Source organism: Vigna unguiculata, chromosome 3, assembly GCF_037176805.1.
Source record: "Vigna unguiculata cultivar grain cowpea cultivar isolate G323 ecotype 2 chromosome 3, ASM3717680v1, whole genome shotgun sequence".
Taxonomy (NCBI): Eukaryota; Viridiplantae; Streptophyta; class Magnoliopsida; order Fabales; family Fabaceae; genus Vigna; species Vigna unguiculata.
The window spans coordinates 62505565-62577434 of NC_140794.1; the positions used below are offsets into that span (position 1 = coordinate 62505565).

General features: G+C 31.3%; 6 protein-coding genes and 3 long non-coding RNA genes across 19 annotated transcripts; 3 read left to right on the top strand and 6 right to left on the bottom strand.

The window, feature by feature from the left end:
- Positions 1–416: 416 nt before the first annotated feature.
- LOC114177367 (Cytochrome c oxidase, subunit Vib family protein) lies at positions 417–2949 on the bottom strand. Of its 2 annotated transcripts, XM_028062676.2 has the most exons (5): positions 2812–2949; positions 2661–2727; positions 1028–1086; positions 783–920; positions 417–698 (listed from the first exon to the last, which is right to left on the bottom strand). In XM_028062676.2, exons 2-5 carry the CDS (start codon positions 2665–2667, stop codon positions 594–596), a joined length of 309 nt encoding a protein of 102 aa, XP_027918477.2. In that variant the 5' UTR covers positions 2668–2727; positions 2812–2949; the 3' UTR covers positions 417–593. The 2 variants fall into 2 exon arrangements, with proteins under 2 accessions (XP_027918477.2, XP_085526352.1); XM_085670226.1 differs by lacking the exons at positions 2661–2727; positions 2812–2949 and having other exon boundaries at positions 1028–1136.
- A 9001-nt stretch (positions 2950–11950) lies between these two features.
- Positions 11951–13402, top strand: LOC146887998 (uncharacterized). The gene is made up of 2 exons (XR_014993765.1): positions 11951–12300; positions 12863–13402. It is a non-coding gene; the product is annotated as an uncharacterized LOC146887998 (long non-coding RNA).
- A 2384-nt stretch (positions 13403–15786) lies between these two features.
- Positions 15787–17561, bottom strand: SIP3 (SOS3-interacting protein 3). The gene has a single exon (XM_028064032.2). It carries the CDS (start codon positions 17212–17214, stop codon positions 15916–15918), a length of 1299 nt encoding a protein of 432 aa, XP_027919833.1. The 5' UTR covers positions 17215–17561; the 3' UTR covers positions 15787–15915.
- Positions 17562–18472: 911 nt separating this feature from the next.
- On the bottom strand, positions 18473–20137 carry LOC146887999 (uncharacterized). Its single transcript, XR_014993764.1, has 3 exons — positions 19998–20137; positions 19757–19835; positions 18473–18683 (listed from the first exon to the last, which is right to left on the bottom strand). It is a non-coding gene; the product is annotated as an uncharacterized LOC146887999 (long non-coding RNA).
- An 8740-nt stretch (positions 20138–28877) lies between these two features.
- CPL4 (C-terminal domain phosphatase-like 4) lies at positions 28878–36394 on the bottom strand. 5 transcript variants are annotated; one of them, XM_085670779.1, is made up of 9 exons: positions 36080–36394; positions 35513–35655; positions 33494–33657; positions 32963–33078; positions 32100–32280; positions 30853–31130; positions 29704–29889; positions 29578–29616; positions 28878–29466 (listed from the first exon to the last, which is right to left on the bottom strand). In XM_085670779.1, the coding sequence occupies exons 2-9, from the start codon at positions 35653–35655 to the stop codon at positions 29173–29175; spliced, it is 1401 nt and encodes a 466-aa protein (XP_085526905.1). In that variant the 5' UTR covers positions 36080–36394; the 3' UTR covers positions 28878–29172. The 5 variants fall into 5 exon arrangements, with proteins under 5 accessions (XP_085526905.1, XP_027921904.2, XP_085526904.1 ...); XM_028066103.2 differs by having other exon boundaries at positions 30853–31142; positions 33494–33654; positions 36080–36392; XM_085670778.1 differs by having other exon boundaries at positions 30853–31142; positions 36080–36392.
- A 4977-nt stretch (positions 36395–41371) lies between these two features.
- LOC114179578 (formin-like protein 13) lies at positions 41372–53684 on the bottom strand. 6 transcript variants are annotated; one of them, XR_003603484.2, is made up of 19 exons: positions 53335–53681; positions 52392–53095; positions 51232–51453; positions 49575–51142; positions 49353–49476; positions 48737–48808; positions 47851–47949; positions 47708–47749; positions 47449–47529; positions 47310–47360; positions 47141–47222; positions 44382–44476; positions 44153–44224; positions 43957–44073; positions 42906–42974; positions 42762–42828; positions 42045–42379; positions 41850–41943; positions 41372–41676 (listed from the first exon to the last, which is right to left on the bottom strand). XR_003603484.2 is itself a non-coding variant. In XM_028065967.2 (17 exons), the coding sequence occupies exons 1-17, from the start codon at positions 53399–53401 to the stop codon at positions 42219–42221; spliced, it is 3693 nt and encodes a 1230-aa protein (XP_027921768.1). In that variant the 5' UTR covers positions 53402–53681; the 3' UTR covers positions 41724–42218. The 6 variants fall into 6 exon arrangements, 2 of the variants coding, with proteins under 2 accessions (XP_027921768.1, XP_027921769.1); XR_014993540.1 differs by having other exon boundaries at positions 41372–41720; XR_003603485.2 differs by lacking the exon at positions 41372–41676 and having other exon boundaries at positions 41724–41943.
- A 7593-nt stretch (positions 53685–61277) lies between these two features.
- On the top strand, positions 61278–66895 carry FAD6 (fatty acid desaturase 6). Its single transcript, XM_028063186.2, has 10 exons — positions 61278–61446; positions 61539–61593; positions 61915–62156; positions 62404–62547; positions 62666–62817; positions 63714–63836; positions 64009–64186; positions 65423–65541; positions 65818–65932; positions 66259–66895. Exons 1-10 carry the CDS (start codon positions 61408–61410, stop codon positions 66418–66420), a joined length of 1329 nt encoding a protein of 442 aa, XP_027918987.1. The 5' UTR covers positions 61278–61407; the 3' UTR covers positions 66421–66895.
- Positions 66896–67196: 301 nt separating this feature from the next.
- Positions 67197–71858, top strand: LOC146888000 (uncharacterized). Its single transcript, XR_014993809.1, has 2 exons — positions 67197–67332; positions 71633–71858. It is a non-coding gene; the product is annotated as an uncharacterized LOC146888000 (long non-coding RNA).
- On the bottom strand, positions 67503–69319 carry LOC114177710 (BTB/POZ domain with WD40/YVTN repeat-like protein). Its single transcript, XM_028063185.2, has one exon. The coding sequence runs from the start codon at positions 69030–69032 to the stop codon at positions 67698–67700; it is 1335 nt and encodes a 444-aa protein (XP_027918986.1). The 5' UTR covers positions 69033–69319; the 3' UTR covers positions 67503–67697.
- Positions 71859–71870: the final 12 nt, after the last annotated feature.

The following is a 71870-nucleotide window of genomic DNA, read 5'->3' on the forward strand; positions in this document are numbered from 1 at the left end:
TACTGAAAAGGACACATATCCAATGCATTCATAGTGTAAAAGCCCCAAAAGGATCCTTGTTGGGTTATCCATTTGCCATGTTAAATATGCACAAATATGACTATGAACAATGTTGCAGAAAAGAATAAACCAAATGTGTGTCACTTCATTTATTCTTTTTGAGTTTTGACCAATGCTGCATAGATTAGATACCCAATTAGCCACAACTTCTACTATAACTGTACAATACAAACCATGCCTAGGTGAGGGAACTATAAATTTCTCAAATAACGACTCTCAAGAACTGAAAACACTTCTTTTAGACAAGGACAAAGGTGATCCGTATAGTTTTACACCCATGCTAACATGAATAAACAATGACAGTATTCTCCACTCACTTGTAAATCCTAGATACAGATACTTGTTCCAACCACCAATTGATATTGAAAAAGAGAAGGAAATTCATTCAAACCAACACCCAAAGAATCATTCATAAGCTATATAAATCCTTTATCATGCAACGAATATACACCCAAAGAATCATGGATAAGCTATCAGGGAAATCAACATGACCCATTATATCTACTACACTATACGTAAATAATTGATAAGAATCAAGTATTGGGTTTAATATTGGAAGGACCTCTGGTGGAACCTTTGTCATCCAAAAGTGTCTGAACCCTCTTGTTCTGGCAGTATTGCCTATCGAAATGTTTCACCTGGCACACCATTAACATACCCAATTTAGAAAAGCATCGATTTTTACCAATACAGAATCAGAATTGACAAAGAAGGTATGTTACCCAGGAAGATCGACACTGTTTGACGTATTCATTCCTGCATTGTTTGCATTCTAGGGGATATAGCAACCCAACAGATGCAATCTCTGTGGGGTTCTTGTCAGATTCCTTTTTTAAGCAGGCATAGAAAGCATCACGAGCCTTGTTCAAAAACACAAACAATTCAACAAGCATGCGAGAGAAAACAAAATTGCAGAAACCCATTTGCATGAAAAGAAAAAAAAAAAAAAAAAAAAAAAAAAAGAGACCTTGTAACAAGCTTCCCTCGCTTCGGTGAGAACATCAGTGTGGATTTTGTCAGATTTTGCTGCAGCATAAGTCATGTTATCAGAATGAATCAAGATATCTAAACTTGCCCTGCAGTCACAAACAAAACATTTATGGACTTGCCCAAACTGGGCTGGGCTTTATCTGAAATAATATAGCCCAAAATCTAATGGATCGTGGATTAGGATCTGGTACAAAAGAGAATTACTTTTTTCACCCCATTGTTTCCTCCCACACTTTCCTCAGTTGTATAAAAGATAAAAGCATAGGGACAAAAAAAGAAATTGTTCGTTTTAATTGAAGTGCATGGGATACAGACTCTGTAGTCTAAACCTTACGGTGGTGACATGGCGTTTCTAATAAAAAAATCTCTCTTTCCAAAAGATGGTTTTGGACAATTTGAACAAAAATATTTTACATTAAAAAACATTAAATTGAACAATAGAAGATTTTAAAGTTTTTCATCGGTTTAGAATTAGATTAGAAAAATGGCAATTTGAACCATGATGTATACATTATTAAAATATTTTTACTTTTATTGATTAATTAAATGAGTGGGTTGAAAAAGCTTTAATTCGTATAGTTTCATACAAAATTAGGGTCAATAAGATGGGTTTAAGAATCCAATTAATTTTTAAAATTGTATAAGTTCTTTAAATATTTTAAATTGCAAATTGATCTCCGAATATGTTACGTTAATTATAAATTGATTTTTTATTATTTATATATTAATTATAAAATTAGGATCTAACCTAATTTGTCTCATAGAGTCAACGAACTTAATGTTGTTCATTCGATTATTGGTCAACTTTGTTTGAATTTGATCTTCACACCTTATTCAACATGAAGTTAATTTAACTCAATTCAAAGTAAGTATGAAACAACTGGACGTAGATCCAATTCAGCTTAGTCTCACATAAGTCCAATTCAACTCACCAAAATTAAAGTTAAAATTTAATTTATATTTTATTAAATTAAATTAAATTTATATGTTATTAAATTAATTTTAATAAAAATAAAATTTAAATTTAAATTTTATTTTATATTTTTTTTAAATATCTGAGTAATAGATGGATTCTTTTGTTGTGGATCGAATGAGAGTAGACCCTATCCATATTCGACTCGATCTGTTGTCATTCCTATTCTAACCAAAATGTAATTTGTATCAGTCTACCTTGTCCACTCAAAACTATACTGCTAAATTGAATCGGACTTGAACCTCATCTCATTAAGACTTGTCTCATTTTATGACTTAATCTTAATTTAATGTATGTTAATCAAGACCAACTTGAAATGATGTTTGTGAGATCTAACTTTACCTAAGTTTCACTCGATTTTAATTATATTGTATTTGAGTTTGTATTTAGTAAATATCTTTACGTTCATAAAGATTTTTTTAGGTATTTTTTCTATTTTCAATTTTAAATATTTTATTTAACGTGAAGAAAATTCATTCAAGCGGGTATCGGTATCAGTAGTAAGAACACAAAAGTAGAAACCACAGACATGTATCACAAGGAATATACATCCAAACAATCATGCATAAGCCATCAGGGAAATCAACATGACCCATTATCACTGATAATCAAGTATAGGGTTTAAAAATGTAAGGACCTGTCATGTGATCGAAAAGTGTCTGAACCCTCGTGTTCCTGCAGTATTGCCTATCGAAATGTTTGACCTGGCACACCATTAACATACCCAATTTAGAAAAGCATCCATTTTTACCAATACAAAATCAGAATTGAAGGAGGTACTATGTTACCCAGGAAAATCGACACCGATTCACGTATTCATTCCTGCATTGTTTGCATTCTAGGGGATATAGCAGCCCAACATATGCAATCTCTGTGAGGTTCTTGTTAGATTCCTTTTTCAAGCACGCATAGAAAGCACCACGAGCCTTGTTCAAAAACACAAAGGATTCAACAAGCGTGCCAGAGAGAAAAAGAAAATTGCAGAAACAACCCATTTGCATGAAAAGGAAAAAAAAAAAAAAAACGAGACCTTGTAACAAGTTTCTCTCGCTTTGGTGAGAACATCAGTGTGAATTTTGTTAGAATCTGCTGCAGCATAAGCCATGCTATGAAAACGAGTCACGATATCTAAACCTGCGTTACATTCACAAACACCAACATTTATAACATTTTTGGACTCGCCAAAACTGGGCTGGGCTTTATTAGAAATATGTAGCCCAAAACCTAATGGATCGTGGATCATGAACCGGTACATTGACTAAGAGAATTACTTTTTCCACTCCCATTGTTTCCTCCCACACCTTCCTCGACTGTTTAAAAGATAAAAGTGCCTCGGTCCCTTGGTGTGCCTTCGTCCATGTGTTAATCGTTTTTATAATTGTTTTCCATCTATATTTCAATGGTGTACTTTGGACTGTGTAATTTAAAAGATACTTTCATACTCTGCATATTTAAAAAGTTCTTTTTATGAAAAATATAACTTGTGAATTATGTACCTAGAAATTTTTTTGTATAAAAATAATTTTTTCATTGTACAATTTGAAGAAAAACAAAATACAAAAGATAACTTTTTAAAATGTGCAATTCGGAAGTTACTTTAATAGGAAGTCTATTTTATATATATAAAAAATTCAAATTGTGTAATTCGTAAATATTGACTATTTTTATGAATCGCTTTTTCTAATTTCTTTGCACGATGAGAAATTTCTGAGTAATAAAATTCATAAAAACTTTAAATCAGAGGGCAAATTAGAAAGTTTAACATTTATGTGGGTGCAAAAGGAAATTACTCTTCTTGAGTGCATGGGATAAGACTCTGTAGTCTAAACTTGAGGGTGGTGACATGGCGTTTCTAATAAGAAAATCTCATTTTCTTCTATATGGGTTGCCACCATACTTCAAAAAAAAAAAAAAAAAAAAAACAAAAACAAAAAAACTCTCATTTATCCTGTTCCAATAAATTATCTATAGTAGCGATTCCTTATCAAAGTAGTTTTGAAACTTTCTTTTTTTTTTTTTTTGGAAAAAATCGAGACCCTGAATCCTCTTCACTAATCAAGAATTTCAAAAACCTCTTCTTTAACTCCAACAATAAAGAACTTTTAGATTTTTTAGAAACTCATACTTTTACATTTTTTAAATTTTTAATTAATATGTTTTAAGAAAATTTAAGGTACGAATTTATTTGTGAATTTGTGTCTCTAAATTAAGAAAATAGGAATATGACATAAAATCTCATCAAAACTTAGACTTTTTTTTTTCATGTATCTTTACGTTGTTATGTGATTTGTTTCATATTAGATTTAATAATTACGTTCAAATTCTAAATAACATGATTTCAAACATGTATTTCATATAAATTTTACATAAATTTTAAAGTTAATTTAAAAATATTTTTATAAATATTTAATAAAAATGTTAATTTTAATAAAAATGTCAATATAAGATTTACAAAAAAATAAATTGAGTATTAATTTAAGGAAGAACAATATTATTTTATTTTTACAAATATTTGAACTAAAAGGAAACTAAAAAAAATATAAGACTAAATTGAGACCATGTTCATGTATCATTGTCACATTACACTAGTCCCATCATACTGATTGTGTTAGTGACACAATTATAAAGTAACATGTGAAAAAAAATTCAAAAAAGTTTTAAATTGGCACATACTACGAACTTTATCATCATTTGTACAAAATTAACTGCAAGAATAAAATTGAATTACTTTTAAAAAAATTAAAACTAAATTAAATCAAACTAAAAAAATGAGGATCAAATCGGAAAAAAAAAAATGTGAGATCAACTCAACACTTCTTAACTTCACAATAGTCTAAACTTAAATATGAAGTTATTATAGTCACAATTTTTCTAGACACACAACTTCACTCCACCACATTTACTCTATAATGTATAAATATATATATATATATATATATATATATATATATATATATATATATATATATATATATATATATATATATATATTACTATTTTGTTGTATATTTTAATTATTTATATGGATTGTAGCAGGAGATATATATGGGCACACAGAATGAATAAATTCATATACTTATCTCTTAAAATATGACAGTTTAATTGAAAATGGAATGTGGGAGTTGACTTGGTAGCAGACATATATGTTGGTAACTTTTTGTGTCTTCCATTTCTAAGTGGCATTGAGCCCTCTGGATATCCACTGTCACATGCAAACAATTAAGAATTATCCAAAATAAAACAACAAAGACCTCATTATTTTAGACTTAATGTACTTTGATAATCTCTGTCATCTCGACAGTGTGTGAACATAATCCCCTTATGGAAAATTAGCAGGTTTATTGCAGATATCAATTTGTGATTATAAATTAGCAATATGTATCAGTATCATTATCAAATGCTTTTGTTTTGATTTCAAATTTAATCTATACATATGGTCTTTTTAATTCAATTTAGATATATGTGGGGATTAAATAAAATCAAGACAATTATTGGCATGTGGTAGTATCCTGTCACTTAATATTAATAGTGTTAAGTGTATATCATAACAGAGACTGAGACCTGATACGTGGTAAAAAAAAATTTTTAAAAAATTTTAAAAATATTAAAATGAAGAAAAATTAGAGATTGACACATGACACGTCATTAACAATGTTAATTTTTTTTTAAATGAACATAATTAATGTACTTTTTCAAAAGTTTGGACGTAATTCACATCTTTTTAAAAACGGGTACTAAATTGATACATTCCGAGTACCATCTGACTAATTAAACCTATAAATAACTTTGAATTGAACTAATATCGAATTGGCAATTAATTAAAATTAACTGATTTTATTATAAAAGTAGGGCCTATCAAGAGATTTTAGAGAAATATTATACTATCAATACATGAGTTCAATTTATATAAAAATTTAATATCATTTTCAAAATCTTACAAAAATGAGTTTATGGATATTTTAATTTATGAGATATATTTTTTTTTAATTTATACTTATTATAGAATTTAGACTTACACATAAATTCACAACCATAATTTATTTTCATGATTTATTTTTAGAGACACTCAAATATATGTTCGTATATATTGGTTGTGGAATTTTTTAGACAAAGAGAGATGGAAGCAATAAGACCAATAATTTTTTCTGTTAAATTATTTTTTTAGTTATTATTTTTGTCAAGTTGTGTAAAGTTGGTTTTCTAGTTTTTGTTTATTTCAATTTGGTATTCGTTTTTTTAAAAGTGATTTAATTTGGTTTTTTTAAAAGTGATTCAACATTGTTAGTTTGATCAAACAGTGTTGAAGTCAACATTCATTTTGTGGTTTTTTTGATTTTATTTTTATTTTTTTGTATTTTACACATGTCACTTCATAGTTGTGTCGTGTATCAAAATGATTCAATTTAGTTCCTATATTTTTTTTTTTAATTTAGTCCCCATTTTTTTACAAATGAAGCAATATTGTCCCTCTCTAAATTGAGACTCAATTTACTTTTTTATAAATCTTATGCTGATATTTTTACTAAAACTAACATTTTTTTTTAAATATTTGTAGAAATATTTTTAAACAAACTTTTTATTTTTAGTTTTATAATTAAACAAAGTTAAACATCAAACCTAATTTTAATAATTAACCATTTTGTCATCATATATAGAGGTATCAAGTGTACCATGTACTACAAATTTAGTGAAGATTAAAAATCAAATAACTTGTTACACATAAGTTTAAGAACTAAATTTCAACTTCAAAACAAAACCAAATTTAATGATTCGTATAGAATTTAAAGTGAATTTAAAAATATTTCTAAAAATAGTTAATAAAAATATTAATTTTAATAAGAATATCATCATAAAAATTATACAAAAAGTAATTTGAGTCTCAATTTAAGGAGGACAATATTGCTTCATTTTTAAAAAAAAATTAGGACTAAATTTAAACTAAAAACAAATATAGAAATCAAATTGAATCATTTTAACATGTGGCATGATTGTGAAGTGACATGTGTAAAAAAAATCTAAAAAATCACAAATTGACACGTGTCATTGACTTTAACACCATTTCATCAAAATTGACGACAATAACCAAATTAAATCATTTTTAAAAAATTGAAGACCAAATTGAAAAAAAAAAACTATAGCATCAATTTGACACTACATGATAAAAACAAGGACCAATAATTTAACTTTTTTTAGAAAGAATAATAATAACTTTTTTGTTTTGTAATACAATGTACCTAGATATCTCTCTAGTTCTTGTCCACCACATGCATTCTGAAATAGGGTTTGTTTGGTTTTCCTTTGATTTAGAGGATGTCTGCCACATTGGAGCCTCAATCAAATAGGTCAAAGACTCTATGCTTGGATTCCAATTGAAGACCAAAGTGAAGTGGTGCACTACATAAATCAACAAATTTGTCAATGGACTAAGTTAATATTATAAAGTAAATAATGTAAGTTGCATTTGTTGTTGGATTTCATTGCTCACCCAAAACATTGTCCAATGTCTATTCATACTCCATATTCCAATCACAAGTTGCTATAGTGGGTTGACTTTTTCCTTTCCACTACCTTAAAATAAGGTTGGAATAGGTTGACTCTTTCAAAACATCCACTATTTTTTTATGAGGGATTCACATGCATCATCAATAATCAAAATAAGAAGAAGAAAGTTTAAATTAGATTTTTCTGTATCTATTTTAATTTATTATTTACTAACTTATTTTATTTTCAATTTTATCTACATTTTGTTCCTTTTCTTTCTTATTTTTTACTTAATTAAACATGATGATACAATAAATATGTTAGGCACAAGGATTTCATTAAGATGTGTTATGGAAACTAGATGAGGCTTATAAATTTTTGGAAACTAGACTAACTAAATGTGTTTATTTTACGGTGATTATAGCAAAATTAAGGATAAAAAGATGAACAAGGTATATTTAAGTCTTATTTTAATGAGTACAAACTCTTTTTATTGCTTTTAATTATTATTATTATTATTACTACTATTATATAAAAAGAAACTTTTGGTCAAAGCCTTCATATTTTTATAATAATTCTAAAATGTAACCCAGACTTTTATAAGAAAAATATTGAGTTAATATATATATATATATATATATATATATATATATATATGTAAATATTTAGAATAATTTGATTCCTCATTAACATTACGACAAATTAACTTGTTCTCAAATAAAATTTTCTAAACTTTATTTATACAAATAATCTTATTCACTGTTCACGTATATAATTCAACCTTTGAGACAAATTTTAACTGATAAATATTGAACTTTTTACTGGAAAAAAATATATAAAATCATTGTTCACAGAAGGATAATATTATAACCCCAACTAATTAACCTTTTTAAAATTAAATATTTTTGTAGTGCTAGAGTTTGGTTCTCACAAGTCTCTCAAGGCTTATATATATTAAAAAAAAACAACAAAGAACTTTCCTTATAATTTTCTACTCTCCTAAAATTAACTCACGTTAAAAAGAGTTTAAACGTCAAATTATTTCTTTATTAATTTGTTCCTTATCTCGTAAAAAAGTATTTATTTTGTTGTAATAAGAAGTAATATTCATGTAAGCAAGAAGTGATCTAATGATGAAAAAAAAAAACACTCATATTCTCAAATTTAGAAGATGATAAAAATATATTTAAAATTGAAAACAATAACACTTGTAAAATCTCTTTGACTATAATAAAACCTTTTAAAAAAAGTTAAAAGATAATTGAACATAGTTCAATTTAAGTAAAATAGTATAATGAAGATTGTTAGTTCTGTTATATGTTTATATTTGCATTTTCATAAGGGTTACAATGTGGGTCAGACCAACTCGTTTAGATCCGGCCTGCACTTAGTATGTAGATGCAGGCTCAAAAGTATGTCCTGTTTCATATAGGTTTTAGCTCGCGGGCCCATGTCTCGACCCTTTTTTTTTATAGATTTTTTATGGTAAAGTTTTCAATGTTTAACAAATTAAAAATTATTCATAAAATTAAGCAAAGATCTTGGAAAGTTGAATGATAAATTGACAAACCAACATTTTTATCATATCCATATTTGTATTTTGACATGCACAATGAATTATTTAAATTTTAGCACATTCAGAAATACATAACATTTATCTTTTCCACTCATACAAGAATTTGGAACGTCCATGCAGAAGTCCAAAATGAAAGTAATTAACATAGACAAGTGCACGTTTTTTGTTTATACGAGTTGCGAGCCAGCCCACTCCACCCCACATCTTGCTTGTATAGGCTACGACTTATGCGGGTCAAGCTTTTGCTGGCCAGCTAACTCAATATCTCGGCTTGTCTCACGTTTTTTCGACGGACTTGCGGGTTGGTCTGTCAAGCCAAACCCACGTTTTACATAAGTTTCACAAACTTTTGCTAACTTGTTGATACTAGCATCAAACCATTTACTCATTCATATTCACTTCTAGAACTTATGTTATCATTACAAGAAAAATCATTAAATAATAATTAATTCTAAAGAAAAAAGTAATTAATGACTAATTTATATATTAATTTATAAAAAAATTATTGGTATCCAAATATTATGAATAGAAAATATGGCTGGTTGACTATTAGTATCTAAATTGATTTATAATGTTAGCTACTTTAGGAGTTTGGATTCTCTATTGATTTTTCTTTGTTGTTCCCCTGTTGTGCTTTCAAATTACACTTATGATCATTAATTTTAAAATATATTAAAATTATCTCTAAAATATTAAAACAGTGTGTTTTAAATGTTAGACAAAGAATAACACAAAAAAATTCAGCAGAAAAACTAGACTCCTACTTTAGTTACTAAGGATGAATTAATGTATAAATTATAATTATGTTTTTCTTCACATATGCTTTTGTGTATAAATATTTTATTGATATTGATATTAATTTTAAAATGAATATAATCAATGTTGTGTATATTTTATTGAATTTTATCTTAATATTAAAGTCATAGCCAATTATAATTTCCATCTAATCATTTATGTGAACGATATTTTAATATTACGTTAATTTTAAATTCATAAAAGTAATTACGAACTTTTTCAATATTGTTATTATAATAACGATGAAAAATAATTAAAAAGAATAAATAAAATTAGTTTTCTTATTTTTCATTACACTATCGAAATAGAGCATTAAAGCGAGTAGCACTTTGTGATTTGGACATTGGTGAAGAATGTAGACTATGAGGTTTTTGAAGTTGGTAGCTCATTATTGCACTATGCAAGTTGAAGTTCGCTTCTTTATTGTTTCTCTGTGCGCTGTTAATTAATTTGTCGCTGACTTTGACCCCATCACATTTCATCAACCAAAACCTAAATTCATGCACTTCAACCATCATTAATCAAAACAATCATAATTAACACACCAAATTACTCTACTTTACAATTCAATCATTTATTTTATCTTTCTTAATCAAATTGCTCTTACCATATATTGAATATATGCTTTTCAGATAAAAGGACTGAGATTCTCATAAGCAAATTTCATAATTTCAATAATTTGTTGTTGAGTTCTAAGACTATCAACGAGAGATTTAGCTTGGAAGATTTTATGACGTTCAAATCTTTAAATTTTAAAGAATTATAGAATATATTAATAAAATAATTGAATTCATGAGCATGTTGTATTTATAATTATAAATAAATATGTACAACAGATTATATTAATTGAGATATTTTCAAAAATAATTAATTATCATATAATTACTATCAATTTATTCATGTTGGTTGATAATAAAGTATCTCAAAAAATATAATTAATTCTAAATGTATTGAGATCCTCTCGGAATTTTAATATTTGGGATTGAGTATCCGAATATTTCGAACTGGCTATAAATATTTCAGACCGAGTAAATACATAAATAAATAAATAATAATTTTAACCGTTTGTTTAGAAATACAAAACAAGAATAAAATGCAAGAAATTCTTTTTATACTTATTCATAAATAAAGATGTGAAAAAATTCATGTGTTTTTATATTTTCTTTTTCTAACCAAGCAATTTTACTTTTTATTCTACTTTATCTATTTTTTTTCCTTCTTTTTTTCTTCATATTTAAAGTAGCAAAGACAATTGTGATTAAGTGGACAATAATCATTGAATGATATATAAGGGTCAACCCAATTGTAGTCATATCAAGGATAATAATATTTTGACAAATTTTCTTTTATAATCTGAGGTGATATCTTTTAAGTGGTTTTGAAATATAGAAAAAAATAAGATTCAAAGTTCATTGAGTGACATTGTAAAGATCAACTACCATGCATATGAGATCTTGTCCGCTGGAGTATGTATTCTGTCACGATCTTGGTCTCGCCTTTAAAAGATGCCTCACAATATAAAAGGAAAAAAGATATTTATATCATCATAGACCTCAACTTCTAAACGATGTAATACCATGTGAACTATTGAGAAATACTTCATATATCATTTTCCATTCATAAAACACATGAAAAAAAAAATAGAAAATGAAAACACAAGATAATTTGAGGATAAAAAATATATTTAATTTTTTTTTCTGCATTTTCTTTTCATACAACTCTTTTCCTTATTGCTTGAAATTTTGTGTAAAATTTTTAATAAATCTCTTAATTGACTAATTGATAAAGGTTGACATAGTTATTTGAATCATCGAATTTTACATATACCCAAATAATAAGTTTTTTTTTTTTTTTTTTATCAGCACATGAGTGTGACTTTAACCCTCCAGTAATGTACATTTCAATTGGTGACGCAGTCCCATCATGACCACCCTCCCTACATAATCACCATCACTGCACCCTTCAACACCAAGTCAAAAAGTTTCTTTCAAAAACAAAACAAAAATCTCAAACTCTTTTTTTTTTTGGTTTTTTTTTCAAATAAAATAAAACTGGTTGTTGGTGGTTATAGGAAAGGGAATGAGGGATAGAGACATAAAGAAAAGCAAAGAGAAATTAAAGAACCCTAATCTTGTTGGGGAGTGATTCTGCTGCACGTATATATAGAGATCAAGATAGAGGACAATACCATGCCAAAAATGGGAGCTTATGAGGTTTCAGACTTCACACTTTTCACTCACTCATCAGAGAGAGAACATGCCAACTTGAGTGTTCTTTATGATGTCCGCATTTCACGACCAAAACAAAAGCTCACAAGAATTAATGCAATAATGTTGAGAATCTATCAGAGGCAACACACCATAGAGACTGACAGAAGAGAGTGAGCACATGCTGATAGTGATTGTATGAGAGCATACAATTGCAGGTGTGTGCTCACTTCTCTTTCTGTCAGTTTCTTCTATTTTTTTTTGTGTGTTTTCTTTCATATCTTTTCATAACTTCTTTTTTTCTGACTCTTGGAGCAACTCATTATCTGGTTTTAAATTTCCACTCACTATATATGGTTTCTCTTTATGGTATAAACTTGACAAATAATAGGTTTTGGTGGTAAGTGTGCAGAAACTTGTGAGTTTATGTATTTTGCAACTTTTTTGTGTTTGAAGTGCCATAATCTCGTTCATCTTAATAACTACTTGTCTTTTATTCCGGTTTTTTGATATATTGAAAAGCGTGACTTTTTATGGTACTTTTTCCTTGGTGGTGTAAAACGCAAAATCCAAATGCAGGTGTTCGAAAAATTCAAACTGAAAACTCTTTTTGATGAAATTTCACAAACCCTTGCTTTCTTTCTCCCTCTGCTACTTGCCGACAGTGTAGATATTTTCTCGCCCTCAATTTTGGTACACACAAAGGAAATAGGTTTTAAATTATGAGTTTGAAAGGCTCAGAATTAATCACTTGGAAAAACATGTCACTTTGTTTTGTAGCCTTAATTTTAGGCAAAGGACAAAGTCCTGGGAAACTGCACTACTTGGGCAGCCACCTGAACATGGTAATATGTGTTCTTTCCATTAACTTTATTTCCTGAGAGTATTTTTGTTTTCAGTACTTTGAACTTGGATTCCATTAGCACAGAATTTGGTTTATGCTGTCAATATCTGCAGATTAGAGAATTTGGAGCACTAATCACTCGGGTAATGAACCATTTTTTGTTGTTTCTATATATAAGCATTTGTACCATGATGTTTTATACAATTAAATCTGAAAACTGCAAAGCTGAGAGGGAAACTAAGATGATCCTTTGAATATCATGTGATAATTGTATTCTGGTTTCATGTTTCTGCCTGAGTTACACAACAAACTTGTAGTTCTTTGAACAGTTCTGCAACAGAAGATATCAGTTTAAAGTGAATGTGATGATTCTAAGTACCATGTTTCTTTTTAAGAATCTTCTTTATATTTGTGATGTTCTTTCATATTGTATCAGTAACCAAAATTATAATGAAAGTGTACATGTTGATGCTTTATGATATATTTCTAAGGTTTTGTGACAGGTCTGTTGATGAGTTTCACTCAATTTAACAAACACATTACAAGCATCATAAAAATTTTAATATCCACTAACATCTAAATTGAGCACATTAATTGATTGTATAATTATTTAGTATGTATAAAATTGAATGATAAAAGAATATTACTTTGAATCAATCTTTATGAAAAAATATAATTATTGTTTATTAATTTTTTTTATATAATTTGATGCCTATAATTTATTTGCATGTATGAAATTGAATCACAAGATAATTCTATGCACTAAGTTTATTTATTTTTAGAATTTTTTGTGTGTATGATAATTCTTTTAAGAATATTTTCATCATATAAGATATTTTAAGGTACGAGATGTTATCTCTTGGATTTTTTATTTTATTTTTTTGTTAATGGTTTAAATTAGAAAACTTAGTTGAAATTTGAGTTTGGAATGTATATGAAATATAAGGATTTAGGAATAATTATTGGACAAGTATTAGATGAAGCAAAAGTATTGTATACACCTAATTAGCTAAAGATATTTAAATATAAAAAATATTTAACTATAAACATGTTCAATGAAACAATATTCAGAACTTCGGTGCACATATAAACTATAGTCCGACACTGCTACAATCAAAAGTTCAAATTAACGAATAAATCAAAATAAACTCAAACCAATTTCATAAAGCAAATGAAATTGTTGAAATATATGATTAAGTTATGATAAATTAATCGAATTCACGCATCATAAAAAATTTAAAAAGTCACACATAAAATTAGAATGATAATCATCGCATGGCCTCGTTAGACAAGAAAGAAACTGGAAATTAAAAGATAACATCAAAAGCAATTACAAGAAAGTGTCTTAATATAATGGTATAAATAACTTTGTTTGAATAAGATAAATAAAAACCATTAAAAAAATATTAGTTATTTTGAAGTAGAAAAGTTAAGAAATTAATAATTGATTTGGAAGTTTGTTATACTTAAAAACTCCTCCAAAGGGTCCTAACATGAATATTTCAAGATATAAATATGTGTTCCATAGTGATTCACTTAAATATAAAGTATGTTATGTGTAAAGAAGAATTCAACTATTTTTGTAAAAATAAAAAAAAAATTATTATTTTTAATATCTATACAAATTAAAAGAGCTTTTGACAAAAATTTAGAGCATTAATAAAAAAAAAAAAAGTATTGTTTTTCATTATTCGAAATAACACTGTATCACAAATCCTACCCACTCCTTTAATGGGTAAGTGTAAGACCCAATTAAAACCCTTATATACTTTAACAGTACCATTGGGTAGTTGATGACCCAAATTTAAACATTTTTTATTTTATTTTTGGTTATTTAATTATAAAGTGCAATAAATAATAGTAATAGTAATAATAATATATTTAAGTAATCATGTAATTATTGAAAAATAATACTGTGTACTAAAAATTAATTTTACTAATCAAATTAGATAATATTTTAAAAAGTTACTTAAATTCAACAAAGTAATATTCGTATTTTCTTTTAAAAAATTATATAGATCGAAGATGTGGAAATTGTGAAATGGTATATACCATGTATACGGACAAAATCATACAAAAGGTGACTGATGAGAAAACTTGATTGGATTCGACTGCGTCAACACCGTGTTAAGTTTTGGAAAATGATCATTAACGTATTAGAAAATTGAAGATTTGAAAGGTATACCATTAAATCCTTCACGAACATACTATCTAACAAAAAGTTTGGTGAAACAAAAATACAATTATAAAAAATAATAAATTACCCAAAAATTACCCTTATTATTAAAGCTTAAAACAAAGACAATTAATATTATTTATTTATAATATAACTCAATTTTACTAATTTACCACCGTGTGATATTTGTTTTCCTAAAATGATATTTTTCAGAGAAACTAGCTTCGAAATGTGTTAAAAAATAACAGTTTAAAATATGTTTTGAAGGAGTGTTAAAAATGTTAATATTGAAGAAGAGAAGGTAAAAAAAGTTAAGAAAGTAATTTCCAGAAGTGTTAGAAAGTAAAAATTTAATTAGGTTAAGTCTTTTTCACAGGGAAAAAATAAGCCTAAGTTCCAAAGAATAAGTCCAACAATCTGAAGTCGATTTCACGTGACATTTCTAGCTAACCAAATAGAATTCAAGCGTTTCGGTTATACCAACGAAACCTACGTTCAGCTGATTCTCGTAGGTGTGGGATTGCGATGGCGAATGGTGATGCAACCAAATAATCAATTCCTCTTCACACAAACTCCATTCTTAATTCAAACAAAAACATCACAGAATCAACCTACTCGCATATCGAAACATCATCACAACGTTGCTGCTGATTCAAGAAATTAAAAATGAATCCAAACTAGGAATTTAAACAGAAGAACAAATCTTACCTTCATGTCTTAAAAACTCAAAGTTGATAAACAAGAAAAAGATTAAAATGAAGAGAAAAACGAGACTCGGACATCATATGCAAGAGTACATAGAAATTTAGAAATTCATTCAAGCACTATTGCAGGTGTGGAATTCTGTGGGGAATTCCAGAAGATGTCTTTAAGCGCAGGACGAAGCTGCTTGCTGCAGAACTGGTTGTACTCCAGGGTATCTCCATTGTCCTTCTTCACTTCCACCACCATAAACGACGGCGTCACGGCGTAAATATCCGCCGCAATCGCTAGCTTTCCCTTCCTCCCACGCTCCTGTCCCTGAAGCCTCACTTTCGTCTCGCTACTTTTCACGTCGAACTTCCCCGCCTTCGCCACCTCCTCCAGCCGCGATATAACGCTGCTGGGCGTCCCCGCCGTCGCGAATCTCATCTCCTCCCTCTTCTTCTCCTCAAACAGGGGCGACAAATCGAACCCCTCCGACAACGAGATTATGTGAAACGCGTTCATGGTGGCAGGCCTCTCACACATCTCCTCCAAATCCACCTTCGCCACCTCCTCCACCTTCCTCGGCACCGGTTTCTTAAACCAGGAAGACTCCATCACTTTACTGATACTAATCCGGGTATTCGGGTTGGGGTCGAGGAGTCTGGTAACAAGCCTTCGCGCCTCCGCGGAAAACCAAGGTGGACACTTGAAGTCCCCTCTGTAAATTTTCTTGTACATGGCAACCAAATTATCATCCTGAAAGGGTAAAAACCCTGCGAGGAGGACGTAGAGGATGACCCCACACGACCATATATCGGCCTTGGCACCGTCGTACCCTTTCTTCGCTATGACCTCCGGCGAGACGTAGGCGGGCGTGCCGCACGTGGTGTGCAGCAGCCCATCCTCCTTGAGGTGGTCGGAGAAGGCGGTGAGTCCGAAGTCGGAGACCTTGAGGTTGCCGTGTTCGTCCAGGAGGAGGTTCTCCGGCTTGAGGTCGCGGTGGTAGACGCCGCGGCTGTGGCAGAAGTCGACCGCGGAGATTAACTGCTGGAAGTAGAGTCTGGCGACGTCCTCCTTCAATCGACCTTTGGAGACCTTGTTGAAGAGCTCTCCCCCGCGCACGAGCTCCATGGCGATGTAGATCTTGGACTTGCTGGCCAACACTTCGTGGAGTTCCACGATGTTGGAGTGCTTCACCATTTTCATCACCGAGATCTCCCTCTTCACCTGCTCCATCATCCCCACCTTTATCACCTTCTCCTTCCCCACCACCTTCATTGCCACGTGCTCCCCCGTCTTCAGGTTCCGCGCGTGGTACACCTTCGCGAACGTTCCATGCCCCAACACCCTCCCCAGCTCGTACTTCCCGTGCAGCAACGTCGATTGTCCCTCGCCCACCCCTTTCTCTTTCTCTTTCTCACTCATCCTTACTCAATCAACACTATAACAATAACAATAACAATACTATCCTATACAGCAGCAGAAATTAGGGTTTGTCTGATTTTGAAATTGGGAATTTCGAAATCGATGAGAGAATAGCTAGTAACTACCCGTCTTCGACATGTTTCCGGTGGCAATGTCTGCCGGAGGTTCTTCGTTTGGCAGGAGCACCTGCCTCAGACGGAGTGAACCAATGGATTCTCATTTCTCTGCATTCCCTTCTCTGCAGTTGCCAACAAAAACACCCACTGATGATAAATCCCTATCTCAATCACTCACTCAATAATTGTTTTTTTCCCAACTCTATTCTGTTCCTTCAGCTTCCCCGTTACTGTGCTTCCTCTTCAATTTATAGCGCCCATTTAGATCTGACGGTGGACAAAACGAACACGTGTATGGTCCATCCTGGCACTCCATCATGGACTTGTCTTTTCCATTCCGCCCACAACACACCAGATGCCACTGTTTAAGCAAATCAAGCCACACCGTCGGATCCAATCCATCAATCTCGAGGTTCCGCTTCTATTTTTATCTTTTTCTTTTTAACATTTCCTAATCCTCATGAAATTATTTTTTTGTTATTAATTGTGAAAGGTATTTGTCTCACAATTATTATGGTCCGGTGTGGGTGAGCACACAGGGCCCCCCTCTGTGCCTCTGTCTTTGTGGCTGTAACAAATTCCCCAGTTAGGACCTTGCTTAATCAATGGTCACGGATCACCCTCCCATCACCAATCTCATTACTGCACTTCCAGAACAAACAAAAAAATCATGTCAGGAAATTAATATTTCTTTAATACAAAATATATTACTTTAATTAATACATTAATTATGTCTTCATTACATTAATATATCTCTGTCTCTTCACAGACTTTTTTTTCTCTTATGTACACGTTAAAAAGATTGATTTATCGTATGTGCATTCTTATGACTCGCCTTAATTTCCGTCAAAAATTTCTTTACATTACAAAGTATAATTATATTTGAACGCGTTTTCTAATTATTTTTTCGAGAGAAACTAACAAAAAACATTAATTAATTATAATTCATTTCTATACAAGAGAAACCATATGAGAAAAGTTATAACGATTTATCATACATTAACCAGATTTTACTTGCGATAATTTATTTTTCTATATTAGTCGAACATTGTAAAACTTAAAAAGAATGACATTTTTTAAGTGAGAGTTGTAACATCCCAATTTCAGCAGCTTAAAACTAATAAAAATAGGGAGTTTCATCATAGTTCCAAAACAGATAATCCAGTGTACCCAATATATTAAAACAGTCTTACAAAAGGTATGACTATAAAAATATATCACTTATACACTTAAACTAAACTAATAAACTCTGTACTACTGACCACTACTAAAGCTCCCACCGGAAACCTCCTCGTCAACACTAACACGATGGCTCTTCATCCTCCAGAAGTGCCTTTGACACTGCAACCACATCTGCTCCCACCGAATAGGTGATCATCGCAAAAGGAAACATACAACACAAGACAAGAACACAAAAAGCAAGGGTAAGCTAATCTGATTAAGGAATCATGCAGTTCAATTATAAATAGAAACCACGCAATCTTTCTCATTATCACCAGAATCATATAGACCACCACAACACATTTACATGACTCTAGACTCAATATCCGGATTATGTAAGCGACATCGGATCTCTTGGTGGCCTGCACCTGCGATGGTTCCCAAACTCTGCAGAGTTTGGACACAAGGGGTTATCACCCAACCACTCCCAGGGTAAGTCCCATCACCTCTATGGCGGATCGGGTCCATAGACTAGGACCTCCTGCTACTCCCCCCGACGTAATCCATCAAACTCTACATGAGTCTTAATGGTTACTAGGAGCGTCAGGATACCAACCAAAACTGAGTCCTTATGTCCTTACATACACTAAAACATTCCTCTTATAATTTCCCTTGAAATCCTAGTTCAACCACTTCTTCTCATATTCCAACTTCATGCAATTTCACCGCACATATTACCAGTCATAACAATTCATGCATATCATAACTAAGTTCATATTTTAACATTCAAACATAGCTTCATCCATTAGAAACAAAGAAATAACACTCAACTGCAGGGTTTCTCGCCCAAGCTAGAAGGTCTCGCCTAGGCAAAAAGGCTCTCTCGCTTAGGCGAGTCATTCTCGCCTGAGCGAGGCTCAAAACAGAGAACAACCCAAACTCTGGGCGAATTCTCGCTCAAGCTAAGTTGTCTCGCTTAGGCGAGAGTGAATCTCGCTCTAGCGAGACTGGCTCGCCTAGGCGAGATCTCGCGCAGAAACAGGGGATGAGTTTCTGGTGTTTTCGCTCAGGCGAGAGCTGCTCGCTTAAGCGAAAATACCAGATTCCCAATCTGTTCTCACATGCAACAGTAAAGAAATCTAGCACAATCCAAGCATACACTCAATTACACAATTCAAGCACTCATACAACAATCAATCATGCAATTCAAAGTCATCAGAATGATTTCTAGATGAAATTCAAGTAAAACAGTTAGCTTCCCTTACCTGTTATCATGTTTAGACAACTTTATAAATGTCAACGCCTTAAAAACGTCAACACCTCTAACTCCACAGGATGCTCTATCTACACATAGAAACATCACAAGAACGATCAGGACATACCGTTATGATCACCGATCAGCAGAGACTCATACTGATGATTAAAACGTTGCATGCAAGCGGAAGAGGACCTGCATGCAATAGAAAACAGAAAAAGACTAAAATAAAGAGCGAAAACTCAACTTACGCGAACGGAGAAACTGATCGGTCCAATTTAAAGAGCTCGCCGAGAGGATCAATCCTACGGTCTCGGTTCTTCAATCAGACGACCAGAGAGACAGAACCTCTAGAGAGAAGTCAGAGAACTCTAGAAAAGTGGTTTCTAGAGAGATGGTGTGTTTTAAAAAAATGAAACTCGTTTATAACAATTCTATTTATACTAAAATCTTTTAATATTAAAATAATCGAGTCTCACTATTTTTAAACCACTATCACTTTTAAAACGCCATTTTCTAGGGTCTTACAATAGTGAATTAAAATTTTGATTATTTTAATATTAAAAAGTTTTAATAATAGTTTTATTATAAATTTTTTATAGTTTTAAAATATATCATCTCTAGAAATAACTTTTCTATATTTTTTTAATTTTTCTTTTAAGAGTTGTTTGATTATCTTAGTTCTTCTTTTGTTGTGTGATGAAAATTTTTTCCTTCTCTTCTGAAGTTCTATTAATTAGTGATATGTACTAATAGTTTTTTGTTATAATTATGTATAAATAAAATATTTTATGAAACTAAAGGTATTTTGGTGTTGTTAAATGAATAATATATTTTTACAGTATAAATTTTTAAAGGACAACATTAATATATTTTTATTTCATTAATATGTTTTTAATATTATTATAAAACGTCTGATGTTATTAATTTTATACTACTGAATAAAACTTACAATCGTCATATGTTATTTTTGTAATTTACTCGCTTAAATTTTGAGTTTTTTTTTACACAAACAAAAGCTATATTAATTAATATTCAATGTATAAATAATTATAATTTTTTTAAAATTTATTTCTCTAGTAATTCGAGACAGAAAGTTCAATTACTTTTCGATACCTATGTAACTGTTGTTATTTTAAGGCGTTAGTTAATAGAATATTTGGATAAAAATAGCATAAATTTATGTAAAATAAAATTTGATTTCTTCATAATATATTAAAATATAAACGTAATTGACATATTAATTTAAAATTTTAAACATAATTATTAATTATGGCAGTCTTATAATAAATGTTTGTATACTAGAAAGTTATCAACATTTTAATTTATGATTTCTCTTTTATGTCTCCATACTTGTACTTTAATACTGGTAGAATGTAACTGCAATACATACGTCATAATTTCACTAAACTAAATATCTTTTAGGTAAGTTTCATTTTATTTATTAATTTATGAGTAATAAGTGAGGGTCACGTTTTTAATTTTTGTTAACATATTTAATTTTGTCCAGACATGGTTCAAAATTGTCAATATAATTTTCCAAATTATTTCAAAGTATCTGTGTACAGTATTTGTCAATAAAATATAGTGAAAAAAAAACAGCCCTAATTATTCCTCGATTAATTTATAAAAATATTTTATAATTATTTCGTGTATGACACCCACCAGCCATACAAACTAAACAGCCCCATACATATAATATGTACATACGATTTTGGTGAAATTTTATTCGAAAAGCCATTTGATTTAGAAACATACATTGTAAAATTTTATTTTTAAAAAATCAATTCTTTTATATACTTTAATCTAACTAATAAAATAAATTAGGTGGCATTGAAAGTGAATCGTGATTATATATATATATATATATATATATATATATATATATATATATATATATATATATATATATATATATAAAATATTTATAATTATATACCTGATTTTAATTTCAAACTGTGATAGATAAAAAGGAGAAAAATTAAATTTAATGATTTGTATCGACTGTTATAAATATTAATTGAATATATAGTCTATAGGAATGGTAGTATCTTACACATTAACCTAAAATGGTCAAGTGTATTTTAAGAAAAATAATAATAAATAATGGGGATGATAATAGAGACCTTTTTATTATATTTTACCAGTATCAAACTGTATTATTTTATAATAAATTATTGTGGTATTTTAATTAAATAATTGTATACATGTGGGGATTAAATATAATTAATTAAACTAGATGTGTCATATCTAGATGTGCGAATTAACTATAATTTATATAATTATTTAACATAAAAATCTTAAAGTTGAATAATTATGATTTTTTTATATATTAATTTTTATATATTACTTAAAAAAAAATTTATTCAAAGTGAGAATTTTAACTCATAGTTATATTCTTAACAAAGATCGTGTTAAGAAATAGAATAAGATATATTAATTAAAAAAATAATAATAAATCATGAATATGATAATAAAGACCCTGTAATTTTATTCGAAAAGTATCAAACTGTATCATTCTTGTAATAAAATATTATTGCTGTGTTAATTAAATAATTGTATCAAGATATTGTATACATGTGCGTATAAATTGTAATCAATGAATAGATGTATCATAGCAGTTATTTAGCTTATCCTTTTCTTTGGTGAATTTGTTTAGTTTATCTATTTTATAAGTATCTCGCCATATGTTTGTACCATGCATCACACTTATTTTCTTAAGTAAAAAGAAAAAGATTTGTTATTAGTGTAACATACTATAATTCCCAAAACAAAAATATTAATGAGATTAAGAGTGTCAAAATGAGCGTTTTATCTCCCCTGTCTTTAACTTGCCAAAAAATGTCAGGTTGGACTGGCTCGCTACAACAAAATGAATTGAATTCTGTAGTCTGTTATGTCTTATGACAGACTATTGTTTTATTTTTTTATTTTTTTATTTTTTTGTTTATAAATCATATATATAATATAAAAAAATTATTTATTTTAATAATTTTTAAATATAAAAAAAATTAAAAAAGGGTTGTCGGGCCAGACGGATTGACTTGTCGTTAACCTACTACTTTGACGAGTTAGACGAACCGAACCACAACAGTTGACAGGTTAGAAATTTCAACCTAGCTTGCCTTTTGCTTGGCAGGCTAGCTTGACGAACCTTACCCATTTTGACATATTATTATAAGGTGAGAAATATATATATATATATATATATATATATATATATATATATATTACTTTCCTTTTTTGTACCAAAATTAAAACATTTAATGATAAAAGTTAATGTTTTTAATAAAATTCAGTATGATAATTAACAATCGAAAGAATAATTATATTAATATTTCATATTTCCAACTGTTCCTCTCATATATATATATTCTTTATACTTTCATTCTTTATAGCATAATTAAAAAATTAATGATAAAAATTAATGTTTTAATAGAATTCAGTATCATAATTAACAACCGAAAGGATAAATATATTAATATTTCATATTTCCAACCGTTCCTCTCACAAGCTTCATTCATGAAAAGGAAACTCCTATGTTCAACTTTTTTTTTTTTTTGAACAAAATTCTTTGGTTTTAGTGAAAATAAATAAAAAACAAAGTATATTAAATTGTAAAAAAACTACAACATCTAAAATTAACACAACATTTCATAACACTTTTATCAATAAATTAACACTTTTATCAATAAATAAACACCATTATATGCAAATTTTACAATTAGTATTGCAAACCAAAAAAGACTATTTGTAAGTCTAACATGCTATTTGAGTTATCAACATTCAGTCTTTGAATATTACCATAACGTTTGAGCGATGTTACTTTTGTGTAATAATATTCCAATAACCTTTAAAATTACTATGTAGCATCAATGTTGACACTCTTATTGCTTGACTGATAATTTTTCCACTTAAACATTGAGTGTTTTAATGGAGGCAGAAATTTCCTATCATCTCTTTTTTTTTTTAAACATTAAATCATAATTTTTCCACTTAAACATTAAATCACACACTTAAGCAACACTAAACCATACTTACAATTACTACTCGCTACTTTAATAGTACTTTATTATTTAAGTGATACTATAGTTCAGATTCAAAACATTTCGTATTCGAATCACTATTTTTAATCATCAGTATACTAATTAATCCAAAATAACAAATATACCTTTCAAAAATTGTGATGACTCATTTTTAACTAATTTGGAATCCTCTAATCTAATATAACATGATTGTATACGATTATACCTTCAATTCAAATATTTTCACTTTAATTCAATTTAATGATGTATATCACACATCCAAATTACAATAAAAATAATGGATACAATCAAGGATGTTAAAAAGATCTGAATCTGCGAATATATGCAGATAAAATCTCCAACGAGTAAAGAATTATTATTGTAAATAAATATCCTCGAGTATCGGGTATAAGTATTTTTTATACACACATATTAACGAGGTGGGTGCAACTATCATAATATCCGCACCTTGAATACACATATCAATTATACTTTAATTTAAATTAAAATAAAAATAATAAAAAATATATAATTAAAATATTAACATAATAATTTTGAATAAGTAATTTTTACATCGATTGATTTTAAAAAAATCTATTGAATTATTAAGATATATCGAAGGTAATTGATTAAGATATATTGTAAATATTTGGATTTATGATTAAGATATATCGTTAAATATTAATCGTTCTTAAATATTTATATAGATCGAAACTATTACCCGTTCCATTAACCTCCCTCGAGACAACTTAATTAATTTTTTTTTTATTTATTTGAAGGTAATATGCTTATTGACAATTTGATTAATAATATATTCGGCCTATCTTCTCTTCGTTAGTTTTCATCTTCTCATTGGGATTTTTTTTATAAAAAATGTATAAATAAATTTTTCATTTTTATAATTTTGTATTCTTCATCTATTTAAAATTATACCCATAAAGAAATTTCATATATTAAAAATCCGACCAAAATCCAACCAACTTTTCTAGAATCGACGCTGAATAGATTTATTTATGTTAAACAGGCAATTTTTTATGATTTTATAATAAATAGACGAACTTTGAAGCGAACATAAATTGAATGGTATACAAAAATAATTTTGTTTTATATGATTTTGAAATGATGGAGCTGCGTGGGCCCCACTATTTATTATACAGAGCCAGATGCTGCAGCAGCACGCATGTATTCCAACACTGCCACTTCTACTTCTTTTGTCATTTTCTTAAATCACTTTATTTAAATTTTAAATTTTTAGAGTCATGTTGTTTTCTAAATAAACGACTTTTGAAAATGATTTAATTTAACATCAGATAAAATTGTATCAAAAAAATAGAAAAATATTTACTTTTAAGCTAAACAAAAATAAAGTAAAAATAAAAATAAAAAATTAAAAGAATAAACATAAATAAACCGGCTCAATGTCATATGAATATTTTAGATACGAAGTAGAAATAAAAGGATTTTTCTTTTCAATAAAAAGAAAACTTGTGACATGTTTATCTTTTATGTTTGGTAGCATAGAGAATCGTGTTTTTTCAACAACGGTGGTACTTTGAAACAAGACCACCGTTTTTAGTTTTTTATTTTGTTGAGCTGAGGATTTAACGAAATAAAAAAGGAAAAAAGGTGAAAAATAAAATGTAATGCCCCTAATATAATATAATTATTATTTTTGTTTTTTCATCGTTAACTCATTTTTTATGTTATTAATTCTCTCTTTGATTAATTTCCTTTCTCAACTCATTTTTTTTCTTTTTTCAAAAAGATGTTAACTATTGAGTTAGAAAAAGTAGAAGAAAATACATGAATTAGTCAACAAGTCAAAAACAGATAGATATTTATAAGAAAATTAATAAATATTTTAAAAACTCAATTAAATAAAAAAATGTTTGTAAGAACTTGTTCAAATATACTTAAATTTATAGATTCTTAAAATTGAATTTTGTCTTAATTTAAGAGAACAAATATTCTATAAATTATTTCATAAAAAAATCATTTTAGTTTATAAGAAAAATAAATTATGCGTATAATTTTATTTTATTTTACTGAAAAATAATTATTTTTATCCTTTGTAATGGGTGAATTTGGAAGTTTTGTGGTGGAAAATGACCCAACCATAGTCTTTGTTTTGACCTATAGTGTTCGTGGTCCAGGCTCACATACTCCAGCGACACGTGTTTTGATTATTAAGGAATAAAAGAAATTAATGAAAAAATTAATTATGTCGAATTGTTTTTTCTCGACATAAGATCAAAATTTAATTATGTCGAAAAAAATACCAACTCTTTTTTAGAGAAATATATTTAGAATCAGTCAAAATATTTGAGTGAAGATAAAAAGTGAAATTGTAAACCAAAACATGTAAATAATTCTTAACATGTTTTGGAATTACCTGTTTATATTTTATTCTCTTTATATTTCTCAATCTACTGTTCATAAATTGCTTTTGCTTTCAGATAAATAAAAGTGTTTTGCGTTTTTTTTTTTACCATAATGTTGCCATCAAGAAATATTCTTCCACTGCTGAGATAATCAAATTTCAATCATTGGTTTCTTCTTTATTACTTAGAGGAACAAATGAATTGAAAATTTTGTGCAACTTTCGTTTTTTTCTTTACGTTAAAGAAATGGATTCATGAATGAGGTGACTTATAATTTTTTTCTTTATTATAACTTGATTGGTCACTATCCTTGGAATAAACTAGTGTTTTAATTCATACATTAAAATTCTTTATTAATGTAATAATGTATTTTTATTTCTATTCTCATGAATGATTTTTTATTCTAATTTCATTATAAGTTTTTTTTTAAATTAATCCTTCATATATATTATAATGACAAAGACAAAGTATATTATTCATCTTTATTTAATATAAAACTTCAATTCATACTTATTACATTTAACTTTTTTTTTTTGTTCTTTTTGTAGTTCAATAATTGGCATTGGGATAAAGGTTGAGATTTTGATATGGATCCATATTATATGGACCTCCACTTCCAACACCTAACAATCTTATCAACCTTATCAAGAGAATATTCTAAAACAAAATTGCAATGCTTAATTTGTTTTAATGATGTCTAAGATATAAAACAGGTGTTTCTCTTGTAGTTATATGATCAATAATAGGTACTAACCAAAATTTAATAGCATGATTGTGTTGCATATGATGATGGGAATATGAAGATGCAAACTAGGTGGGTACCAATGGAGATGTAATGATGTGAAATGATAAATTGAGTGACATGTGTGTCTGTCTTCATAGTTGACAGTGGTCAACAAAGAGTTATGTTTTTTATGATGTTTTCATTTATTCTGTAAATTAGAGTAAAAAGTGGTTGAAGATGTTCTTTCTAGCCATTTCATACCACACACACATGCATTGTCCACCACTCTTATCTTGGTTTTCATCATAATATGCTAACCACCAATTTAACTTTTAAAGCTACCTCCCATAATTTACAAAAATAAATTGTGGGCTCAATAAAAAAAAAATCTCTCAAACTAATTTCACATTTGAAATAAAAAAAAAATCTTCATTTCTCAATAAAGTTTGTTTAGTTATAAATTTGAAAAGAATCGTAAAAGAGATCGTAGGTTCAACTTTTTAATATCATTCAGGAATAATAAGGTTGACTTGTGAATTTGAAAACGAGGGTGAGAGATGTTACAGATTCAACTCTTCTTATTAATAAAATATTAATAATTAACATTGTCGATTTGAACTTTTTATTTATACGATGCTCGACTTAGACTAGTTCGAAAATTTTGAACTTTGTATTCTATCCTAGATCTTCATTTTCTAACATTATGATTTTGAAACGTAAATGATGAATGGTGGTGTTAGATTGAGAAGATTTAGAGAGAAAAGAGAAGAGAGAGAGATAGAAAATGGTGAAAAGGGAAGGTGATGATCTAATGATAGAATTAGGAGAGTTGGTAACCCCCACAATGGCCCAACATTAGGCATAATTAGTACACTTTCCACGTGCCATACTCTCGCAGATGAGACGTAGGATTCCAAATTCTTGGCTATTCAAGTGGCCCTCTTTAACCACTCATCAAGGTTATATCACCACTTCAAATCATACATCATACATCATACCATCCATGAATCGCAAAGGTTACTTATTCATGGCTCTTGTTAAATTCTGATAACAAATTAGATGTCACTTTTGTTCGGGAGAGTTTGTGACATTAGTTTGTGTGGATATTAAAGAAGGGAGAGTTTGTGAGGTAATATATTATAATTGCTTTAAACTTAAGTTCATTCAAATAATATCGTTAGTTCAATTATTACATATTTACTTTAAAATTCAAAGTTTTATCACGGTTTTGTTTTTAGAAAACGTTTTGAATAGTTGAAAAAAAAACGTATTCAAAATGTATTTGATTTTGAGTGAGAAGTGATGTGAAATTTGGATTGGTTTTGTAATGTAAAGAATAATGAGGAAGAAGGGTAGTTTGTGAGAATCTGGCATGTGGATGTGCATGTGCTTGTTTAGATTGTTGAGGCACAGCACACATGCATGCATGGGGAAAAGTTTATCTTGCTTCGGCTTCTTATCCCTTTGTCTATTGATTGCACATTTTATCTTAATTTTAAGCCAGAATTCTTGGTCTGCTAAAGTTGTTAGTTTTATGTTAAATGTACGTTTTCTCTAGATTTTTTCAAATGATATGTACGAAGGAATTTTGGACGTGGAGAGCACCGGTTCATCCAATCATTACCAAAGAAAATGACAGAAATCAATGTTTTTAAGACCACAAAACAGGGATTCAAAGGGTTCAACTACAGTTCAAAGTAGAACAGAGTAATTAAGGTCTTACAGAAACCTATATTATATCTTATGAAATAAAATTTTATAAAATTATGATAAAACCATGTTAATATATTTGAATTAGCAAAAAAAAAATCGCATTACTTGTTTAACCATGTAAAAACTTCATAGCAAATGGTTAATAATAAGAATTCATTTGTAGATGTTTTTTACTTGAGCACTTTGTGCATCTCGTATATGAACATATTTATTTTAAAAAGAAAGTAGATAAATGATTGTCTATTGAATTTTTTTCACACCGGTGGAATCCATGACATACACAAAACATGAATGGAAAAAATAACGTCAAATTGATCAATAATGTGTAATTTACAATATTCTTGATCAGATACTCGTTTTTCTCGGCCTTCTCGTCAAAACTTCACTGCAAGCACGAATACCACTATGACACAAGAAATAGTCCAAAAGCAAAAACAAGTTTTATATACAAATATTGGTAGAATGGTTCAAGTTTCACAATCAAAAGGTTGCTGGTTGGGTACTAGATATCGTTTCAGATACTTGGACAGCTATGGTAACAAAAAACTATAACGAACAGAGAAGTGTTTGATAAGAAAAGTGACTACTGCTTTATCTTGATAATGAAGTTTTCCTCAGGCTGCTTTTCCCAAAAAAAATTTGCAGCCTCTATCCATCGGGGATGAACCAAGAACTTGTTTTCTTTCACTGCCCATCGTGACTTCTCAGTACCAACGTCAGTAGCAACTACGTGTGTCACAGATGGGTCAACCTCTGTCAAACAAGTAGCTCCCATCTGTTCTGCCATCTTCCGTAGAGATGGTAATGCACCATGAAAAATACGGCTGAAAACGATCACACAGCCACCCAAGACTTCACTTCGAACCGATGACAAAACCTTGAAAAGATGAATTGACTGTGAGGAACTCATCAAGATTGTAAAACTAAATGAATATTCGACTGACATAATGAGAGCAAGAAGATGAACAAATATGAGTAACTTAACTACCTGCCTCACATCTCGGTCAACAAGATCTTCTTGACGTTTCTACAAAGAATTCCCCACCACACAATTTTAGTATTGTATCAGAAATAGCAAACATGTAATCGGGATGGCATATGAGAAGTGACATACATCAAAGAATGAGCAGTGTACTTGTTTGAGCACTTTGAGAATTTTTGCAAGTGCTCCATCAGTTTCATCTTCATCATTTCCCAGTTCAGCAAGGGATTTGCAATTGAAGCCAAACTGCCGACAACTCGACGCAAAAAAATGGTATCTTTCCATCAGTATAAGATTATCTTTATGCTTCATCCATGCCTGCAACATTTTCATACATCCCATTAAAAAGAGACAATTTAGTTCATAATTTCAACATGACAAATGGCACCTGAAACATTCATTATACGGGTATATCATAGAACATTTAAACTGAGGTTTCTATATAGAAAAATAATAATAATTATATTCAATTTCTAAACAAAAAGGGTCCACTGTTGACCATTAACAGGCAAACCATTACACTAAAACCATCACAAGAGAAAAGATAGGAAGCCATGACAGTTATAGTAGTTCAAACCATGACAGTTAAAATTGCCATTTAAGTTCTCTTTGAAAGCCTTTCGGGAGGGGCAATGCTATGCAACATCCTCAGACACTACAAATATTCAACCAAGTGCTTATATAAAGATAGAGAGAATAAAATGTGATATGGTGTAAGAAAGTGGTTGGAAAGGGAGACCTCACTAAAAGTGATTAGCCACATTCCCCGATGGATATTAATTATCGACAAAGTCAGTGGATACTGTATCAATAATATCGGATAAAGAGTAGAGTCACTGGTTAACTCTGCAAAATGATTTCTGAAAGACCTTTAGACACAAGCAAAGGTGATTCTTTTTCATAACAAATATAGGGTATAAATTTTTTATTCATATTATATACTCATTTTTCGTTTATTTCATTAAAAATTGAAACATTCCCATTTAGAAGTAGTTTGACCAAAGTTGTGAGCCGTACAAGACTGCTAACAATGGCTGAATGGAAGGCATGTCTTTCAATGCTATTTAGCAATTGAAATATAATATTTTCTTCCATTTCGTCTGAATTAATCATAAACAAAAAGCAATTGACTTTATAGAACATATGCCAAACCAGTATGTCATTCAGATAGACTAAAAGAAAAATATTCTAGGACTGTCTTCAACATAAAAAATTTTTATCAAACAAACATTCCGGTTCAGTAACTCGGCACTACAAATAAAAAACGAGCAATGCACTCACGTGTTCTGTATCATCAAGAATTAAGACCGCACTTTCTTGCCCTAACACAACATCAAGACCCTTCTGATGCTTCTGAGTACCATCATCACGAGAAATAACCTTCGCATTGAAGTATTCTCCTCGAGGGTCAAGTAGCTTAGCCATCTCCAATGCATATGGCCGATCACCCATGGTATATATGTACATCTCAAACATTTCACTTGCTTCTTTCAGAAATGATCGGACAAAGGGCCGTAACTTGGTCATCATATGCATGTGCTCCAATTTGAAGAGGCTACCTTTAGAGACATCTATGATTTAATTCCATTACATAGAAGTTCAGAAACGCAACATCCACAATAAGAAGTAATAAGAACCCAGAATACCAAAGGTTGAAATAAAGGAAAAGTTATCAGAAAATACACACACAAGGAACTATAAGTACTGTAAAAGCTTTATTTTACGGAAAAAAAACGAAAGACTTTAAGTTGAATTTATTCAATGAACTTTCAACTATATAAGAAATGTCCTTTTTCGAGAAAGTTAGGATATTAATTAGTTAGTATTGGGGCTAGTAAGTTAAACACATAGGAGGGTGCAAGGGGAAAGGATCCACTCTATCTTGAATCATTGGAGAATTTGTGAATGGAGCAATCCTTTGTGAAGGGAAAACCCTAGAACGAGAGATCTCCTATACTCTGCTCTTTACATCCAATCCAATAAGATCTTTCTTTTCTTTCTCATTTGTATTCTCCGTTCTTAACAAGGACAGCATCAGCATGACTTGATTCTATTTATGACATGTTAGATGAAGCATGGTTGTTGCAATTGCGTAAAAAAATAAAATGATATTTCTCCATTTCTATTCCCATTCTTAACAAGGGCATTACTAGATTCTATATATGACATGTTAGATGAAGCATCGAAAAAGAAACGATGATAGTAATCTTATGCAATCAACAAACACAAGATTAAGAAATATGAGAACAGACAGAAATCACTCATTCATTCCCCTGCCACACTCTAACAAACCAAGTCCAAAACGTTCATGGTGCAAACATTTCAGTAAAAGATTATCTAATCACAGCACAGTAGTAGTAATATAGCAGATATCAACAGTCAGTTATATAATAAGACGAGATTGCAATGGCCAAATAGATTAACTGATATCAATGAAGTGATTGACGCAAAAAACATTTAAGCAAAACTGCTGATTTAGAATACAAATACCAATTACCAAAAGCATAAGCACATTGATTTACACGTACCTTCAAGAGAATCTGTCTGATTAAGCAAATGTGACTCTTCTGGACTCAAATGAGAAAGGTGAGTGGAATTGAGCAGAGTGTGATCTAGGTCAAGAACAAAGTAGAGTTTTCTTCGACACATCAAACTCTTCATGTCAGTATTGCGTAATCTAGAAATTTCCTCATCATGAAGTCTCAGTCCCTGAAAATAGAAATTTTCCATCATGTTTAATAAACTGGTATTTGGCTAAATTAAGTAACCTAGATTATGTCTACTTGCCCCATCTTGCTAACCAAATTATGAAAATGTTATGTTAAAGATTAGAGGATATTTATAATCCGTTGGTTCAACTTAACACTTCTATATGAATGCCCAGCACATCATATTTTAATTCTTATAGGAATTTAAATATAAAAATATATCCAAAATGAGTGGTGCCACAGGTTCAACACTACACTTTTTAATCTTAATAGATAACAAACAACCATTAAACCAGGAAATCACTATTTACCATTCTACAACTTATTTCAGATTAATCCAAGAGTGACACGAAATGCAAAAAACTATGCCACGCTGTAACAACTATCCAAAACTAAATTTGTAACTCCATAAGATAAATATCCAAAACAATGGATACCTTCTGTAAGTACCCAAATGTCTATTTCTTATATCCCGTATGAGTGGTCCTACAGATTCATCATCACTACACTTTTTATTCGCAATAGATAACGACTAAACCAGGAAATCACTATTTAACATTGTACAGCTTATTTCAGGTTAATCCAACAGTGGCGCAAATTGCAAAAACTGCCATGTAGCAGTAACAACTATCCAAAACTAAATTTGTAATTCCATAGCATAACCATCTGAAACAAATGGATACCTTATGTATGTACCCAAATGTCACACCAGATTCCCCATCCAACTTTTGTCCACATCGTATACACATACTTCCAAACGAGCCAGGATGCGTACATACATCTATATCGACAGATGCCTCTGCAACAACAAAAAAAAAAGTTACGAAACTTAACAGACAAGAATGGAATGTTGTATAAGAACCATAATAATAGTTACACAAACATGAGAAAGGTTGTGCAGATGAGTCATGACAAATAAGTATAAAATCTAGTTACTGTTACACATCGGCTCAAAGGAAAGGTAGTGTGGACTGAAAAAGGAACCCGATTGCTGTGTATCAGTCTATAAGAATTGACAGGATTAAATAAAAATAACTATTAATGTTTCTTAGTGAAGTGAGGAAAAAATTATTTGACTGAAGCAAGTTAAAGTTGACAATGCTATTTTATGTTCAACCGGTAAACTAGTTCGAGAGATTTATACATAGCACAAACTTCCTTAAAAATTGATTTTCTCACTCTAAAGAGAAGCAGCGGAGTAATAATTTATTTACTTATGCTCAGCTTCAAATGTTGTGCGAAGGATTCTGGTTCCCTGCAAAGATAATCAAAGAAAGAACTAAAGTAATTATACTTACCTAAATTCTGTTTGATGATTCCTTCTGAAGTAGACCCCTCAGTTTCCTCAATGCTTTCAATTTTACGTCTCTTAATTCTGCTTTAATTCATAAATTAAAGTATAACTTAGTGAAATTTAACCAAAAAATGAAATAAAAGATATTGTAGCATCATCTCTCACAATGATATCTGCAACATAAATACCCCAGAAGCACGAAATCTAAAATCATTCTTGCCCTCTTGGACTGCAAATTGGTTCACAATTCGACAGACTACAAGTAAAAATAAGATTTCATAGAAGCTGAAAATATTCCAAGCAAAACTACAATAAAACACACTTACTGTTAGTTATTAATTATACATAACAAGTAGTAATATAAATTTAATAAAATAGTTGACGAGAAATGAGGGAAAGAAGGATGCAGAAAAGATCCCATACCACATTCTTACTTCAGTCATTGTAACAATAATATAAGCAACGTTTTAATTAAAACCACTTGTTGTGATCTAACAAGATTTATCAAAAACAAACAATCAATCTGAGAAGCACCCAAGAACTTGAGGAACTAACCCTCCAAAACTAGCTATCAGGGAGAAGAACCAAACACTTAAATATTACCGAGCATCTCAAACTAACACCCTAAAGTAATACTCAAGTTCCTACCATAGTAATGCTCCTAAGAGTCAACCACTTTCATTATACAACACTTTACTTGGTGGCACTTCACTCAACTTGCCATTGGTCAGAACCTTCTACAGAAAAACCCTCCACAGGAAGCCCCATCAAAGACACTAGCAATCAACTCGAATACTTGTTGAAAGGATTAGTAACAAAACAGGTCACAGAGAATGGTACCATGTTAATAAAAGAGAAACTGAGAAGGCAATGTAATGAACTCCGTGAATTGGGTACAATGAGTATCCTTATTTATAATGAATAAGAGATACACAAATAAGAAACAAAATCAATATTTAATAACGGAAAACATTTGGTAAGATATTTCCCTATCAAATCATACCATATATATTGCTATTAAATGTGATTAAATCATATCTCTACCACTCCCCTTCAAGTTGGACTGTACATATCACTCGAGACAAACTAGTTAAAAATGTCATCAACACAAAACCACTTGAGCCTTAGTAAACATGTCAGTCATTTGGTTACTAAAGTTGACAAAGTAAACGATGACAAAGCTGGTAGATATTTCCCAAACATGACTTTGCTTTGGTACCATGTTTAAAAGACAGAAACTGAGAAGAAATATAATGAATTATGTGTTGGGTACACATATGAATATTCTTATTTATAATGAAGAAGAGATACAATAATAAGGAATCAAACATGTTTCAGATAACACGAGGACACAATATAATTTCAAACAAGGTTTCAATTTTGAACCCTGAATAAGGGAGAGAAATCTCAAATTTGTCCACTAAAATAAACCTTCAAGACAAATACTCTGTGGATAAATAGGAGTTTCAACCACTAATCAAATTTGCATTGGTAGTAGTTCTACAAAATCATATAATAGCTACAACATGAAAATGAGACACGATCTGAAACTGGGTAGAAGCCTAGCACTGCAACACAAATACAATTAACAAATATGACCGTAATTTGTCTGAACTCTGAAATCAGAACCACCGCACAGTACACTTAAAAACAAAAATGAACAAAGCCCTGTTCAACTCGAAGGGCTCAAGCATCATCTCTATGGATCAATTGATTCCCATTTCACCCTACCAAAAAACCTGATTTTCCTTAAAACCATTTATAAGCACCACAAGAACGTTTAGTCCTCTAATAGATCATGATCTCTTATTCAAATATTTCACTCACATCTAACGAACTTCAATATATTCAAAATTTGAGAAACCAAAGTTGACAAGAGTTGCTTAACTCATACCAGAGAACATACAATAAAAAGAATAAAACAGGTAATGAAGAGCACCTGAGACTCTCAAGCTCATCTTGGTTTTCATGCTCTTTAACCGGCGAGGAGTCAGGCGAACTTGCACCAAGTTCAGTATCAAGAAATGCAGCAAAGTCATCACTGCTGGATGAATGCACAGGAGAATCGGTAACAACACTCATCTGCATATACCCATCCAATAAAACCAAAATCCAGAAACAAAGGGGTCACAACAAATTGAAAAATCAAACAAGTGATAACAACTAGAAATCCAAGAAAAAACCGTGTCTCAAACAAAAGGAATATTATACAGAAAACCAACCCACGATGTCGATCCCTGTCTAGAAAGCAAAACTTTCGTTCACTAAAAAAATTAGCATGAAGTAATGTAATAAGATAAAATAAAGAATACGATAGATCGAAGGAATGTAACCTAGGAATTTTTTATTCAACGCATTGGTACTGACAAGGTAACTTCAACATGAGCATGATCTTGTTGAAGTAATTGATTAAGCTTAAATACATTCGGCTATCTTATGCTATCAGCAAGAGCATGTCGATACACATGAATACGCAAACAAGACCAAAACAGTATTAACCACTTACAGGAATGGTCGCACCCAACGAAGTAAGGATCAGAGGTTTTCCTTCGACGGCGAAGCAGCAAGACTGTGACCGTGGCTTTCTCGGTCCCTATTTCCTACGCTATGTGCTCCCGTCAGGGTTTGGCTTTAGGATCGAAACGTTTTAGGGATTTGGATTTTATGGTGAACTCTATTGGTTTGGGGTCTCAATAGTTTCTTTGGGGATTTGGGGAAAACAGTGTTTTTGTTTCATTATCAGAAGAGAATTGGGGATTTAGGCGCCATTTTTTCAGTAGCATGAAAAAGGAACGTCTTCTTCTGTCCCCAAAAAGGATCAAAGATTTTATCCTTTTACATTCACCTTCTTAATTTAATCATTTGTCGGAATTACGTCAACATATTAACCTTTTCTTTTCTACTTTTTTTTAATATTAATTTTTCGTTTCAACAATTTCAGAGATGGAATAAAATACAATAATTATTGCACCCTATTTTTATTTATCACATATTGAAACGAGAGTCCTAGAATTGATGGTATTTTTATAAAAAACAATATTATTATTTGGTATTTTTATTATTCTATAATTGATGGGTTAAGCATTGGAAAATGTTTGTGGAATGAATAAGATAGATTTCGTCTTAATGAGTGATGTTGGAGTCTTATCTTATAAATAACACGTTTTATATTGTTGATAACATTGTTACTATTAAAAAAATAAATATTATACAGTAATAAACCACGTGTTTAAAAAAAATTAAAATATAAAACAGTTATGTGAAATTGGAAGATTTTCGTGACTACGAGAACTAAAAATAAAGACTTAGTTAAATTATAAGTTTGTGATAAATTTAAGTATTTTTAATTAAGTTTTTATTATTATTTTTCATTAAGTACTTATTTTATATTTTTTAATTAAGTATTTGTCCTTTAATTTTTTTAATAATTAAATGAAATAATTACTATCTCATCATATCATGACATATTATTTAATTGTCTTCATATATTATTTTATGATAATATCAAATGACGTAATATGGTAGTTAACATAATAGATAATTTTTATTGACGGATAAATGTAAAATAAAATGAAGACAAAAGCAAAACGAAAAATCCAAATATGATATTACAAATCGCAGAACGAGCCTTGGGTGAACATTGCTCATTTAATATGATAAGTTGAACATTCAAATCGACTAAAACGAAATACAATAATTAAAAGTGATGTATATTGATTTAGAATTCAGTTTCTCTGATGAATTTTTGTTGTGTTATATACAATATTTTGGTATTTTTAAAATAATATTAATATATTTTAAAACTTCAAAATTAATAATAATCATGTACATTAAAGGCACAACAAAGAAATAGAAAAAAAAAATAAACAATAGAGAATCCAAAATTATTGATTCATGATCATACATTAGATCATGCAAACAACCACTTTTATTTTCAGGTAAATATGAAAGTCAAATAAGATTTTTGGTAACAAGTAGTAAAAGTTTCTTTATAAATACTCTTCGATCTCCTAATAACAACAAAATTACATACTTTTACTCTTTATTATTGTAAATGGAACATCCCATTTTTTTTATAAATGGATATCAATTAACCTGGACTCATTATAAAAAAGGTTATTAACAGTGTTAGTAATTGAATGTAGTGTGATTCACATTATAGTTCACGGCTAGCTAAGATTTTTTTTCAAAATAAAGTCATGAATATTCTAATTTCTAACTATAAAATTAAATATACATTTTCAATTGGGTAACCCCTGGTATAAAATACCTAAAATACTCTTATATAAATTCTCCATTTTCTTGTTCCAATTCCAAAGTTATTATCTCCATCAACTTCTATCTCTACTCCCCTCTATATATAAAATATATACAATCATCCCATAAAGAAAAAATAAATAAAAAAACATAAAATTGCAAGGATAAACTAATTTTTTGAAAGATTAAACTAAAATAGAAAGAGATTATATCTCGTCAAATTTGTAAAATAAATAATAAAATTTATAACAAAGATTATCAAAACAAATCTTTGATGGAAATCATTGTTTAACTCAATTTTTCTCATTTTCCCATTTAAACCAATCAATTGTTTCAACCCAATAACTCATTCAACAATACCATTTCATTATATGAACAAACCCAAAAACACATATACTTCACATACATCGAATCAAATATCGGGTATCAACCCACCTATCTTAGTCTACTCGTTTAAACAATTATTAACTCAAAATAGCTCAAACAACCAGATAATTCTACACTATAATTCCAGAAGATTAGTGTATTGAATAGACTCGTGATACTCTACACTTGTCATGCTTGCTACCAAATCCTCCATTGATGTTCCAACACTCGGGACCAATGTCCCCAAACAAAGTCGTGACAGATAACTTCACTAGCTCCATGAGTATGATCCTCTTTCATATCATAACTTCTGTCATATGGAGTCTCCTTCGACTCACACCACCTAGATATTTATATCTATGTGAGTAAGACACTGAGATACTAGTTGAGTCATGATAATCTCACACTCGGAATCCCCTTTCAATACATTTGAACTTAACTAAAATTAGCATTTTCCCTTTGAAATAATACTAATTTGACTACCATACATACTATAACGTTACGTATACACATACACTAGCAAAGATAAATTCAGATAATCATAATTACCTAGCATACAAGGAAACTATTTAGCAACACTATAAGGCACGATTAATTCACACTCAATAATAATCATATAGACATACCACAAATCCAAATCTCAAAAATGAAAAAAACAATGCAACATTCAATACTACATTGTTGTAATACAAACATCCTAAAAGAGGATTATCTCCTAAACATATACAAAAAGAACTTGAGGAGGATCTTTTACCATCAAAAGGACATAAAGATCATACAACTAAAGAATAATTTATATAATTAAATTTAATTATCTAAATGATCCAATTTTTTTTATTTTATTTAATATTTTGATATATTTGATATTTTTTTATATTTTTTATATCTTTTGTCATTTTTTAATATCTTTTGATGTTTTGGATACCTTTTGATATGTTTCCATTTTTATTTTTTATTTTTTATCTTTTAAGACCTATAAATACCAAGGTCTACAACAATTGTAATCACTTTCGGTCATTGATAAAGTTATTTCATTAAAGATAAGACTATATTGGTTATTGACTTATGCCTAAGGTTCTTATCAAAGGCAACAGGCAACAATCTTTGTGACGAATCTTTTTCCAACTTATCAATCTCATTGATGGTGGTGTTTCTATTATTAATTCTTTTCAACGAGGACAACATCTTTGTGGCAAATCTTCCAAATTCAAAGGTTTTTAATCTCCTTTTAACTAATGTGTTCAATTACTTTAAGACTTATAAGTAAAAGTTATTACACCACACCCAAATCATCCAATCCTACAAATCCAAACAATTATTTTACCATAATAATATTAAAGTCACGTATAGCTCTTTCTCATCTTATAGGCTAACTCTTTCATACATAATTATGATATTTCACACTAGTACATTATAAAACACACTTATGTATCCATTTTTCTCTTGTAAGTCGATCTCTTTGTAATCAAATTCATACCCACTCCATCAAGAAAGAAAAAATAGTATAAACACAAATTCATCTATTCATAATGGTAGTTTCTCATTACACTTTATAATTTCATAATTTAGATCAAATCACGTTTTTCAGTTTTCCAAATTTCAGCAAGCATATAAAGACAACATTCATACTATTTTTTTTTTAATTCAAAAACAATACCTTAAAATTTCAATTAAATTTACTTTCCTTGTCTTAAAGAAGAGTCTACCAACATTTTCCTTGAGCACCCCCACACTACTTAAGCTTGTCTCGTGTACAACAAAACTCTACAAAAATTAGATTGCAATTCCTTGACAACAAAGGGATGAGAATTCATTTAGAACACAGAAAAATCGATGCAAACCCATAAATTTACATGCATTGAAAATCAGAATTGACTTCTAACTAAATGAGCAAATTGCAATTATCTACATGTATAGACTGCTAAGAGCATATTGTACGAGTGTTACAAAAATCTGAAAAATATTTTTTTTCACTTGTTCAATCTTCGAAAGACATAGAAGGGTTGGATTTTATGAGGAGCAGAGAACAGAAAAAAAAAATTATGAAGGAGAATAGGTAGAAAGATGTTATGTTTTTTAAAGAAATCCATTTTTATAAATTTTAACTTTTAATAATTTTTTTTTAAAAATAATCATTTATATATTTATTGAGTTTTTCCTGTAAATGTTAAATAAATTTTACTTAATTAATTATTTATCTTTCTAATTTATTGATATTATAAATATCATAAATTTATTTGGATAAAATATTTTTTATCCTTATTTAATTTAGGATAATATTTTACCACAATATAATAAATACAAAATAAGTTTAAAAGTTAAAAATAAAATATCATTATGCAAGTACAAAATTACTTTTTAATTTAACTATTTATAGTCCTGGATTGGTTTAATGTTTTTTAATTTTTTTCCTCGTAGAAATATAATTTCCTTTTGTGATTTTGAGAGTTGGAATTATGTTTAAATGTCAATATTAATAAATTAAACCAGATTATATCATAAATAATCATAATTTAAAAGTTCATTTTTTTCCCAAAATTATTTTTGAGTATAAGTATTTAATTTCCAAGACACACAAATAAAAAGGTTTTTCAGTTTTTATCTTTCTATCTCTCCTATATTGAATAAATAAAGAAGACAAATACAAAATGTACTTTAAGAAAGCTTTTATTTTTTATAATTTGGAATTATAATATTTAATAATGATTCAATTTTGAATTTCTATTTTTAAGTATATGAACTTAGACAAAATTATTTGCACATTATGTACAAATTTTTGTTAGTGCTTTTGAACTGTCTCCTTTTATTGAAAAGAAAAAATACTACCACATATGAACATTTTCATGTCATGAATTTATTTATTTTTTAGATTTTTTTTTTTTAATTTTGTCAACCTTTTTTACCTATAATCTTGTGACTTAAGACCAAATCTTGATGAGAAACCGAATAAAGCGGTTTAAATATAATATTCCAATGGTATCATTGAAAATATATTTCAAATTATACAATTCAAAATATTTTTAGTTAACCTATGAACAATTTGAACTTTTTTCTTGCTAAAACTACGTGTTTTTACATAAAAAAAAGAAGTCACAGTTCATATATGGTAGTATTTTTTTCTAGTGAGAGACCTGTTGTTGGCTTTTAAAACTTTCGAAATACTACACAAAATATCTACGACCCCAAAGGTTGGTTTAAATTTCTACCAGCCTTATTTCTCTATCAAACTCAACTTCAAACTACACGCATTTCAACAAATATTTAATCTGCGCATTTACATGATACTATGATTTAAAAAAATGTAAGTAACAAAAAAGGACTATCTCAACTGAATATTTCAGGCTGTTTCAGACTCTTGTATTAAATATATGCGACCTTGATCGTGCAAGCCATAACGATCTCCAACTAAAGCATAGTGTTATGGGGGCACTACGCATTCCATAATACGGAGTAAGAGTTTTCCCTTGTTTTTGGGGCCTCCTAAGATGATAATTAGTTTGGAAGAAGAAAACATCAAATGTAAGCTATACAGGAAGAAATCAAGCATTGCATTACAGATGTGAAATCAATGACAATGTAGCTAACAGATAACCAAGCCGGGGGGAGAAAGAAAAAATTAATAACGACTGCCCAGGTTTGCTGGAAATACTTACAAGATAGAATCATACAGTTTCCGTTGAAGAGGGAAGAGGAAGATATATACATGTTGGCTGGTTAATAACAAAACTCGTGCAAACTACACCATTTCTGCTATGATTCACAATTGTTTAAAATAGAATAATTACTGTGAGGAGGAGAATGACATTCAGAAAAAAGATGTAAGGAGAATAATGGGTTCAAAATTTTACCTAACATCGTAGTGCAATGCAATCCTCTTCGTTTTGGTTATCAATGTCAGCTACTACTACTTGTGTCCACTCACTATACACGCTCCTCAAAAACACCATACACCACACCTGGTTTTGTCCAGTCAAATTCCTTGTCAAGTTAGAGTATATACTGATTCCCAAAGCTAGTAGAGTCTATTTGACATTGCCAGTCCGGATAGGTGTAGGTAAAATTCTTTCTGATTCACATTTCTTTTTCTCATTTTCAGTTTTCTTCATTTCAAGTTCTAGCTGCTTGCAGTTTTCTTCATGGGCTTTGTTGAACATCCTGGTAAAGTTGAGCAAAGTTGACGCGACTGCAGAAAATTCAAAATAATTACAAGAATAAGCAGTATAGAAATACAAGTAGAGGCATAAATATAATTATACAAGTTGAGAGTGCATTCATTCTTCCCATAAAAGGGATCACAGTCAAGCCTTGCATACCATTCCAGAATAGACTTAGAATTTGCATAAAACGAAATTATCCGTTTTAAGTTGGGAAGCTAAAAACAAAGGCAGTTATTATAAAATTTTAACACTCACATACATGCAGCCAAGTGAAGAATCCATGCACGTACTTTTAGGAAGATATAATTTTGGTGAAGTACAAAGATAACAATATAATAATTATATGCCAATCCGAGGGTGCTCACTTAAATTAGCTATCAAGAAAAGTACCGTATTTCACTCACACACCTTGCTCAAATGGGCAACGAGATGGATCTTCACCAAAATAGAGAATCAATGCATCCACGTTCCTACCCTGTAAACATACACTCTTAAAGTAAAGCATAACCTTTTTAAGGTTTTAAAAGATATAATATATTGTAGAAAGCCTACCACGGTAGAATATAGTGAAGCAATTGAGCGGACTTCAGCTTCAGCAGAACCGAGGAACTCTTTCAGTTTCTGTGGTTAAAACTAAGTCAAAGCCTGGCAATGCATATAATTTATTACAGCATTTAGCAAACAAAAGAGGACTTCACAATTTTAATCTTGCACACGTTCTCCTAAAGTCATAACTTAAAACTCTCACATTAGATCACTCACAGACAGCATGATAGCTCTAATTGGTATCTTAATAATAAGGTTGAAGTCTTTTTTTCTTCCTGTGATCCCAATTATATGATAGGGTCCATTTTGGTTGGATCAGGTAGGATCACGACCTTACTCGTAAAAATAGAAAAATAAGCAAGTTAAACCCGTTTTCCCAAAAATAAAAGCCCAACAACCTATGACATCTGAAGCCTCAGTCTCTTTTTTGTGTGGTTTCTTGTCCAGGGTGCTTGTTCTGATGTTCCTTCTTTTTGTTTGACCCTGTTGGGCGCTTGCTCTGCTTTTTGTTTGAACGTGCTTCTTCTTCATCTTGTAGCATTTCATGAAGAAGGAGGTTCTACTGTTTCTTTACTGGGTTATTGGTTTTGGTGCTGTTTTGGTCTTGATAAATGTCTGTTTTGGTGCTGAAAACGTCTCTACAGCTAAAGACGTAGTTCGTGTTTGACTGATTAGGTTCAATGTCAAAAACTCGGTGTTTTGTATTTGAAGTTGTTTATTAGTTAGTAATTTAGAAGTTATTATTTTATGACTAGTTAGTTGGATATAACCTTTCAGATTGTCAATTTAAGATTGTTTGTAGAGATTGAAAGTCAATTTTCAAATTTATGTTATTGTGTGTGTATATAATAATCTGTATTGATAATCTTAGTGACATGAAGGCAAACTCCATTGACTTTAATTAATGTAGATAGTTCACCACCACCAATAAGTGAAATAATTTTCTTTTTGGTGTGGAAATATGAAACTAGAAGCAGTGAAAATGAATAACCGCAATTTGAAAAAAGGAAACACAAGAGTCCGGGAATCAACTATAGTAGAAGTAAAGGCATGATACCTTGCGAAAAGTTTCTGATATAGGCCCATCACATTCAGCAGTTGAGAGTTCCTGTACTACTTTTTCTAATCCTTTGTTTATAGCTTGCATCTCCTCAGCCAAAAACTTCAATTGGATCTATGCAAAATTATTTAAGCCACTGTTAGTAGAATACCTATCAATATACTGAACAGAAAAGTCTCGAGAAGTTTCGAACCTTTGCTGCTGGCTCTAGGTCAGAAAGATCGTTGGAGAAGTCTAAGACATCCGGTAGTTTGTCAACAAGCACCTATGGAAAATTATGATCACCTTAATATCAGCAGATGAAAAAAAGAACAATCTTTCCCCAAGTTAACATTACAAGTGATTTTATAGCACCGGAAGAAATTCAAACATTTTGCAAAACATAAAAAGGAATACAAAAGGGAATAAATAGCAACATGTACCTTACAAAGATAATGCATAAGAGTCATCTTTTTGTCCCGTGCCCGTGTCTCGGTTAGTTTAAGAAGGCTGTCCAATCTGAATCCAATAGCAGAACCTAAAAGAAGATTGGAAAATATAAACATAGGAGATTGACAAAATGAAATAAATAATGATGAGTAAAAATCTAAAGAAAAAGTAAAAAAATTATGCAAAATGTGAATTATTTAGTTTTCAGCACATATGTCTGAAAAAAGATAATGATTGCTATCGAACTCATACATCATGTTATAAACATTACAGATTTTCAAATGACTACATAATAACCAACTTTAGTGTCCTCTATTTATTTTATATTTTATTTAGAGTAACGAATATTCTATCCCCCTAACCATAATTTCAGGGTGGTGCTTATGACAGAAACCACTCCTTCAGATGGAATATTGTAGTTAAAATAGGGAGTATGTTATGTAAAGGAAAAAATGTTATGTTAGGAGTTATATAACACTCTTGTTTTTGTTGTTGTGATATACACAGATGTTATGTTCCTCTTCAAACTTTCTTTGTTGAGAGTGAGTGTTGTTAGCAGATATTGAATTGTGTTTAACAATTTGGTATTGGATAAGCCTGCAACGATGGTGACTACAAAGAACTAGAGACATGCATGGACATAATGGAGAGGACGATGGTGGATTCACAAGAATTAGCAACACCATTATATTCAAACCCTCGATTTCAAGCAGAAAACATGGATTCAAATCTTGTAAGATGTTGGAAATCGGTTTGATGATGGAGCATTTATTGACCCATTTGCTGAACTGGCAAGACTGAAACAAGAAGGGTCTTTAATTGAATATCAGGAGAATTTTGATAACCTTTAGGCTCAGGGTGATGATTTCTGAGGAGAAAGCTTCAAATATTTTCTTTTTCTTTCAGGCTTGAGTGCAGAGTTAGAGATGGACCAATGCTACTTGCTATACAAACACAACAATTTCAGACTGTATTCCATGTGCCTACTCAATTACCTCCAAAAAGAAGGTATGATCATAAGATTATTCTAACAAGTAATATACCTGTTTGGTTAAAGCCATACAAATACTCAAATACTCAAAAAACTGAGATTGAGAGGCAAGATAAAGCTTTATTGTTCACGGGCAGTTCAAGTTGCTATGCATCACCTCTAGTTTTGGTTTAAGAAGAAAAATGGGTCTGGGAGATGTTGCACGGATTTAATTGCTGTCAAAAATAAATTTCCAACACCCTTAATTAAAGACCTCTTGGATAAATTACATGGTTCCATGTATTTTCCTAAACTAAACCGGATTTAAGGAGTGGTTATAATCAAGTGAGGATGCTCGAGGAGGATATTTACAAAACAACTTTTAGAACTTCAATGTGGAGACCTTGTGTACTTAAAACTTCAACCTTACAGGCAGGATACGTTGGCTAATACCTCTTTTCACAAACTAGTTGTAAGGTATTATGGCCCTTATAAAGTGTTAGATTGAATTGGAATGGTTTCCTATAGTTTAAAATTACCAGCAGGAACAAAGATTCATAATGTATTCCATGTGTCCTTATTGAAGAAATACCATGGTGACAAGCCAGCTCCGCTCAACTACCTTTAATGAATGAAGAAGGTGAAGTTGTGCCACAACCTCTGGCAGCGTTAGACAGAAGAATTAAATAGAAAGCTACATCAAATTCAATGGAAGGAGACTAATTTAGAGGATGCTGTATAGAGAGAGCTACATCAAATGTAGCTTCAATTTCCAGACTTTGATTGGAATTGTTAGAAATTGGCCTTGAGGTCAAGTCCAGAGTAGACGGGAGGGACAATTGTTAAGAGTTAAAATAGGGAGTTTATGTAAATGAAAAAACTGTCATGTTGAGGGTTATATAACACCATTGTTTTTGTTGCTGTGACATACATAGAAGTTTGATTGTCTAGTGATATTTCTTTTTAGGGGTATCTTTTATTACTAAAGGAGGGTATTTAGGGAATGATTGATTGTGTTAGAGGGGAACGGGGTTGGTTATATCTCCCCTTTGTAAAAATGTTGGGATCATTCTTGGGCGTTAGTTTGGATATTTGGAGCAGAGAGATTCCTTTCTTGCTTGGGAGAGCTCTGCTCTCAAGAAGCTTGCCTTCTTGCCTGTCAATTCTGTTATTTTCCTTCTCCGACTCCAGGTACCTCTGATACACATTGTATCAGCGTATATTCAAGAAGAACCAAGATAGAAAAAGTTTCAACATCAATATTTCGATTACATATGTGGCATAACAAATGCATTCATCTAATTAATATAGTTTTCACTTAACCAGTCTTAATTGCCATTGACAGGTGAGACTGCTTTAGTAACAACATCCAAGCACACACATTGTTCTCCAAATTAAAATGAATAATATGGTTGATTAATGAAGAAAATATTTTGATCTGAAGTGTCAAGGAACAAAGGAGCAGAATACTGATGGACTTTATTTTATTTTTGAAATTGAATAATAAACAGAGGAACAATAGCTTGCCCTCTAAGAAAAAAGAAAGAGTTCAAAGTTTACAATCACAACTTGGCGAGGGGTAACAATAAAGTAAATTACAAGAGGTAAGGAAAACAAATAAGGGACACTAACACATACGAAATCACACGAAATGCGGTTTGAATACCATGCACAGAGGCCATAAATTATAGATATTTTCTAAATATTATGGTACTTTTCTTTGTTATAAACTTGAATGGTCCGTGTTGCATTTATCTGCTGTGAATATTTATTTAAACATACCCCTGGCTGTTCCTTGGTTCAAAGCATTTCCTAAAGAAAGTATTGTATGCATAATTCTCTTTAGTTTGACCGAATTCCTGATCTGAAAAAAGAAACAAACTCGAAAAAATGAGAGAGAGAGAGAAACTATGTTGCAAAAAGAGGTTTAAGTAAAAAGGAATAATCATGCCTCTTCTGAAGCAGCATTCACAACAAGCAGGCTCTTTCTTAGGTCAGAAACCTACATAAAAGTATCATGGTCAAACTGTTAATAAGTTTAAGTCCATTTTTTTTCTGGTAAAGATCCATGAAAAGAGTAATATATTAACCTGAGAGCGAAATTGAATCTTGAATGAAAAAACTCTGAGCTTGGATTCCACTCGTGGTACTTTCATCAATTCCATTAAGAACTGTAATGAAGAATTTATGAAAATATAATTCAGATTCATGCCAAGAGAGAATAGAAATGCAGTTTCCGTGATTACGGTTAAAACTGTACAATCAATGCTATAATTTAAATATTCATAAATCTTGCACTGACAGAAGAGATCCAAAATTACAGGCACCAAGTCCTGAAACCCTATATACCTGTTCACATCTTCCTAACTTCTCCCTATCCCCGTTATAACCCTGTTCAGAATAAATGAAGTTGTGAAATTTTGGAAAAGAAAGAGGATACTCGTTATAAGATGAACATAGCATAGTTTTTAACCATAATTTAATCTCCCAACCTTGAGCAATTCCATTTCCTCTTTTGTTGGACAGAACTTTATGAGGTTCTCAACCTGATCAGAGTCCAGTGCTGACTCTTCCAGTGCTAGCACTGAGGTCTGTGAATATTTCAAATGGACCACTATTAATGAATATAACACACAAAAATGGTTTAAGGAAATAGTTAACAGTTCTACAGATATTTCATATAAAACCAAGACTTCTCATTCACTTTATATCTTCCAGAATCACGACACAATAATTATTTCATACATCCTTCCCACAATAAAATAATCATTCCAATCAATTTGCAAATATCAAGCCTCATTTAGTGTAGGCTCAAGAAATAAAGATTCTATGATAGATTTTGATTTATTTACTCTTTCAAAATTCACTATTTTTAATTTCTAACAAATGCATCAAAAATTTTGCTTCGTAACTTGCAAAATCATTATAAATATCTTTGAATGAAAATCATATACTGAAAACACACAAAAACAATGCAGCATGCCCTCAGTATGCTACAGTCATACAAGTTTGAAAAAAGTATTTATGTTAAAACATTCAGATCTTCGTTTATTTCAAAGAGAAACCAATTTCCAATAAATAGATAAGACAGTTTAGGTGAAGAAAAAATAAATTAAAAACAATAATGGAAAACAGGAAAAGGATGAGAAGAACAAGTATACTGTGCTCTTTATAGTTATGCTATAAAATTTATGCCAACATTCATAGTTTCCAATGAAAACAAATCACTAACATATTCTAGGATGACTATTAATCAAAATTCAATTTTCAATCAAATCGTAGTTCCCTTATTAACTAGGACTCAATCTTAATTAAAAAAAAAAACATTTGGTTTTCTTTCCTACATTATTAGACCATAAACGTAAATGTCAATCTTACCATTAAATCATGCAAAGGCACTTTCACTTGGGAAAGCATGATTTCACAGTTATATGCTCGCCTATGCTCAATCTGCAAGGAGTGATAAAATCAATCTAAATCAAAATAAAAAGGATTATAATTTTGTGGTGACCACAAACTATATATTAATGAGAAAAAAAAAAGATAAATAGAACCTACTTTAGGGACTATGTCACACTGACAAACAGAAAACACTGATTATTTTCAACATTGCACCATGCAAGTGAACTCTTATAGTTGTAAATACGTGAAAGGGAGAGACTACCACAGATAATATTGGTGGTTTTAAGATGGGTTGATGATATAATATAATAGTGTTCAAAAGTAATTATGTGAACATTAATTTTGATTCTTCAGTTTGTCAACTCTAAAGGTTTCCTTCAAGGAAAAGCTGATAGATGAAACCACTTACAACTTTATGGCTGCATATAACCAACATAAAATGACAACTACTGGTTATTATAAGTACTAGGAACTATAGCTCTTTCCTAGTAATTATTTTCTTGCATTTTCCCATCACACTCGGGTATAAACAACTAGATTATGTAAAAATCCACAAGCAATCTTAGTGGTACTACAAACTGAAAATAATTACCAGTTGCACTTTTTCAGATTTAGGCCCAGCTGAGCTTTGGACATTTGACTTTTTGGCAATACCTGAAGTTGGGACTGCTGCTGAGAAGAGATTCTCAAGCTCTGACATATCAATTTCTGGGGCCCTACATTTAGATAATAAAAGGGAAGGCAGGTAAGATACGATAACAATTGAAAGATAATCTGTCCTAAGAAATGAAGCACCATAGCCAATCAACATTACTTGGAAGCTTCACCAGACTTCGGTGACTCTGCCCACAAACTTCCTTGCACTGCTCTAGATAGTTTCAACCAATGCAAAGGCTTCAACCTTTTAGTGTTATTCTTTGAGGTAATTGTTCGCGATAAAATTCCCTTTAAGTTAGTTGCTGAACTAGATCGAGCGTTCACAGAAAGAGATCCTGAAAATGAACTGCCTGATTTTAGACCTCCTTTACCAAAGGGCATTGGAGGAGGTGGAGCAGCAGGTGCTCCAGGTGGAGGTGGAGGAGCAGGTGCACCAGGAGGAGGGGGAGGAGCAGGCGCACCAGGAGGAGGGGGAGGAGCAGGCGCACCAGGAGGAGGGGGAGGAGCAGGTGCACCAGGAGGAGGGGGAGGAGGAGGGGGAGGCGCAGGTGCCTCAGGAGGAGAGGGAGGAGCTAGAGATTTTTGCAATGATGAATTAGTGTGATTTGAGTAAAGTACTTCACTTGAAAGTGGAGGTGGAGGTGGAGGTGGTACTATAGTAAAACCTGCAACTTCCCCAGAGAGACAAGGAGGTTTAAACCTAGTAGGTTGCTCCTCTTTTAGAGAAAGGGGAGGAGAGGGTCCATCTCTAACCTGTGGCGCCACATTCATATGTGATAAAGGAGAAGGATGGGGTGCAGCTTTAACATGCAGTTCTTTCTTTGGAGGAAGAGGAGGTGGTGGAGGAGGTGGTGGAGGTGGTCTAGCTCGAACTAGTCTATGATCATTTACTGGAGGAGTGGGAGGAGGAGGCGGAGTTGGAGGTCGTGGAGGGGAAGACTCTATTCTTGTTTTAATAGGAGGAATCTCATCCACATTTTTGGAAGAAAGTGAAGGAGATGATTGGGTTGAAGTAAGTGTTGGAGCTGAAGGACAGGAAATGATGTCAGCCAGTAACTTGCTATGAAAAGTAGATGACAATTGGGTGTCAGGTGTAGGGACAGAAATAGATGAATGACTTCTGTCTTGTGATTGGTGTCTTGATTGCAAAGGCACAACATAATAAGAAGGGGGAGATTTTGTTTGGCAAGGAGAATCATGAGCTTCTTTATCACTAGTGGATTGAGGCCTCAAAGGAGGTGTTCGAGGGGAAAACGAAGTATCGGTAGAAAATATGGCAGGATGAGGTGCTTGCAGTTTTATGTCAAGATTTGTAGGTCTTGTTGGACATTTATTGGATTCCGAGGTCCTTTTAGAAGTTCTGACTGAATCTTGACAAATATTGTTAGGTATACTATGTTGCTGCGGAATACCCTCGAACTTGTTGGTCTTCTCCTCTTTTCTACTCATACGGGATGTCTTGGTTGAGAATGAAGACCGTACCTCTTCATTCAAATTCCCTTGAGGCGTTCTAGGACCTTTTTCATCTAAGCTATCATTCATAGTCGAATCACTTATAAGTTGGAGAGCATTTAGGGCAACATCTGCCTTGGGGTTCATCCAGTCTACATGGCTAAAGATCTCTTGAACCTTGGCAAATGCTTCCATTGGCAGTCCATCCTTCTCCTCAAAGCATGAGGTCCTATCGGCAACAACAATTGCAGCATCCATCTCTGAGAAAAGGATCTTAATACAAACATAAACCACAAAAATAAATTCACCGTTAGGAATGTACAATCAGAAGCATCATGATTACTGTTGGAAACAAGTTGTACCTCAACTCTAAAATCGTTTGGAAAGTGATCTTTAGCATCCCATAAAATGTCAATTTCATCCCGGTTAAGCATCAAAATATTAGATCTAACAAAGGCTGTGTTAAACATGATTCGAAACATCATCCTTTCACTCTCCATGTCACCATTAAAGTTAATAGTCTCAATGACAACGTCACCTTGAATATGGCAGTTGATATCAATTTTAATAAGTTCACACTCTCCCTGCAACACAAAAACAAGAAATTGCACAATAATTGCATAAGTTATTATAGCAGATTCCAGATGCAACTTGCTGGGTAGAATAAATAAGCTGACACACCATGTCTATTACAACAGCAAAATTTCGGCAAACAAAAATATTTATTAGAATTTAAAGAGAACAAGCCTGTCCTGAACTCAATTTTCTAAAGCCTATATCCATAAGGTGTATTGAAATATGACTAGGATCTCTTAAATGCTAAACATAGATTTTACAAACATGTTTCTCCTTTCTTCTTTTAAGTACGTCCCCCTTTTTTTCTTTTGCATTTTTGGGATAATCGCTGCCAAGTGCAGCCTCTTGATCAAAACTAAGACTTATCTTAAATGTAGCCCCCATATTTGTCAAGGAGGAATCAATAACCAATGTTGTTCATCAGTATCACTATAAGCTTATGTTTCAAGGTTCAATTCACGTTGCCAAAACATAATTATTAAAGATCGTTTTGATAACTAGAAAAACAAGTTTGAGCTGCAATTTAGTGGTTTATAACTATTTAAAGTTAAATCATATGAAAAGTGTACAACACAATTTACAAAAGTATTCTGCAAATCAAAATGGCCTTAAATACAACGAGAATTGAAGAAGGAAAAGAGAAAAAGAGATTTTTCCCTATTACATCTGAAAGCCTTTTTGCCACAATTTATGAGATTGCAAATGATCTCAAGAACAGGTACAGATTTATTTCGGCACTTTTTTGCAAAATAGCAGTAACACCAAAGTCTTTTCATCTGCTGAAAACAATAAATTTCAGGATAATAGTTTTCATGATATATGTAATCAGTGCATGCCTTCTATAAGGTACAGGCTCCAAAATAAAATCAACGAATTGTAATATCAAAAACAGGAGGCTCAAGAACCCAGAGCAATTCACTTGAAAGCATGAGGTAAATTCACATACCTGCTTAAAGGCCCGAACATTTTTGCTTCTCTTGGGCGTTGAGTACAACATTTTGGGAAATTTATCAGCATTAAAGGGATCCTGTCCATAAATTCTAAACACAGGATGACAACCACCTTCACTGTCAAAGTTTGGGAAGAGTCTGAGAATGATGCAGTCCAACATAAGTGCCCTGTCCAGAGGAGGCCAATCTAAGGCCACATTCCTCCTGGAAATATACAGCAGATACCTCAGTTGGGAAGGGATAGGATTCAACGGTGACAACAAATGCAAAAGCTCGTGAGGAGCCTGCCTGTAAACCATATCGAGAGTCCTCTGCTCCCCAGTATAAGCCTTTCTATAAATCAACAATGCAGCCAACATGAAAGCCAAAACAGGCCAACCACCAGGTTCACAATGCATCAGCAACATATTGTCTTGCCCAAGCGAGAGCCAGCTTTCACCAGACCTCAGAAAGTGGTGGATGAGCTCCATTTTTAGCACGGGAACACCTTGGTAGTGCAGAGGATAGTCCATGATAGTAATGTCATGCTCAGACATGATACTTCCCATCTGAGTCTTGGTACCTTCCTCGCGAAAATTGAAAATAAGAATCGAAGCATCAGGCAAGTTCTCCTTAAGTCGACCAACTATCCCGTCCATGTAATCTTTGTAATTGTAATTCCCTTCTTTCCATGTATCCGTGGTGAAGCAGCAATCAAAAACTACATTCACAGTGAATCTTCATTGTCAATTCCAACAACAATCACTAACTCAACTCCTAATGATAATAACAAGTTAAAGTCATTTCAAATTGAACAAATTATTCCCTTTGAAATCCAATCCACCCGTCATTGCCACATTTCCAAGCAATCAAACAGACACCAAATGTTCCACGAATCATATATTTTGAATTGCTAAATCATTTTCCACAAATTGAGAACGAGAAAAGCAGAGAAAGTACCGTGAACTCTCTCGCAGATCTCGAGGAGGCCATCTGGAGGCTTGCGGAAGAACAATTTGCGGAGCATAGCCAACGTCCGCGAAGCTTCAGATTCAGGCTTCACTAACCCTATCCCACGCGATGGATTCGAGAACCACAAATTCTCATTCGGCAGAGCCTAACGTAACGTCACGATTTGCCTTGAGCTTTACGCCACAAAATCGCTCAGCAGCGCTTTCGCAGAAGAATGCAAGAATGAACGAAACGAGAGTTTGGATGGATTTATCGTCGCTTCTGTTTCTCTCTTTTTGTTTCTCAGTGAAAAGAAAAAGAAAGTTTTGCGGGGGAGATGGGTCCGTTCGTTTTATTTCTCGTATTGTATCGTAGCTGAATAACGTCACTGCAGTTGAGGTTACCAACCGACTCACACTCAGCGGTTGCTGACGTGGACGCCCTTACATGATACACGTGTACCACGTGATATCCATTACGGGTAATTTAATTACTGTTATTTTCCATTTTCGGAAATTTCCCGTATGGCACGTGTCTCTATCATAGTATGATAAGTGTTCGTTAGTTGTTAGCACTCGGATGTTGCATGTCGGATTTTGTTCTACGTGTCTCCACCTAAGACTAACTATCAATAAAACATTGCGTTATTATTATATTATATTACAAATTTTTAATAATTTGGTGCGTTTATTTTATGAGTTAATAGGCACATTTAGCATAAAATATTTTCGTTAAGGTAGTATTAATAAAAATCGAAGAATTTAGTATTTTGTTCTTCTTAATTTTGTGTATACCTTCCACTACTTCTAGCTTCCTAACTAATTTTCTCAGCAATCATTAACTAGTCCGATTCCTATCAAAATGCTAGAAAAGAAAAATATGATAAGTTACCTATTGAAATAGAATATGTACACATCAAATTTAAGTGTTCACTTTTCTCATATAAATAAATAAAATTACTTATATTTCTCTAAGAATAAAAATAATAAAGAATTAAAACAATTATAAAACATAGTCTTCTTTATACATAATTATATAAATTTGTATAATGAAGTTTGAAACCAAGTAACTTCTTTATGTTCAACTGAGGGGACAAATAAATCTTAAATTTGAAAAATTGTCTTAACTAAGGAGAAAATTAAAATAATGAAAAGAGAAGAATTAGTTCGATGGGAAAAGGAATTTTAAGTTGATAACGGTTAGAGGTATTTCTTGTGCTTGAAGATTTATCATGATTAAAGAGTTAAAGGAAAAAAAAAAAGATGGTGAGTAGTCAGAAAATGTTTAAAAAGTTAAAGAATGAAAAAATAAAGGGTTGGTTGGGTTAAGGCAGAAAGAAATTATAGTAATTGTGGGTTGGAAGACAGTAATTTGGACCACCAAACAAACTATGTGGTAGCTAGGTTTCTTAGAAAGAGGGAATATGAGCTGGGGATTTCAACAATAATTGACCAACAACCTTCACTAACACAATTGTTTTTAGGGGTGGCAATGCGGGCTGAAAATACTAGCCCGCCCCGCATACTCCTTGGCCCGCGGGTCGGTCCGCTTTTTTTTTTTAAAAAAAGATTATTTTTTTTATTTTTTTTTAATTTTTATGATAAAACTTTCAATGTTTAAAAATTGGAAAACTTTAAGAAGTTCACAAAATTAAGTAAAGACTTTGGGGAATTAGATGATAAATTAATAATTCAACATTTTCATCATATTCATACTATGACATACACAATGTATTCTTTAAATTTTAGCACATTAAAAATTACATAATACTTGTCTTTTCCAGTTATACAAGAATTTGAAACGTTAATGCAAGAGTTCATAAAAGAAATAATTAATATACACAAGTGCAAGTTTTTTTTAAAAAAAAAAATTATGTGGGCTTATGGGCCGGCCCGCGCGGGCCGCGGGCTAGCCCGTGCGGGCCTGCGGGCTCACTATCCTGGCCTGCCCCGTTTTTTTTTCTGCAGCTAATTGTCATCCCTAACTGTTTGTAGTGAAAAACTTCTATGGTTGTGTATAGCACCCACAATTTCAGAGCTCACTAAACTTTTCTTACGTTACACTGCTTTTTGGTTTGTATTTTTTTTCACATGTTTTCGAAATTCAAGTGTGTCAAGATTAAGTAAAAGTGAAAAAAATTAAGCATCTTAAGAGAGAAAAAATTATAAATTTTGTGTCTTAAATTTTTTTAAGTGGTATTTATGTTTTATTTGAGTTGAACTTATACATTATCTAGTAAAATCATTTGAAAAACCTATATGTGATATAGGTTTATCCTAATAATCGGTTCAAACAAAATATAAAATAGGTGAAGAATTATATATGAAAGGATTATTTATATCGAAAATCATTCTTAACTTGAATGGAGTTCATTTCTCTTATTTCATGTCTCATCGTATTGTTAAATCTTTATAATATATTTTCAGAAGTTTTCAATTCATCTTTGATTAAAAAAATATATATATTAATGACTTAATTGTGTTTCTTAAGAGTTTTAATTTGTGCTTTAGTGAATGGTGAGTTATAGTCTTATATGTTATCTTCTCCTCATCGATAATGAGAAAAAAATATAGAGACAACTTGAATAGTTTGTCGATATTGAGTGACATTATAAATAATGTTGGTTTAATTGGTAATTTAATTTTTGTATTTAGGTATTTGATTAATTTTTGTTTTTAAATTTGTTTTTATTCAATTGAGCCCATTTTTTGTTAATTAGAGTCAATGTGGTCTCATATCTTAAATTGAGGTTAATGTTGTTAAAAAGATAACCATGTGTCACTCTAATAAAAGGTTTAATTAATAATGTAGTCCATATTTTTTTTTCACTCAATTGAGTCCTTATATTTGTTCACAAAGAGATAATGTGGTCCATTTTTTCGTCAATGTCATCATCTACAGATATTAGGAAAGATTTAAAAGTCACAATTGGGTTTATGTGTCAATCACCGATAATGCAATAGACAAAAACAAATATTTTGGATCTAACGGAATCAATATTGGTTTTGAAGAAGACAATCTTAGTGAAAGTGTGTGAGTGATGAATAAAGGGTTGTAAAGGGATAAAAGAAGTTAGATTCACACGTGATTACTACTAGCATTGTGATTTGGCATTTTAAATGTGTTTCTCAAGTGACTCAAATGTATGAAATTGTAAATAACTCAAATGTTATCATGAAACACATTGAAAATGTCAAATAAACTTAAACAAAATATGGTTTAAATGAATAAATCCAGGCATTTATAAAGTTAAAAAATTAGACCAAAATTTGAAGAAGTAACTAATTTTAATTTTTACTTAAAGTTAACATTGTGTTTGGATGAGAGATTTCAAAATTTCCAATAAATTGAAATACATAGGATTTGAATTACTTTAAATTGAATTCATTTCATTTCTTAAATAGTTTGCTTGGATATAGTAAATGAAATATTTTATATTTCAATTTTCTTGATTGGATAAATCAATTTAAATGTTATTTTAAGGCAAAATCAAAAATATTCTTGAGTATGAATTTAATTAACTTGACTTTCGATCTGAATCAAGTTATCTCAACTTTATGTTCGACCCGGCTTGACTTTTTGGACATGTGAAATTTTTTGTCCTAAGGAAAGAACAACTCCACAACTTTGAAAATTCCAATTTTTTTATTTTTTTATTAAATTTCAAATTTTACCATTTTAATTATTTAAAATATTTTCTTAAAATTCCTCAATTTCATTTTTTTTTCTCGTTCAAATATGTATTTTTTTTTGGAATAATTTTACATTTTTGAAATAAATAAATTACTTTTTTAAAATTATTTCATTTAAAAATAATATAAAAATTAAAAACATATTTAACTGAGGACCAAATTAATAATTAAATATTTAATTAAACCGACGTGGTTACCTTCAAAAATATAAATGTCAATTTAGTAGAATAATTACATTAATTATAATTAAAAAAATTACACTCAATCCACTTAAAAAATATATAAAAACTAAAACAAATACAAAAACTAAGGCCAAAATTATTAATAAAATCAATAATATTTTCACGCTAATTTATTCACATACTACTTTTTTCTTTATAAGTAACAAAAACTTCAACTTACAAATAATACATTACATTTTTCTAATATGCTATTTTTTTTTTGTAATTGTATTTTTCATAAAACAAAAACATACAACAAAGAAATCAAACATCAGTTAAAATTAGACTATTCTAAGGATATTAATCAATATTTACTTATACTTGAGAGAGAGAGAGAAAAATATACGTTTTTTACTTATAAACCAGAAATAGTAGATATTAAAATTTGAACTTGGATTTAATTTAACTAATTTATTGGTCCGAGAGTTGTTTTCCTTTTGTACACATTTTGTCCATTATATCTTTCCATATTTTGTTTTATAATAATTTTAAGATAAACTCTCCTAAATTATATATTATGAGGTGAAAGGGGCTGATTTTCACAATAATTATTCGAGTTTGTGAATTAAAAGTGTATTTACCTTATTTATTATTTTTTTCTTTTATTTGTGCCTTTTAATTTTAATTACACTTCCTTGATTAATATTTTCTAAGGATCAAAATAAGAAGACAAATACTTCATTAATTTTTTATGTTTTGAAGAGTGTAATTAATTTTTAAAGAGAATTTGATATGTTTGATAAAAAATAATTTATTCATAAAAATTAAAAAATAGAATTGAAATTTTAGAATTTGATAAGAATAATTAAATTATTTTAAATAAAATAATCTCAAATCCAAAATAAGTAGGGTTTAAAAAAAAATTACACTCCAATATTCATGTTTATTATTTTTACACTCTCTTCTAAATTGATTTTAATTGGAGTGTCACTTATTTAATAATATGATTATTACTTTTATGCCGATATTAATTAGGATTTTTTTATTAATTTTGATAACAGTTATTTTTTATTTAAAACACTAGTATTATTTTTGCTATTTTTGTGGTAGGCAATTATTATTTCATATTCCATGTTAACTCAGGTTTTTTTATTAATATCTTACCAGACTACTATTTTACAAATATAAATTAAATTATTTATTGACATTTATCATAATTATTATATTATGTATTTATGAGAATCCAATAAATAATTATAATAATATTTGGACTATTAAAGAAGATTTTTCTAAAAGGATGAAAAACCAAAATTTGGACTTTGGTTAAAAAGAAAAATGGAAGAAAATATTGTTATTTTCTCTTTTTTCACGGGTTTTTCCTTTCCTTTTTTGTGTTCCTTCTCAAAATCTAATTCTTTATTGTTTTTGAAAATTGAGACAATAGAAGTAAGTTCCTCTAACGAGCCTTATAATCTCTTTTCATCTTTCTGACACTAGGTGAGTGTAATATACTCATTTCCAGTAATCATTCTGATTTTTTGAAGAATGTACAATTTTTGGGCTGTTTGTAATTTTTCAGTGTTCTAGGTGAACTCTCACTCATGATGGTCATGAAATCGCAATCTGATTGATATTGGGTTTTTGTTTTGTATATAATTCAAATTAGAGATGTGTGGTGGTGGTGGTGCTCAAGGAAGAACATTTGTGAGCTCCTCTTTTAGTGAAGCTAATCATTTGAATTAATTATTCTTGTTTTTTAATTTTAAATGTAGACAAATCTAGATTTTTTTAGAGTTGGGATTGAATTTAAAAGTTGAGAATTTTATGTTATGCGTGATATTGAATGTGGAAGTGTTTATAACATCTGAAGAAGTGTACAATGTTAATGTAATCAAGATGTGAGTTGTAGAAATTGTAGGTTGAGTTTCAATAGCTATTTTCATGGAAAAATATTGGTGCTTAGGATGTCAAAGTGTATAGAAGAAGACTTCCAGAGATGAAACTATCATGACAACTAATATCTCATTCACATAAAATGCGATATCTATATGTGTGAGTCGAATGATACGCCACATTGCAGGCACTATGATATATGAAAGATGATTATTCTAGTGGGTTAACCTTTGTCATAGTTTAGTGAGAAACACTAGTCATGAGCATTGGAACATCATTCAAAAATTGGAAGTAAGTGTGACATGTATATAGTTTCACAATTTCATTCAGTAAACTAATCTCTGAGAAAGCTTTGTCAATAATTATATATAATTATACACATTTATTATAAATAGTATAATATATTTTAAATTAATTGTTCTAAGTTATTTATTGAAACACTTGTTTGACATCTTAAATTATTCTCTAACTTTTTTACTTGATTTTATTCTGTTTTTTCTCTACTACTATTTTAAATGTATTAGTTCACCCTAATGTCTGTGTTGATATGTTGTTTTTGTTCTTTATTTGCAATGATGGTATACTAATACCTGAGCAGTGGTGGTAAGTGTGATAAGACTAATAACTCTAGAATAAGATCATGGTCTTCGAGACTAAAACATAATAATTAATTATATGAATGTTTTTAGGTTTTGGGTTGAATGTACTTTTAAGGTGACTTTAATTGATGTTGTTGAATTATATATCTTGATATAAACTAAACTTATCACATATTAATTATATGTGTACGTAGGTAGTGGAATTTTAAGATTGTTACGGTATTAATATTTGTAGTGATTTGTTTTTTCGTAAAAACTAGCAAATAATTCGAATACTCACGGGTTATAAGAGATAAAGTAAACTACATTTAATTAACTAACACATTAGATACTCACTAAGTAGTTAGTTGCTTTAAAATGATCCAAAATTGGTATATGTATGGATTCTCAGTAGTTATACTCTCACTATCATACTCTTAATAATCATACCATGTAGTATTATGAAGAAAATGATTTTTTTTTTTTCGCTGTATTCATACTTATGGATTATTTTGGAAAGAGATTATACTCGCATAATATATAGGCGGAGAGAAATATTTTAAAGAAATAATTATTTTTTATGCTATTTCAGAGTAGACGTGTGTTTTCTTAAAATTCGAAAAAGCGTGTTATTTATAAGTACATGAAATTTTCCAAATTCAATTCTTATGCTCTAGTAGTTTAAATTTTCGTACACCATCATTTAACTAATTATTTAAAATTGTATCTAGAATATATTTTTATGGGTTAAATATGTTTTTATCCTTCAATTTTCCGTGAAGATTGAAATTAATCCTTCCTCAAAATTTTGGTCCAATTTAGTCTTCCAACTTCAGAACTGTCTAAATTTAGTCATTTCAAGCAAATTTTGTTGAGTTTATTTGACACCGTTTGACACATTTTTGTTTGAATAGTAGTTAAGAAACTGTCATGAAACGCATTTGAAATGTTAAGTAAACTTAACGAAATTTGGTTAAAAAGACTAAATCCACAAATAAACTAAATTAGACCAAAATTTTGAAAAGAGACTAATTATAATTTTCACTTAAAATTAAAAGACAAAAACATATTTAACCCTATTTTTATTAATTTATTAACTGACACTGAGAGTATATACTAAAAGCAAACTCTATGTTCGTACTTTAAAGAAATAAATTAATATTTAAGTAAAAAAATCGAATTGTCATGGCTTATTAAAATTGTTAAATAAAAGTTTTGAGAGTTACATAATAGTAACGAGCCATGTGAAACATGTAGTCAAACACAGAAGCCAATGAAAATGTAGAGTCAATAATGTATTATAAATGTAAAACGTGACAAACGATATTTATTCAACAAAGTGTTGATAAAGAAGAGAGAATATTTTTATATTAGAAATTATAAGAGTAAATTTGGATCATATCAATCATCAATAATTAACATTAATTTTGTATACAAAATAAAAAAGTTGTATTTGCACATGAAAAAGATATAATAAATAATAAGCAAATAATTATGGTTAAAAATGTAAATAAAAAAACTGAAAGAAGAGGAAATGGTGCAGTGGACAGTGGACGGAGAAAAAACGACACCGTCCAATACATACATGCGGCTGCGAGGGTCGCTTAAAGGAAGTCCACATTTCTGAGGGGCCCACACTCTAACATATGAAATACATTCCCATCCACGATCCTTTCTGAAAGGGAAAACAGCAAAAGCGTTATCTCTTTCAAAGCGCCAAAATCCTCTCTTGTGAGTTCAGTTTAATCTGTGCTCACAATGGCTTGCACGCTCGCTGATTCATTACTTCTATTCAAGGTTTTCCATTACTGTTCTTCTTCGTTTTTTTTCTCTCGAGCGTGTTTCAGCTTTCAAGCCAATGTTACTCTTATTATGATTTCATTTTTCAGGGCTCTTTTCAGAAACCACTTCGCCGGAGAGACATTGCTGCTCACTACTCCCCAGGTATTTACCTTCTTCCCTTACCGTAATTCAATTTACCGCTCCATGTCGCAATTTAAGCTCAAGATATTGGAAATGGACCGATTCGATGATAAGATATTAGGAAGAATCATCATCACAAATATTTCACTCGAATAAGATTGTCTCCGGTGAATAGCTACCATTGCCTGGTGGTACCAGTGATTAGTATCACTTAGTTATCCTTTGATGAGTTGGGCTGGAGTCTGTAAGGTGCCATTGTGCTTAACTTTTAATAGGCATGGGCATCACTGGTGTGTGGAATGGGTGCATTTTAACTAATTATTTGTCATTCTTTTACCACAGGCATATTTAGTTTAAACAGTGATGGGCTTATTCGGAAAGGGTTCGAGCGTCAAAGGAGTTTTGTTACTAGGAATAAGGTTAGTTTCATACGTGCTGTTGCAGTTCCAGTACAACAACCAGCTCCTGTGGAAGGTGTGGAGTATAGAAAACAGCTGGCTGAAGACTATGGTTTCAGGCAAATTGGAGAGCCGCTTCCAGCTGATGTTACTTTAAAGGATGTCATCAATTCCCTTCCTAAGGAGGTGCTTTATTATTATTGTTATTGTTGTTATTATTATTTAGATCGATGTCATGTTTTATAGCAACATCATTAGATAGGACTTTTGCGTTTAATTCTAATAAGTGGAGTCACCACTTAAATACTTTATGTTTTCCAGTGAAATATTTGCTCATGCGCTTAAAATAGCATTCATTGTGTCATGCAAGTTTGTAATAAAACATAAACAATAGCCGTATGAGAAAGATAAATTGTCTTACAATTTTTTGCAGGTCTTTGAGATTGATGATGTGAAAGCATGGAAATCTGTTTTGATATCTATCACTTCTTATGCATTGGGGATCTTCATGATTTCCAAAGCTCCCTGGTATCTTCTTCCTCTGGCTTGGGCATGGACTGGGACTGCAGTAACTGGGGTTAGTTATAATTTTATTTCTTACCGGTATCTCAAATCCTTCTTGACCATATCTCTTAAGAACTTGGCCAAAATTTTTGTTTATGTTTTCTAATCTTCTTTCCTTTTTTGTCATGTAGTTCTTTGTTATAGGACATGATTGTGCTCACAAGTCATTTTCATCCAACAAATTGATAGAAGACATTGTTGGGACCCTGGCTTTTTTGCCACTGATTTATCCATATGAGCCATGGCGATTTAAGCATGACAGACACCATGCAAAAACAAACATGTGAGCAGTTTGTGTTTTCTTCTATTTATTTTTTTTGTATTTTTTATTTTACAAGTGCATCTTGTATATGGACTGTGGAGGGACTGGTTAATATTTTTATTTAATATGCGGTGGAAAACATGTTTTTTTATTCCTCAAATCCACCCTTGTTAATTTATATTTGAGTAGGTTTGTCAAGGAAAAATATATGTTCTGCTGAAAACTGATAGTGGGATAATGCATCATTATTTTGTACATTATAGTTATTTGTCCAGTATAAATTCACACTCTCTGCCCCAGATTTACTCAAAGTCAGATGGCACCAATACTGAAAGGATAAAATACAGGCTATATATGACATGCATAATGCACTGTAAGAGACTCAATGGTAACATCATATTATTGGATAAAAATCCTGCACCTTGGTTTATCTACATGATGCACACGTACGCATTATTTAAACTCTTCTGTCTCTGACAGATAGACCTTGGAAAGTGTATATCTGAAGGAATAAGAAGCAAACTGAGATTCAGTAGGGCAGAATTATTAGTGTTTGTGTTGTAATTTGTCTTCAGGTAACTATTTTTAGGCGGTTATGAATCTGAGTTCTTATTTTTGTGCGGTATTTCTGTCTTGGGTTGAATGTTTTGACAGTTAGTTTGTGTGGTGTGTGGGGCTTCGGGTGGTTATATTCATAGGATAGTTTTACTAATTGCTAGATGTCGAAGGAGGTAACTCCTTGCTGAAGGAAAACCCTCTTTTGTCTGTCTTGTATGGTGATGCTGGCCTAAAACTAGAAAGTTTCCCGCAATAAATACATAATTTAGTATGCTTATTTCTGAGTTTAACTGTCTCACGCAGAATCAGTAGCTTCACTGTTTCATTAATTTAATTGTAAGCCATTTATAATGGTACAGGCTGGTGGAAGATACTGCTTGGCAGCCTGTTAGGAAGGACGAGTTTGAATCTTCTCCCCTTTTGAGGAAAGCAATAATATATGGATATGGTCCATTTCGATGCTGGATGTCTATAGCTCACTGGTATGAGCATATAATGAAATCATTTATCATTTATTCTTTAAGGTCCCATGCCTTGAAATATCTTTGTGCAGTTCCTAAAGTACTACTTCATTAGCTAAAAGTTCCTTGAATTCGTATTTAATTACCTTTAGTTTTAAATCAAATCTTGATATGGGGTTGCATTCTAACTTAGGTTGCTGTGCCACTTTGATTTGAAGAAGTTCAGACCAAGTGAAGTAAACAGGGTGAAGATAAGTTTAGCGTGTGTGTTTTCCTTTATAGCAATTGGGTGGCCATTAATCATTTACAAGACAGGAATCATGGGATGGATAAAATTCTGGTTGATGCCATGGTTGGGCTATCACTTCTGGGTAATTTCATTTCTATATTGTAAATTCATTCTTTGCTCACCACTGTTGGCTCCAATGTTTTGTTTCTTTTTGTTTGGATGGGTAGTAATGATTTGCTGCATATTTAGCCAGGGTATTGTTGAAGCCATTTTTAATGATCTGGAAGTGGGTTAAACTTTTTGATTTATGTTAAGCAACCTCCACCTATGGGCTTATTGTTAGCCTGAAGCCTGAAGAAGGAAGGCTTTAGACCTTGGGCATCCAAATATAAAACTTGTTGAATCTTAAACGTTGGTCGCTCATGATAGATTAATTTTTATAAGAGTCCTATAACGTCATATAATTGATTTAGCCAGCCTCACTTATGTATGATAAGGTTTTGTTCTAGTTCTGTTGGTGTTGGTTGGGAGTTAGTCCTAAACTTGAATGCATATATAAAACAACTCGTAACCTTATGTTAGGGACTGGAAAAAATACTAGACTATCCCTTGTTGTATTTGTATGCTGCCAGAAAGCTGAGACCAATGTCACTGTTTTAGACTTTTATTTTAGCCAGGAATTGATGGAATCGTGGGATGGGTCCAGTAAGATCCCGGCCTTCTAACCATGGCTCTACACTTATATTTTCTATTATATTGTACCTGGGATTATATTATGCAAATGAAAATTTGCATGTGTAGTCTCTGACATGTCTTTAATCCATTGAAATGTTAATTTACATACGGGTTTTTATTCTTAAAGTAAGAGATCTTATTAAAGTAATAGTTTGAAAAGAAGTCTGTAATATTCACGTCAGTGAAGAAGATACATTTTGAGTATAAATCTGGATGAGCATACAGTATAGTAAAATATTGAACAACCCACCACTAATGCCCATTCGACAAAGTAAAATGGAGCTTGATTCCTTTTAACGAAGATTTGACTTTGAAGTATTGTGAATGAGAAAAAAAGGGGAAACTAGGAGAGCTCTGTCCCCTTAAATGGTTCTACTTGGCTCAACTGAACTTGGTTAAGGTACAGTGTCACTTTTAGATACCGAGCGTCCAACTCAAAAAAACGAAGGTATTATACAACTCAAGGCCAATGAATGATAATATTTAATTAATAGCCAGAGTACAAAATCAACTTACCCCTTCAGTGAAACTTCTTACGACGATTTAATTGTGGGTGAATTTTGTTGATATAATCAATACTCTTGCCAGTTCAAAATTATACTTATAACAAGAGTCACACTATTTATTTTTCTGGTGATCACAGATGAGTACCTTTACCATGGTACATCATACTGCGCCGCATATTCCATTCAGAAACTCAGAGGAGTGGAATGCTGCACAAGCACAGCTTAATGGAACTGTTCATTGTGATTACCCTAAATGGTAATGGATTCTTGTTGCTTCTTTCTTTAGTAATGTACGTTTTTCTGGCATATAAATTTACACATGGAGGTGGAATGTACTGCATAATTGATGAGTTACTGCCCAATGCTTTTATTTCATTCCTTTATCTGAAAATGATTGTCCTTTGTTTACGTAAATAAATTTTAAGAATTTACTCATCTTGTCAATTTGTCTGAAATGCAGGTTTGCAAAATGAACTTGATAACATTAGCATTAACGCTATTTATTGACTTTATTTATTATTTTTCTAAACAGGATCGAGATCCTATGTCATGACATTAATGTCCATATTCCACACCACATATCCCCGAGGATACCAAGCTATAATTTAAGAGCAGCCCATAAGTCCATCGAAGAAAATTGGGGAAAGGTAAGATAAAAATTGCCAATATATTTTCTTTGTTCCTGTATTGGAATGAGGGCCACTCTTCTACTGTTTTTTAAAAATATACTACCACATTGTTATCATAATTAACAAGTATTGGGTTTTTTACTTCCTATTTAATGAAAATGAATTTTTTAGAATATTCTCTTTGCCTCTGAAACTTATTGAAGATGTAGTCTAAATAAAAGATTTGGAAGTTTTGTTTATTCCAATAGTACAATTGTCTCGAATCCCGTACATGTAAAATTTCTCAAAGGAAATATCGTCGTTGCTAATTATTTCTGTTTTGTTTTGTTTGTGTTGATCGACAGTATCTGAATGAGGCTAGTTGGAATTGGAGATTGATGAAGACAATCATGACAGTGTGTCATGTGTACGATAAAGAGCAAAATTATGTTGCCTTCGACGAACTCGCCCCTGAAGATTCTCGTCCAATTACATTTTTGAAGAAAAGCATGCCTGATTATGCTTAGTTTAGTCCATCCAACCTTCCTTTTTTTCTCGTGAAATTTTTTATGTATCAAATTAGGTTCGTATGCCATCGGTTTTCTTTTCACGTTTTCGATCTTGTTTAAAATGGTTATTTTTTTCATATCTGGTTTAGTAAGAAAATTGCTTGTTGCTCTCGAAGTTCACACGTAAGTGTTACCAAGTTGCGGATTATCCGCCAAGCAACCAAGAAGCATTCATTAAGTTAAAGTAGACATTGTGGTAATCTGAACACTAGGGTTCTTGTCATCACGTGGGAAGAATAATATATCATAAAGTTGTCTGACGGATCAAAAAGCACGTGGACTGTGGCACAGTGGTTTGAGCCTACTGAGTTACTGCTGTAATGACAGTATTTTGTTATTCATTATTGCTCTTTTGGTTGTATTGTATTATATTGATGAAATTTATGTATACAGTTTCTTACTAAAAAATAATAGACAGTGTCTTCTCATCTAATGGAAACTTCATATTTAACCATAATTGTTTGCAAATTTAAAGTGGAAGTGTGGAACGATGTTCTTAATATAAACATGTCCTTCCTCGTGGACAGACCAAGAGAGCCCGATCGATCTTGTCTTTTTTTATTTTTCCTGCTACATAATGTATAAGTTTGATTAAATTAATATTTAGAACTTCGACAACAAAAGGGTCTGGTTGTTTATCTTCCATTAACCTCGTAGTAGCTAACAACTTTGGGATTTATGTGAGTATTTTATGTGTAGAATTTGTTGAGAAAATGACCTGAACCTGCAAACCACTCGTTCACGCCACCAGTAACGCTTTATCTGAAGTGATTCTTATTCAAAGCAAATCCGAAAGGTGCAGCGGTTACAGCTTACAACTAACACAGGGAACGGGACTTCGCTTAGCATGATTCCCTTCACCTTTTTAAGGTCAGTGAACTCACTTTACCAAATTGAAACCGCAATGTTTGTTGTGAAAGAAAAAGGTCAAAAAAGTGTTAGAAGAGGGTACGCCCTTTAAAAAAGAAAAGAAACAGAATAAGGGGACTGGTTCGAAATTCGAATCTACAAGAGATCTGAATTGAAGTATGAAATCGGAGTCACAAAAAAGAAGCAGTCCATATATCATCTTTCTCTGCAGATATTCACATATACCATGACACCTTTAGTATAGGTAAACCTACATGTATGACAAGTTATAAACTACTCAACACTATCTAGAAAACCAGAAGCAGCTGGTTTATATAGCAAACCAAGTAAAAGTAACCGTAAACTAAAAATAAACTAGAACTAAATCATACAAGTGGTGGTGTTGGAGTCTCCCAAATATCAAACACATTCTCCTCACTATGGAGCGCAAAAAGCCTGTCCCCTCCAATGGAAAAGTCACATATTGAACCCCCATAGCTTCGTCTGAGCCTAGAGGTCAAAACCCATTCAGGGCCACAGAACACCGAAATGCAATCATTCATGGAGGAAAAAAGCTGTCCCCCATGCAGTGCCAGTTTGGGGTAGCACGGTTCCTCCGGCATCTTCCCCTTCATCAACCTACTTCTGGAGCTCCACCTAATGCTGGTGGCAGCAGAACTTCTGAGATCCATGAACCCCAAATCCTCAAACTCATTCACCACACAGATGGAACTATTATCCTCCATGGCAATAGCATCCCTCACCCGTTTCTCATCCACGGCAAAAGGAGCCCCCACATCAGACCAACACCACACCATCTTCTTCTCCCTGAAATCCAAAACACTAATGTAACAGTTGTCCTTCCTAGGAAACATCGTAGCCACCAACAAACAATTATTCCCTTCCAACCACTGAAGCTTATCAGCATCCCCCAGAGACCACCCCAAAGGCTCGTAGAAAAAATCAATCTGCTTCCCAGTAACCTGGTCCCAAACCCCTACCCCATACTCATTACTCCTCCCCTTACAACTAGAAAATATCTTGTAATCTGAACTAAAACTCAAGGCCCCTGCAGTGTAACTCTTCACCTGATTCTCATGACAAACCTGAAACTTATACCTAAGCTCCCCGTTGTGAGAATTGAACAGCCCCATCCCCCCATCACCCCTCCCAAGCCGCTCGCTCACTCCGATGACAATGTTGTCGGAGTCAACCCACCCAACATCGTTAACCCTCTGGTAATCCAGGTTAAGAGGAGGGTGTTCATCCAACATCCAATCATACACATGAACCATGCTGCCATGCGCAACGCAACAGCCACCATCAGGGCCTGCTCGAATGGCCGTTCCGTCACCCGGGGCCTGGCCCTGCACAGAACGGGACAACCTTAGCCTGTTGCCGTCGAATGGGCCCCACTTGGCGGCGCGTACGTGGTCCAAGAGGCCGTAGTAGAGGGCCTCCCTGTAGAGGAGCTTCTCCGGGATGTTGGGTGGGATGTAGAGTTCCCCGGTTCGGAGCAGATCGAGGAGAATCTCGAAGCAATCCGGGTTGCGATCGAGGAATCTCTCGCCCTCCCTGTTTGATGATAGTATCAGGTTCCAATTGTCGTCGAACATTGCACCGAACATCGAATTGCGCCCTGCATTGGCCAGCGTTGTTGCGGTTGTTTCCATCACCCTGCCACCCACGTTGAATTTCACCCTGTCTTTCTGAACCCCCATCACTAAATTCCTTCCAAGACTGTGACTTTTGCAGAAACCCAGGTGGGGAGGGAGATGATTGTTCAGTTCAACGCCTCTGCGCTCTGCGGGTTTGAATTGAATTGAATGGAACTGAATTGGGTGATGGATGAACAGGGAAAAGCAGAGGGTGGGTAGTAACAGATAGGAATGCTTTCACTGAAGATAGGTAAGTGAATGATCACCGTTCAAGGATTGGAATTGAAGCAAAGGGTGTGTGTGTAAGAGAGATCAGAGGACAGAGATTAAGCAACGGGGAAAATGATGAGATTGTGGGAAAACTAGACATGGGGATTGTTATTGTAAGAGACCACTGCTTTTAAAGAATGGTTTTTTTTTTTTTTTTAAACTCCGTGTGGGATTTGGTGAAGGAATCAATATGGATGAAATTCAAAACAGAATTGACTCACTTTCATCTCTCCCACTAAGTCACTCTGTTTTTCTTCTCTCTCTGTTTTCTTACTTTTTTTTTCCTTTTTCTCCTTTTGTCCCTTCGTTCTTGTTCTTCCATTTGGTGCGGGAAACTTATCTGTATCTTTCCCATTTAAAAATTATAGAAAATCTAGTATGCACCAACCATCTAAAAGATTTTTAAATGTCCTCCAATCCCAAATTTTAATGCACAGAACTTTAATAATAATGATCTCTTGAAGATAAGCTCTGGTACCATGTTCAAAATAATAAGTATAGTTCTGTTAATTTTTCATGTCAGATATTATATTTAAAAGTTCTACATTTTAAGTTTCTCGTTTTTCTCACCAAGTCAACTTCCCTGCCTGTTCTAAGAGCTCCAATTTCTACATTTATTATATCTTGTAAGATAAGGTAAAGGTTGAGTTTTTATGATCATGTTCTTCTATTTACTCTTTCAAATTTTGTAACTAATTGGATCAATTCCACATTTATTGATTGGTAACGCGTCATTATCACTCTTTAGTTCACCCCAATGGGTTTTTCCAACCCAAATTGCACCATTGGGTGTGACAATTAAGTGCCAAGTTTCGCTAATATAAAAATCAGACCTAAAAAGGGTTTTGTAATCATGGACTCACTTAGTCACTTGATTAAAAGATAACGACTGTTCTTGAAACATTGATTGGAATTAAAGGTGAAATTTATCACATTGGAGTGCATTATTCTGTAATTTGTGGCAAGTCATTTTCAATGAAAAAAAAGTTGTTAATGTAGATTTATGTTGGTGGTTAAATTTATCTGTTGAGTTAAAGTTAATGTATTGCCATTAAAGTAGTAGAACGAAATAAAAATCAGGAATACAAAATTTCCTCTAAAATTAAGGCTTTTCTAAAATATACGTTTAATCCAAAAAAAAATTGTAGATATAAAAGAAATTGCCTAATTTACCGTATATTAATTATAGTCATTAAATATATATTTATAAATCTACTCCAAACTTATGAAACAAATATGAACTAAAGTATATCAATATTAATTTAAATTTAGCGTGTATTACTTTTAAAAATTATTGAATTTTGTAGTATTGTAGTATAAGGTGGGTGAGAACTCCATATCATATCTCATTCTCTCCCATTAAAGTTATTTTTTCTAGTCTTATTTTCTCCAAAAAAAATCTTTCTTATTATAAAATTCTGATTCAATTATATTTCTTTTGAAGATTCACTACCGTTAGAGTAGTATACACAAATAGCTCTATCAAAACCATCATTCGATTTCTCTTAACGGTTTGTTCATTTTTTACATGTAACAATCTGTTTTCTCCAACATGCAAGTTTCTTTTTGCTTTTTATATTGTTTTCGTTCGTTCGTCCTTAATAAAATTTTCTTTGGATAAGACCTTAATGTTGTGTCTTGATCATCATTTTGGCCTTTTGTTGTGTAGATAGTGTTTTAATGTGTGGAGTTGTTTAAGGAAAAAAGAACAATGTTAGGTCAAGACTATAAGGTAAGAGAAACCATTTTCTTTACAAATTTAATGCTTTACTGTTGAAATATAAAATATGAGTTTGGTTTTGATGTGTGAATGTTGATAAAGCTTAAAAAAAAATCCAAGAGAAATGATATTATAATGAATGATGTTTGTAGTGGTGATGATTTTCTTATGAGTAGAGAAGGTTAAGAAGGTTGTAAGATGAAGATAATTTGATTTGTGATTTGTAATTATTAAGTGTGGGCAAAAATGTTCGATAAGATAAATTAAATTTTGGTTGCGATGATTGGTGTTATGAAATTTGCAGAACAAATGTTAGAGAAGTTGTTATAGTAGAAATTTTGGAAAATGAGTATGCCTTTTTGTGAATTGTATGATTCAATGGTTCATGTGAGTCTCTTTGCTTAAATGACTTTAATGTAGTAAGGGGATTTTACTTATGACATTTATCTTGTGTGAAGGAAGGGGTAATATCTTTCTAAATAGTGTTTCTTGTGTACTCTTTGTGTAATTATGAATGTATTATCATATATTTGACCATGCATGTATACGTAGTGTTGGTTTGTCAAATTAGTTATTTCTAAGAGGAAATGCTAATCTAGGACGAGTCCAAGTGTATTAAAGAGAACTTATGACGTGAGACTACCCTAACTCTACTGTTATCTAACTCATATAGGTGATGAGAGTGGAACAGTGCTTCACATGTCAAACAATATGATGTAAAAGATGATCATACTCAAGGAGTTAGTAAAGTTAATCTTGTTTGTACTCGATGATAGTTCTGAATTCGATATTTGGTCTCTTATTTGATATTTTGTATATTTCAAATATTTAATATCAATCTAAATATATAATATATTTAGATTGATATTTATTCTTGTCAAAATTAGTTTACCCTTGTATTTTGTGTGTTC

Bases quoted from the DNA above. Each gene is read 5' to 3' on its own strand.
- LOC114179578 (XM_028065967.2), bottom strand. From the start codon at position 53,401: ATGCTCCGCAAATTGTTCTTCCGCAAGCCTCCAGATGGCCTCCTCGAG. The intron at 47,950-48,736 runs GTAAGATTGACA...AAATATTCACAG, and splicing joins TGCCTTTGCATGATTTAATG to ACCTCAGTGCTAGCACTGGA. The intron at 47,750-47,850 runs GTTGGGAGATTA...TATTCTGAACAG, and splicing joins AGGAAATGGAATTGCTCAAG to GGTTATAACGGGGATAGGGA.
- FAD6 (XM_028063186.2), top strand. From the start codon at position 61,408: ATGGCTTGCACGCTCGCTGATTCATTACTTCTATTCAAG. The intron at 62,818-63,713 runs GTGAGCAGTTTG...ATAATGGTACAG, and splicing joins CACCATGCAAAAACAAACAT to GCTGGTGGAAGATACTGCTT. The intron at 64,187-65,422 runs GTAATTTCATTT...TGGTGATCACAG, and splicing joins GGTTGGGCTATCACTTCTGG to ATGAGTACCTTTACCATGGT.
- LOC114177367 (XM_085670226.1), bottom strand. From the start codon at position 1,102: ATGACTTATGCTGCAGCAAAATCTGACAAAATCCACACTGATGTTCTC. The intron at 921-1,027 runs GTCTCTTTTTTT...TTTTTGAACAAG, and splicing joins CGAGGGAAGCTTGTTACAAG to GCTCGTGATGCTTTCTATGC. The intron at 699-782 runs GTAACATACCTT...ATGGTGTGCCAG, and splicing joins AACAGTGTCGATCTTCCTGG to GTGAAACATTTCGATAGGCA.
- LOC114177710 (XM_028063185.2), bottom strand. From the start codon at position 69,032: ATGGGGGTTCAGAAAGACAGGGTGAAATTCAACGTGGGTGGCAGGGTG.
- SIP3 (XM_028064032.2), bottom strand. From the start codon at position 17,214: ATGAGTGAGAAAGAGAAAGAGAAAGGGGTGGGCGAGGGACAATCGACG.
- CPL4 (XM_085670778.1), bottom strand. From the start codon at position 35,655: ATGAGTGTTGTTACCGATTCTCCTGTGCATTCATCCAGCAGTGATGAC. The intron at 33,079-33,493 runs GTAAATAAATTA...TTGTTGTTGCAG, and splicing joins ACATTTGAAGCTGAGCATAA to AGGCATCTGTCGATATAGAT. The intron at 29,890-30,852 runs GTGAGTGCATTG...AAAATGTTGCAG, and splicing joins TTCTTGATGATACAGAACAC to GCATGGATGAAGCATAAAGA.